Source organism: Miscanthus floridulus, chromosome 1 (assembly GCF_019320115.1).
Source record: "Miscanthus floridulus cultivar M001 chromosome 1, ASM1932011v1, whole genome shotgun sequence".
Lineage (NCBI taxonomy): Eukaryota > Viridiplantae > Streptophyta > Magnoliopsida > Poales > Poaceae > Miscanthus > Miscanthus floridulus.
In genome coordinates this window covers 61,334,979-61,407,067 of record NC_089580.1, presented here as the reverse complement: position 1 = coordinate 61,407,067, position 72,089 = coordinate 61,334,979, and the positions used below count along the sequence as shown (strand labels likewise).

General features: G+C 43.5%; 2 protein-coding genes and 1 long non-coding RNA gene across 6 annotated transcripts; 1 reads left to right on the top strand and 2 right to left on the bottom strand.

The window, feature by feature from the left end:
• Nucleotides 1–17,858: 17,858 nt before the first annotated feature.
• On the bottom strand, nucleotides 17,859–29,867 carry LOC136530325 (vacuolar protein sorting-associated protein 52 A-like). 2 transcript variants are annotated; one of them, XM_066523109.1, is made up of 17 exons: nucleotides 28,599–29,867; nucleotides 27,906–28,007; nucleotides 27,121–27,204; nucleotides 26,828–26,908; nucleotides 26,513–26,656; nucleotides 26,274–26,365; nucleotides 25,555–25,636; nucleotides 24,425–24,607; nucleotides 23,824–23,939; nucleotides 23,685–23,743; nucleotides 20,834–20,934; nucleotides 20,586–20,636; nucleotides 20,292–20,471; nucleotides 19,568–19,702; nucleotides 19,407–19,481; nucleotides 18,559–18,616; nucleotides 17,859–18,469 (listed from the first exon to the last, which is right to left on the bottom strand). In XM_066523109.1, the coding sequence occupies exons 1-17, from the start codon at nucleotides 29,757–29,759 to the stop codon at nucleotides 18,168–18,170; spliced, it is 3,006 nt and encodes a 1,001-aa protein (XP_066379206.1). In that variant the 5' UTR covers nucleotides 29,760–29,867; the 3' UTR covers nucleotides 17,859–18,167. The 2 variants fall into 2 exon arrangements, with proteins under 2 accessions (XP_066379206.1, XP_066379261.1); XM_066523164.1 differs by lacking the exon at nucleotides 20,586–20,636.
• An 8,085-nt stretch (nucleotides 29,868–37,952) lies between these two features.
• LOC136530189 (uncharacterized) lies at nucleotides 37,953–39,115 on the top strand. 2 transcript variants are annotated; one of them, XR_010777742.1, is made up of 2 exons: nucleotides 37,953–38,740; nucleotides 38,846–39,115. It is a non-coding gene; the product is annotated as an uncharacterized lncRNA (long non-coding RNA). The 2 variants fall into 2 exon arrangements; XR_010777725.1 differs by having other exon boundaries at nucleotides 38,807–39,115.
• Nucleotides 39,116–39,706: 591 nt separating this feature from the next.
• LOC136529961 (E3 ubiquitin-protein ligase RING1-like) lies at nucleotides 39,707–43,818 on the bottom strand. Of its 2 annotated transcripts, none has more exons than XM_066523034.1 (2): nucleotides 42,488–43,817; nucleotides 39,707–39,955 (listed from the first exon to the last, which is right to left on the bottom strand). In XM_066523034.1, exon 1 carries the CDS (start codon nucleotides 43,690–43,692, stop codon nucleotides 42,505–42,507), a length of 1,188 nt encoding a protein of 395 aa, XP_066379131.1. In that variant the 5' UTR covers nucleotides 43,693–43,817; the 3' UTR covers nucleotides 39,707–39,955; nucleotides 42,488–42,504. The 2 variants fall into 2 exon arrangements, with proteins under 2 accessions (XP_066379131.1, XP_066379142.1); XM_066523045.1 differs by lacking the exon at nucleotides 39,707–39,955 and adding an exon at nucleotides 41,732–42,048 and having other exon boundaries at nucleotides 42,488–43,818.
• Nucleotides 43,819–72,089: the final 28,271 nt, after the last annotated feature.

The following is a 72,089-nucleotide window of genomic DNA, read 5'->3' as shown; positions in this document are numbered from 1 at the left end:
AAGATCAGGCAACAGTCGTCGTTACTCGGAGGACATGAACATGACACGTACTAGTGGAAAGAGATAGGTAGCCACGAAGGATTTTAGTGGCACACCCATACACACACCACTCGCACACTCAACACGAGCACGCAAGCAACTTGGAGAAATTCATAAATATGAAATGGTAATTCAATTTCAACCGGCCGGGTTTCCGCTGATGAAATTGTGAAAGGCCTCTCTGGTGAGGGTCGAGGTAATGCGAGAAGCGCTAGCCACTAGCCAGTAGCCACAGCCCAATGCAAGTCCGCGGTCGTCTCGCGAGGGTCACTAGTCAAACACCAACCCCATCCATTCCGACAGCTAGCTAAGCCAGCATCATCAAGCCATAATTAATATGCTAGCGTGATGCTGTTGCCCGGCCCGTGAAATTTCTCAGGGGACACCACCATCTGCAAGTGATAGCTACACGTACGCGCACCTAGCTACACTACACTGTGCATTCTGCTGAGAAAAATTCAATGATAGCTACATAGAGCGTTAGCTCGAGTGGTTCCGTCCCATCGTGGGAAGGCTTCGGTTGGGAGTTCGGTTCCCGGCTGCCGCGGACACAGCTGTAATAATGCGTAGTTTGTGTAGGAAAAAAACCTCCTCGTCTGTCCTGCGTCCCAAAACACAAGTAAGGTGGTTTCGGTCCACTCATAGGGTTACGGGCCCCTGTGTGAGGGTGAAAAATCAGGTTCGGGGTTTTTTTCGGCCTACATGGGGCCTATTCGTTTGAACTTATTAGCCCTTATCAGATAGAATCTACAGTATTTTTCTCTCACAATAAAACAGCTTCAGCCGACTTTAATACCAGACGAACGTGCCTTTGTAGAAAAAAAAAACTGTCTGCCCAACCGCAGGCGAAGGTTTTTTTACGTACTAGGTCGTCGTCGTCGCTCGCTGCATTTATTTATAAGTACTGTAATTTCTAAGCAGCGAGCTAGGTGGCGTACGTTAATTATAGGAGGGAAGAAACAGTCCAAACTTATCTCGTCGACGGAAAAGTATAGTAGAAAAAGCACACAGATCACATATATAATGTAATTAGCGGTGACCAAGTGTCCACGCACATTGTCTTTGAAAAAAAAATGTGCACGCTACTAACACCGCTAGAAACACAACATTTGCCACGTACGGACTCTATCATATAAGGAAAGGAGAATGAGTCATTCTAATCTTAGTTCGTTTATATATGGGTTTTTATCAAACTCTTAGGTCTTAGCAGGACTATATATATGTGGGAGCTCTATGTTGTAATTACAAATATTCAGAGGAACAAAGAATAATCTCCCTATTCTGTGTCTATTTGTTCTTCTACTTGATCATGAGAGATGGGGAGAAAAAAGTCATAACCGCTGACAACATGTTTTATAACATAGGCCCTGTTTAGATTCCAAAAAATTTCAATTAAGAAAGTGAGTGTCACATCGAATCTTGCGGCACATGCATAGAGTACTAAATGTAGACGAAAAAAAAACTAATTGCACAGTTGGGTGAGAAATCGCGAGACGAAACTTTCGAACCTAATTAGTCTATAATTAGACACTAATTATCAAATACAAACGAAAATGCTACAATAGCCAAACCCAAAAAAATTTGGGAACTAAACGTATAATGGCCAACGGGCACTCGGTGAGATTGTGAGTTCCAAGCTGCCCTGTCCATCTTTGTATCAATGGCCAACCGTGCAGAGTATTCCCGAATCCCGAGGGATAGAAAGCTAACCAGTCGGACACTAGACTAGATGGCCGACAGGGAAAACTAAATCCCGGCAGTCCTAGCGAGACACGTGGCAAATGGTTATAATAGCCAACAGTTATACGATTCTCAATCGTGGTACTAGGACACTCGGCTATTTCGGTGATGAGCCATTGCCAATTTTTGTTGGTTGATTATTGTTGGTCCTTGTATCAAATGCCCGATAGTGTAAGATAATGGCCGGCAGTATAAAAACCATTGGCTATTCTTACGATTCTAGTAGTAAGTCAAGAGTATATATATATATATGATCGCACTATGCAAAACCTACCGTGACTGCAAAACCATTGGCAACGCATGAATGGAGCCAAGAAGACCAGAAAAGTCGCCGTCTTGGCGCCTTCGGCCGTCCCGTGCATGCTCTCCGGCCGCCTTGCCTGCTTATCCAGATGATGCAGAGTTTGGGGACCTGAGACTGTCTCCAATGAGGAGCCGCAAACGCAAAATCGGCGTCGCACAGTACTTTTGCATATCAAAATCTTGAACACAAGACCCATTCAAGGAACCCATTTTGGGTCCGACGTCAGCAAGAACGCAAAAAAGCGTCGCCGAGGAGAGACGACGCAAAAATCTTGCGCCGTGGTGGTGGGTGCCGCCGCGCCAGGGGAGGGGGCGCTCGCCCAGGGCCGCCGCCAGGGGGCGCGCTCGCCCTAGCGCCGCCGGCCGAGGAAGGGGCTCCCGCGCCTGTGCCGGGGGGCGGGCACCGCGGACGCCCGGTCGCGGCTACGGACACCGCCGAGGCCTAGCCGCACCGGAGCGCCGGCGGGCGAGCACCGCGGGGGGCTAGTGGAGAGAGAGAGAGAGAGAGAGAGAGAGAGAGAGAGAGAGAGAGAGAGGCACGGCCGGAGGAGGAGAGGGGCGAGGAGGGGGCTAGCCGCTGCCGAGGCCTAGCCAGGAGCGCCGCGACGCTGGATGGGGACGCAGAGGCGGGAGGAGAGAGCGAGGCGCTGCATGCCATCGACCATGGCGGCCCAGTCGGCGGGGGAGGCTCGGTCGCGGGGCATGCTTCCCCCGGCGTTGAGGACGCTGCCGGCCCCGAGGTCCGTGAGGGCGCGCGGCGTCGCGACGGTGCGCTCGATCTGGGCCATCTACGCTGGTGGATGGGTGGGTGTGGATTTGGGTCTGTCCGTTGGAGAGGAGATATTTGGGTCCGTAGCTTTTTTTTACTGTAGACGACCTATAATACTGAATGAGTGCTGTATTTGGGTCTCTTTGTTGGAGTTAGTCTGACCTATACGAACGCACCCTGCCCCCTACCTGTCTATCTATCTAGTCTAGGATATAAAACGCACGCGCACCGTCGGCGTCTCGGCGAGAAAGCAAAGCGATCTAGCGAGGAAAAGCCCATGAATCGGCGGCAGAAATATTCCTGGGCGACGGGACGGGCCAACAGATCACGCACGGCGTCCACGCCGCCGAAGCCGATTGGTGGGGCGAGCTCCGCGGCACATGGGCTCGACCTGCCCCCGCCCCGCGTTCTGTAATCCACCCATGAAATCTTTCTAGTTTTCGCAGTGCGTCAACACTCAGCAGAGCAATACCCATCTGATTTTTTTTTTTTTACATTATACCCAACCGGTTGGTAGGGCATATGTCTGTTGCTGCGTTCATGCTAAACTATGCGTCTTTGGAGCTGTACCCCAAACACGACTGTTATGGCATCTGACATCTGTGTTTGGATTATTCGAGTTTGCTTACACAAGCGCATACATACAGAATGTGGCAAGGGAATCTTGACGACCTCAGATTGTTGCTTTGCTATATTGTGCATGTCCCAAAACAAAACCTATGTTATGGAACCATAGTTATGTGTACTTAGTGGGATGGGAGGCGGGACGTGTGTCTTCCAAACATTGGCACGTAGGCAAAAGGATAAGCAACAAAGCAGTTTGTTTATCTGCAGATGTTGGCATTCCAGCGAGAGCTCATGTAGCAGAGCAAGTCCCTAACAAATATGTTGTCGGAGACCAATACCAGGATACCTGAAGAGGAGGAGCTAATAACCATCAACATTGATTTATCCAAGTAGTCAATAGCACGACTACAGCTCCAGCCGACCCCTAGGTGCGCAAGCTCCGCCTCGTCCGGCCTCTGGGGGCGGGCTCCGCCTCGTCCGACACAGAGGCCGCGGGTTCTGCCTCGCCCGACCTCTGAGGGACGGCTCCGCCTCGCCTGACGTCTGGGGACGGGCTCCGCCTCGCCCGACACCGAGGCCACGGGCTCCGCCTCGCCCGACCTCTGAGGGCGGGCTACGCCTCGCTCGACACCGAGGCAGTGGGCTCCGCCTCGCCAGACACCGAGGTCGTGGGTTCTGCCTCACCCGACCTCCGAGGGCTGGTTCCGCCTCGCCCGGCCTCTAAGGGCGGGCTACGCCTCACCCGACCTCTGGGGACAGACTCCGCCTCACCCGACACCGAGGCCGTGGGCTCCGCCTTGCCCGACCTCTGGGGACGGGCTACGCCTCGCCCGACACCGAGGCCGTGGGCTCCGCCTCGCTTGACCTCTGAGGGTTGTCTCCGCCTCGCCCGACACCGAGGCCGCGGGCTCTGTCTCGCCCGACGGAGACCCATACCACCGCCAACCACTCCAGGTCCAAGCGAATGGGTCTGGGTCAAAGCTCTGACACTAGGGAGGTGACCGGGACGTCCCGATTGAAAGCTCTAGTTTGGTTTTGTCAATTGATGAAACCCTAAGTGCTAACCTAGTTTATCAAAGTGATTATGAGATATGTAGCACTATTCCAAGTGGTGAAGCAAATGAAGATCATGACATGATGATGGTGATTCCATGGTGATGATCAAGTGCTTGGACTTGAAAAGAAGAAAGAGAAAAACAAAAGGCTCAAGGCAAAGGTATAGATTGTAGGAGCCATTTTATTTCGGTGATCAAAACACTTAGCGAGTGTGATTATATTTAGGATCGATAGCCATACTATTAAGAGGAGTGAAACTCGTATCGAAATGCGGTTATCAAAAGTACCACTAGATGCTCTAACTCATTGCATATGCATTTAGGAATTAGGATCTAGTGGAGTGCTAACACCCTTGAAAACATTTGTGAAAATATGCTAACACATGTGCACAAGGTGATACACTTGGTGGTTGGCACATTTGAGCAAGGGTTAGAAACTTCACCGGCGGAGTATCTGCCCATAGAGTGCGGACAGTCCGACGGTGCCACCGACGCCCCATACAGAAAAGACAGGGGTTCACAGAGTGACCGGACGCTGGTGGCACAGGGACTGGATGCTGGGGTCCTGTGTCCGGTCAGTGGCGTAGTGAAGCCCGCCCTCGGTCTCTTGACCGGACGCTGGCGCAAGAATTGACCGGACACTCAAGGCCCGAGTCCGGTCAGTATGACATATGATGACATATGTGGCGCACAGGAGGGATGTTGAGTGACCGGACGATGGGTGGACGCTGGGTGAGTCCGGTCGAGCATGATCGGACATGTCCGGTCGTGATTTTTCGCTTCTGGATGCTTACAGGAAACGATCGGACGCTAAGGTCATGCGTCCGGTCACTTCGAAGCAGCGCGCCTGGTCATAACTTAAATGTAATGATGACCGTTGAGATCGGGTGATCAGCGTTTGAAGCAGGGGACACGTCACGTCTGGTCATCCTATTTTTTAGTGGACTGAGGAGCCAACGACTCTATTTCGTGGGGGCTTCTATTTAAGCCCCATGGCCGACTCAAGCTCACTCTCTTGGCCATTTGCATTGACATAGCAACCTTGTGAGCTTAGCCAAAGCCCTCCCACTCATCTACATCATTGATTCATCATCTTTGTGAGATTGAGAGATAATCCAAGTGCATTGCTTGAGTGATTATATCTAGAGGCACTTGGTATTCGTGTTTCGCTGCGGGATTCACTTGTTGCTCTTGGTGGTTGCCACCACCTAGACGGCTTGGTGCAGCGGTGGAGGATTGACATGAGTTGGTGATTGTTCGTGGCCATCTCCTGGTGATTGTGAGGGGTCTTGTGCCTTCCCCAGCGGAGCGCCGAAAGGTAAGTCTAGTGGATTGCTCGTGTCATTGAGTTACCTCATTTGTGGGTAGGTTCTTGCAGTGTCCAATTGTGTGGACGAGGTTTGTGCAACACCTCTTAGCCACCGAACCACCAAGTGTTGGTCAACATAACGGGGACGTAGCGTGTTGGCAAGCACGTGAACCTCGGGAGAAAATTGGTTGTCTCTTGCCCCTTGATATTCTCCCGGTGATTGATTTAGTATTCATCTTGTGATTGGTTCACTCCTCTACACGGTGGTATAATCACCCTACTCACTCATTTATATTCTTGCAAACTAGTTGTAGCAAGCTCTTTAGTGTAGCTAGAATTGAGAGCTTGCTTTGTAGTTTAAGTTCATCTAGTGGAGCTCTTTAGTGTAGCAAGTGTGAGAGCTCTTAGTGAGTAGTGACATAGAGTATTGTGTGATTAGTGATCATAGCAACTAAAATTATTGGATATGTGGCTTGCAACCCTTGTAGAGCTAGAGTAAGTTTGCATTTCGCTATTTGTTATACTAATCAAATTGCTCTAGTTGGTTTATAGATTTTAAATAGGCTATTCACCCCCCTCTAGCCATATTAGGACCTTTCAAGTGGTATTAGAGCTGTGGTCACCGTTTAATTGAAGGCTTAACAACCTTGATGTCAAATTATGGCTCAAGTTATGTTCAACCATGTGGGGGCAAACCACCATTCTTTGATGGCACATGATATGATTATTGGAAGAGAAAGATAAGGATGTATCTTGGTTCAATCAATGATCAAGTATGGGATATGACCAAAAATGACTATGCTATCATTGATCCCGACAATCTCACCAACCAAGACAAGACCAACAAGCAATGCAATACAATGGCTCTCAACACCATATACAATGCCATTGATTCCAAGGTGTTTAAGCAAATCAAGGATTATGAAAGAGCTAATGAGGTGTGGAGAAGATTGGAGAAAACATATGAGGGTACATCGACGATGAAGAGTGCCAAGTTGTACATCCTCAAGGATAAATTGACAAGCTTCAAGATGAAGGAAGATGAGAGCATTCCAGAAATATTTCATCTATTGCAAGTGATTGTCAATGATTTGAAGGCATTGGGAGAGAAGATCAAGGATGATGATGTCTCTCATCAGTTCTTGATGTGCCTACCTCCAAGATTTTGAGATATTGAGATTGCTTATCATAAGAGGAGGATTGAAGGAGATTACCCCTAACTAAGTACTAGGTGATGTTATGACACAAGAGACATACTGAGTGAAAAGGGAAGGGGTTGACAAGGATGCCAAAAAGGAAGAAGACAAGAAGAAGAAGAAGAGTGTAGCATTCAAGGCTAGCTCATTATCCAAGAACAAGATCAAGTCCAAGAAAGAATCAAGTGATGATGAGGATCTTAGTGACATTGATGATGAGACCATGGCTCTATTTGTGCGCAAGATGGGCAAATTCATGAAGAAGAATGGCTATGGTGTAAGAAAGAGAAGATATCACACTAAAAGCAAAGAATATGTGAGAAGATGCTACAATTGCAAGAGCCCTGATCACGTTGTAGCGGATTGTTCCTACAATAGTAATAATGATGAGGATGAAAAGAAGAAGTACAAGAAGGACAAGAAGAAAAAAGAAGGAGAAGAAGGAAGAGAAGAAGAAGAGGATGGTCTTCCAAAAGAAGAAGGGTGGAGGATATATGGTCACTTGAGATAGTGATGGCTCGTCGGATAGTGATGACTCTAGTGATAATGGTAAGAAATCTATCAAGAAAGCACTAGCAAGCATCACCATCAACAATAAGCCCTCCATCTTTGACACTCCATCGACATGCCTCATGGCAAAGCCTACCAAGGTAAAATATGATGTGAGTGATGATGATGAATGTGAAAGTGATGCTTGTAGGAGTGATGATGATGATGATGATGATGATGAGGAGGAGGAGGAGGACACCAAAGAGGAGCTCTTGGATATGTGTGAGCAAGTGCACACTTTCGTTGAGATGAAGAGAAAGAAGTGTAAAGAATTACGCAAGAAAGTGAAATTTCTTTAGCAATCCTTTGATGAGCTCAATGCCACTCATAAGAGGCTAATGGAAGCCCATGAAAAGCTTAGCAAAGCTCACTCTAAGGTTATAAAGGCTCACTCCTCTCTCATCAAGCAAGTCAAAATAGAGGAAGCCAAGAAGGAGCAAGTGATTATGTCTTGTGATGTGGGACTAACATATGATATTATTGATGAATCTTTTTATAAACCCATTGTAGTTGCTCCCACTAACACTTCTTGTAGTACTACTACTTCTACTTCACCTTTGAGTGATGGTCTCACTTGTGATGCCTCACTAATGGTGGAAAATGAGACCCTCAAGAAGGAGGTAAATGAGCTCACTCGTGTCTTAGGCAATGCCTATGGTGGAGATGCCCGCTTGCTAAAGTGCTTGGGTGGCTAAAGATTTTTCTCTCAACAAAGAGGGATTAGGCTATACACCCAAGAAAGGCAAGGCGGCCTTTGTCACTCCCAAAGTTAGCTTTGTGAAGGTCAATGGTCGGTTTTGCAATAGATGCAAACAAGTTGGGCATATAGAGCATTATTGCAAGACTAACAAGAACAAGCTACCTAATGTATCCTCAATTAAATTTGATTCTTGTTACATGCTTGTTAAGGGTGCCAATGGTGTGAAGGCTAAGTTCATTGATACACCAATTGTGGGCCCAAAGAAGAAGACCATTTGGATACCAAAGACCTTGGTAACTAACCTTCAAGGACCCAAGCAAGTTTGGGTACCTAAAAAGAATTGATCTTCTTTTGTAGGTCAATTATAAAGCCGAAGGAAGGCATTGGGTACTTGATAGTGGGTGCACACAATACATGACCGGTGATCCAAGAATGTTCAATTCAATCAATGAAAACAAGAGCAATAAAATTGATAGTATCACATTTGGTGACAATGGCAAAGGCAAGGTCAAAGGGCTTGGTAAGATTGCAATATCCAATAACTTGAGCATTTCTAATGTGCTACTAGTAGAGAGCTTGAACTTCAACCTATTGTTGGTAGCTCAATTGTGTGATCTTGGTTTCAGGTGCATATTTGGTGTGGATGATGTAGAGATCATAAGTGTAGATGGCTCTAACTTGATATTCAAAGAATTTAGATATGAGAATCTATACTTAGTTGATTTCAATGCTAGAGAATCTCAATTGACAACATGTTTGATCACTAAGTCTAGCATGGGTTGGTTATGGCATAGAAGGCTTAGTCATGTTGGAATGAAACAATTGAACAAGTTGATTAAGCATGACTTAGTTAGAGGCTTGAAATATGTCACATTTGAGAAGGATAAGCTATGTAGTGCATGTCAAGCCGGAAAGCAAGTTGGTAACACATATCCTAAGAAGAGCATGATGAGTACATCCAAGGCATTTGAGTTGATGCACATAGACTTGTTTGGACCAACTACATACACTAGCATTGGTAGAAACAAATATGGTTTTATGATTGTAAATGATTTCACTAGATACATAGGGTATTCTTTCTTGTTGACAAGAGTGATGTGTTTGCAACATTTAAATCATTTGTCAAGGGCATTCACAACGAGTTTGAAACAACCATCAAGAAAGTGAGAAGTGACAATGAAAGTGAGTTCAAGAATACAAGAATTGATGAGTTGTGTGATGAATTTAGAATTAGACATTAATTCTCGGCCAAGTACACTCCACAATCAAATGGTCTAGTTGAAAGAAAGAATATAACTTTGATTGATATGGCAAGATCAATGTTGAGTGAGTACAATGTGAGTCATTCATTTTGGGCTGAAGCAATCAACACGGCTTGCTATTACAGCACCGACTCTATTGTCACCCCATGATGGAAAAGACACCTTATGAGCTATTGAATGGAAGAAAGCCCAACATTGCATACTTTTAGGTTTTTGGTTGTAAATGCTACATATTAAAGAAATGCACTAGATTGAGCAAGTTTGAAAAGAAATGTGATGAAGGTTTCTTGCTTGGTTACTCCACTACTAGCAAGGCATATAGAGTTTGGAATTTGGCTAGTGGTACTCTTGAGGAGGTTCATGATGTGGAATTTAATGAAACAAATGATTCCCAAGAGGAAGATGAGAATCTAGATGTAAGAGGCACTCAATTGGTCAATACAATGAAGAACATGGACATTGATGATATAAGGCCTAGAGATGTGATTGATATTAAAGATGACAGTAATCAAGTGCTCTCTAACTCAAATGTGTAAGCTAGTGGTTCTCATGATCAAGTTCAAGCAAGAACTAGTGATGACAAAGTGCAAGATCAACAACAAGTGGCTAGTTCATCATCTCAACCAAGTGATCAATCAAATGCAAACAATCAAGTGCAAGTGCTTCAACCAACCAATATTGTAAGAGATCATCCATTGAACACTATCATTGGTAATATTTCAAGAGGTGTGCAAACTAGATCAAGATTGGCTTTATTTTATGAGCATTTCTCATTTGTGTCATCCATTGAATCTAAGAAGATAGATGAAGCTTTGAAGGATGTTGATGATATTATATTTGGGTCAACAAATCAAGATTTTTGTGAGGAGTTTGGTAAGATGATGGTAAGTGAGTTTGAGATGTCTATAATTAGAGAGCTTAGTTATTTCCTTGGTCTTCAAATCAAGCAAATGAAGAATGGCACATTTGTGAGTCAAGGCAAGTATATCAAGAACATGCTCAAGAAGTTTGGAATGGATGATGCTAAAGCTATTAGTACATCAATGGGGACAAGTGGAAGCTTGTATAGTGAGGCTAGTGGTAACATGGTGGATCAAAAGATGTATCGGTCTATGATTGGAAGCCTACTCTATGTGACCGCATTAAGGCCGGATGTGATGTTTAGTGTATGTATGTGTGCTAGATTTCAAGTCTCACCAAGAGAAAGTCATTTAAAGGCAATAAAGAGAATATTGAGGTACTTGAAGCATACACAAAATATTAGATTGTGGTATCCCAAAGGAGCAAGATTTGAGTTGATTGGATATTCGGACTCCGATTATACGGGATGCAAAGTTGAGAGAAAGAGCACATCGGGCACATGTCAACTATTGGGAAGATCACTTATGTCTTAGTCATCAAAGAAGCAAAATAGTATAGCACTTTCAACCGCCGAAGCGGAGTATATTCGGCCGGTAGTTGTTGTGCTCAATTACTTTGGATGAAGGCTACTTTGAATGACTTTGAAATCAAATTCAAGCAAGTGCCATTGCTATGTGACAATGAGAGTGCAATCAAATTAACCAACAATCCGGATCAACATGCAAGAACAAAGCACATAGATGTTCGTCATCATTTCATAAGAGATCACCAACAAAAAGGGGACATTTGCATTGAGAGTGTGGGCACCGAAGATCAACTTACCGATATCTTTACTAAGCCACTTGATAAGAAGAGGTTTTGCAAACTAAGGAATGAATTGAACATACTTGACTTCTCCAATATGTGTTGATGCACCCCCTTTATATGACATGCCTCTCCTTCAAGCAAAGCAAGGTAAAGTTGATTGATATGTCATCCATCCATTGCTAAGGACTTGTTTAGTGTATCTAGTCATTCTTATCATGTCCTAGACTCATTCATGAAAATCGAATGAATTTGATTCATGTATGGTACCACTATTGCTTGTATGTTTGAAATGATCTAGTGGTAGCATATGACATGTTTGTGGGCTTGTAAACCTAGTGTTTGATCTAGAAAATAAGCTCTAAGTGTTTAACTCAACATGGTACAAGATAACCCTTATATGGAGGTGTGAAGAAGCTAGTCCTTGGATCAAACCGAGTTAAATATCTTTTGCTAGTGATCTAGATTGAACAAAATTGGGAAAATGATCCTCACTTCACATGGTTTCACCCCAATCTATCTAAAATTTGAGCTCACCTCTTTGTGCTAATTGTTGACAAAGGGGGAGAGAAATTCACAAAGATAGTAAGATAGGGAGAGCAAACAAATAAAATGATATTGTAAGGGGATCAATCAAAAATTGCACACAAGTAGGGGGAGCAAGCTCATAAACTTGTATGTTGCATTTTGAATATGCATTTCATATATTTGCTTGCATGGCACAAGTTTTAAATTTCAATATCCATGCTTGTGTGGTGTATGCTAGTTATATGCTTGAATGGTGAAATGAAAAACTAGCATGCATAGGCTAAAGTAACTAGACTTATGTTCATCTTATGGAAACTAGACCCTTGCTTGTAATGTTGATCTCATGGGGTATTCTAGTTTTTGTGTATGTTTAGTTACTAATGGTGCTAAGGATAGTATATTGATGCACTCTAATTGGTATCACACTTCAAAGGTCCATCTCTTATACCTTAGCATCATTTGGTAGATATTGCCTCCAATATTTTCTATCTAAGCATATGTGCAAGCTACAATCCAAACTCTTAGCACATATGTAGGGGGAGCAATTGCTACCATTTGGGGTTCATGAAACTTGTCCATATCCTTTTACATATGGTAAATATGCTTGGGCAATCAATGTGGATTCAATTAAATCTTAACTCATATCTTTGTATAAGGGTTGTCATCAATTACCAAAAAGGGGGAGATTGAAAGCTCTAGTTTGGTTTTGTCAATTGATGAAACCCTAAGTGCTAACCTAGTTTATCAAAGTGATTATGAGATAGGTAGCACTATTTCAAGTGGTGAAGCAAATGAAGATCATGACATGATGATGGTGATTCCATGGTGATGATCAAGTGCTTGGACTTGAAAAGAAGAAAGAGAAAAACAAAAGGCTCAAGGCAAAGGTATAAATTATAGGAGCCATTTTGTTTCAGTGATCAAGACACTTAGCTAGTGTGATTACATTTAGGATCGATAGTCGTACTATTAAGAGGGGTAAAACTCGTATCGAAATGCGGTTATCAAAAGTGCCACTAGATGCTCTAACTCATTGCATATGCATTTAGGAATTAGGATCTAGTGGAGTGCTAACACCCTTGAAAACATTTGTGAAAATATGCTAACACATATGCACAAGGTGATACACTTGGTGGTTGGCACATTTGAGGAAGGGTTAGAAACTTCACTGGCAGAGTGTCCGCCCGCAGAGTGCGGACATTCCGACGGTGCCACCGACGTCCCATATAGAAAAGACAGGGGTTCACAGAGTGACTAGACGCTGGTGGCACAGGGACCGGACGCTAGGGTCCTGCGTTCGGTCAGTGGCGTAGTGAAGTCCGCCCTCGGTCTATTGACCGGACGCTGGCGCAAGAATTGACCGGACGCTCAGGGCCTAAGTCCGGTCAGTATGACATATGATGACATATGTGGTGCACAGGAGGGACGTTGAGTGACCGAACACTGGGTAAGTCCGGTCGAGCATGACCGGACGCGTCCGGTCGTGATTTTTCATTTCTGGTTGCTTATTGGAAACGACCGGACGCTGAGGTCCTACATCCGGTCACTTCAAAGCAGCACGTCCGGTCACAACTTAAATATACTGATGACTGTTGAGATCGGGCGATCAGCGTTTGAAGCAGGGGACATGTGGCCCACATCGCGCGACCGGACGCTGGGGTCCAGTCGATCTGACCTACGCATCCGATCGTCCCGTTTTTCAGTGGACCGAGGAGCCAACGGCTCTATTTCATGGGGGCTTCTATTTAAGCCCCATGGCTGGCTCAAGCTCACTCTCTTGGCCATTTACATTGACATAGCAACCTTATGAGCTTAACCAAAGCCCTCCCACTCATCTACATCATTGATTCATCATCTTTGTGAGATTGAGAGATAATCCAAGTGCATTGCTTGAGTGATTGCATCTAGAGGCACTTGGTATTCATATTTCACTGTGGGATTCACTTGTTGCTCTTGGTGGTTGCCACCACCTAGACGGCTTGGTGCAATGGTGGAGGATTGACACGAGTTGGTGATTGTTCATGGCCATCTCCTGGTGATTGTGATGGGTCTTGTGCCTTCCCCGGTAGAGCGCCAAAAGGTAACTCTAGTGGATTGCTCGTGTCATTGAGTTACCTCACTTGTGGGTAGGCTCTTGCGGTGTCTAATTGTGTGGACGAGGTTTGTGCAACACCTCTTAGCCGTCGAACCACTAAGTGTTGGTCGACACAACAGGGACGTAGCGTGTTGGCAAGCACGTGAACCTCAGGAGAAAATTGGTTGTCTCTTGCCCCTTGGTATTCTCCTAGTGATTGATTTAGTATTCATCTTATGATTGGTTCACTCCTCTACACGGCGGTATAATCACCCTACTCACTCATTTATATTCTTACAAACTAGTTGTAGTAAGCTCTTTAGTGTAGCTAGAATTGAGAGATTGCTTTATAGTTTAAGTTCATCTAGTGGAGCTCTTTAGTGTAGCAAGTGTGAGAGCTCTTAGTGAGTAGTGACATAGAGTATTGTGTGATTAGTGATCATAGCAACTAAAATTATTGGATAGGTGGCTTGCAACCCTTGTAGAGCTAGAGCAAGTTTACATTTCGCTATTTGTTATACTAATCAAATTGTTCTAGTTGGTTTGTAGATTTTTAAATAGGCTATTCACCCCCTCTCTAGCCATATTAGGACATTTCACCGATACAACCCGTGGCTGTGATGGGCCATACCTGGGGACTCACATCAGGAACAGCGTCGGGTGTTCCGGTGCTGTTCTGCTGAACCCTCGTACGAGCACTGACAGGCGCGTCAGTCCACCATGACGTCCGCCAGGACAGAGTGGAGCGCCATGACCAGAAGACGATGCATGCACATGTTGCCAGTGATGGACAGGGTTGCGACGTGGAGTTGTTCCTGTTGACGTCTATAGGGTCGGTGGGACCCGCGTGAAGGAAAAGACGGATCCAACGATCCTGGATGACTTCTTCTCCTTCTCATTCTCCTCTTTTTCCTCCACTGTTACCCATGCTTTCCCTTGGCCTATAAAAGGGAAAGCAGGGTGTCCCATAAGGGGCATCGCAACACATCGCATCAATTCGGACTAGAATCCATCGAACCCCGAACCGATTAGAGCACACAAGCACACATCCGGGAAGCGACCGAGCTCTCGGCACCCGTTCGCTCCTCTCACCAGGGACTTGGGACATGTCCCTCTCTCGACCGTTTGTAACCTCTACTACGAACTTTCAGTGCTAGTAACCCGAGCAGCAGCAACGAACTGGACGTAGGGACATTCTGCCAAACCAGTATAAACATCGTGTCCTCTTAGCACACCATTCAAATCAGACGCGTAATATTAGAAATCTATTAGTCGGTGGCAACTCGAAACACCGGCAGATGTGGTACAGGTGTAACTACTGACTTGTAGCGCTTGCGCTTCCTTAGTTGAGCTGCTGAGAGTAGGGAGTAGGGACTGGAATTATTGTCATTCTTCTATATGATTAAAATTCATGAAGGATCGTCCTTCAATTCGATAGAGGTATCGTTCGGGGTCTCTTCCATTGATTTTTTTTTAAAAATATTATTATTAGGCCACTAATAAATTTGATTTCAAGTGTTATCCAGGTCCCCAAAATTAAGAAATGTCATTTTTCATGTTTCTAAACTTGACTCCATGTCCAAAAGGACCCTGGCCTACTTCCTGCACTGACGTAACATTAGCTAAACGTGTGTTGACATAGACTGTCATGTAGTCCCATGTGTTAGAGCCACCTCTCTTCTTCCTTCCTCATGACTCCCCATGGCGTCGCCTGCCCCACTATGCTTGAGCTCCACCTTATGTTCATTGTTGTTGTGCTCCCCTTCCTCGCTACACCCCTGCTCTGCCCTGCAGTACCAACAATTCGAGATGACCCTCATGTGATAGATTAGTGGAAGGCATAGTTGGTGGGTGGCAGGGGCGGATGACGGGCGTGGCACGTCATCGATGGCTGCGGGCAATCGCCGTGTTCCCTTGTGCTGGTTTGACTTATAAGCCATGGTTGAAAGTGTTGTTGGCTGGTTTGGTACGAGAGAAAAATACTGTTCATTGACTGATAAACCATGGCTTATAAGCCAGATACGAGCAAGCGAACAGGCTGAATGTAGGTAAGATTGCAGGCTCTCGTTGTATCACGATGGGTCGCGTGTTAATAACATGGCCTATTCTGAAACGACCCCGACAAGGGTTTTAGCTGGTTCAGTTAATTGGTTGCTCGGGCATTTTCAAAGGAGCTCTAGCTAACCCTATCATATTTTACAAGATGTGCCAAATGAAGTAGATCTTTTATGCACCGCCAACCTAGCTACCAGAGCAAAAGACCTCTCCTCCTTGCTCTACAGATATACTTTTTCTGTCCTACAAAGCTAGACGCTATAGGATCCCTAGATGGGACTAGTGATGAAGCACAGTGCTTTCCTCTTGTGTACAGGCCAGTAAGCCGTGTGGTGTACTTGCTTTTTTTTTGGCTTTATTTATTTCACTACCAACCAATTCAAGAATAAGAGATGGTTCTTTATCCTACCAAAGTTCGCTTTCTCCGGTGTCCTGTAGTGTTGATGCACCGATTCAAGAACAAGAGATGGTTCACGGTTTGGAAAGGTGTGATCCACCTAAACGCTGTAATGGTTAGCTAAGCACCAAAAGCGGGCGACATGACACGCCCCCACGCCGGCACTGTGCTGTAGCGGTGTAGCCACAGGCCCACACCCCCTCCTAGTCCTCTCCCACAGAGCCGGTAGCCCGGTACGGTCGTGGTCACGGAGACCGATGGACGGCGGCGAGGGCGAGGGGATGCTCCGGCCGCCGCTTTTCGGCCCAGTGGATGGGTGCTGGGTGGTGGGGTCGCGCCGCGGTCTGCTGCCCCCTGGTTGCGGCCGGCCGGGGCGGGCTTTATTCCCGCAGACTCAGAGATGCACCGCACCAACGCGTCGCTTTCTGTGTTTTACAGGGACAGGGACGATCGCGTCGGCGAAAACAGCTCAGGATCCGTGGTGAGTTGCTCAGGACTGCACCGCACCTTGTGATTTGTACAGGTCCCGAATTACCTAGCCTTGATGCTACGTACGTGTGCGGTGAGCTCGAGAGTCAGGAGATCGATCACACACACACATTCGGCTCACATATTCGTTACCATCTTATTACCGTGATAATATTAGTATCTCATACGGTCATACCTTGGACGATATATGGCCATACATGTTCAGAACAATCCAGCCCGACTTTAGATCCAGAGGTATCTTGGAGGATCTGCAAAGGACAAACGGATAAGATTGATCAAAAGACGGGGACGTGATGGATGGGTTGGTTTCCATTACCGCTTGCACATGACGGTCGACGGATGTTTTTCCCCTGCAGAATGCAGATTGAAGAGGACAGCAGCGATCACTACTCAGAAGTGGCCGGTGGCTGCATGCAGTGTAGCAAGAAAAGGATTGCCATCTTTCTTAGGTACCTGAGCTACCTAATATAGTCTTTCTGACAGGACAATATGTAGCCATCTTGTACATTCCAGCATCAACGAAAAAAAAAGGAGTAGCATTATCCCTCTTTAGTGTGATCTTATTATGGCTTACTTAATCATCTCGGCAAGAGTAGATTCATCAGAACATCCGTAATTGTGAACTCAGCATTCAGGGAACAGAGAATTATGCAAATCTACAATAATTGACAAGTGAAATCTTCAAATTCTTGGTTGCATTACATTCAATTGGTAGCAAACGAATTTGGAATACTTTAGAAGACTTAGCAAATAGAGTTTTTTTCTTTCTTTCTTTCAACTGCACCAGTTTCAAGTACAGTAATTTCACGAAAACGCCTTTTCCTATTCAGAACTTCATCTCTATCCAGGATTAAAGAAAGGTGTTCATTTGTCAGAGGAATAAGGAGGAAAAGATATTTTAAAGCATACTTACCGTCAACAGTTGACAATGATATGCAAGCCGAAACCAATCAATCAAAATGTCAGGTCCAAGCTTGCTATAATATATATCCTGTCTCTAGGATAGCTATAGCTAGAAGACGAAGCTAACACAGAGAAGCACTGGTTGTTAAAAAAAAGCACTCTATGGGGACCATATTACGGCAGTTCACTCATACTACCCAGCTTCGGGTGATTCAATAAACTTTGGAAAATAATAGGTAACACATCAGGAAATCAGTAACTTTCTAGGATCAAACCATGAGTAGGTTACTGTTGTCGAGTATAGTCTGATTGACAAACACCAACAATAAAGCCTACTAGTCTCAAGCAAGTTGAGGTAGGCTATATAGAACATAAAAAAATATCAATAACAGTAAACAACATAAAGTAAAAGATGTTTTAACTGTCCCATTTACAGTATCTATACTTTTAAAATCAAACTAAAAATGTCAACTGGCACTTCTCTGGTTGGAAGGTTTAAAAAAGTCTCGATGGTGATATTTTGGTTTAGCTTTTTGTCCAGAACTTCTTGGACGCCATGATAAGCAACTAGAGTGTTCTTGAGTATTTCCTGATTTCATATGAAATAGAGGTGATGGAAACCATATGTCTGTTCAAAGTCAAACCCCCTGTGATTTTTTTCACACATTCTGAGAGCCTGTTATAGTCATTAAGCAACTGGGTCATTGCTGCTTTTAGAATTGCCATCCCAGAAAAAAGGTTACTACAAGAAGTTATGACTTCATTGTGCATGAGCTCTAGAGCAGTTCTCCACTTCATGGCAAAGTTCTTCACAACTGGCTCAACATCAGCAATATTGGTGTCCTCGGTGTAAGATACCAAGTCTTCCGCTAAAAAGAGGATAAGAATAATCATTTTTTGCATATTCCCATGGGTGATAGCATTCACATCAACTGGGATGAAGTTTTCTGCAACTTACAAACATGGCTCCTCACAAACCGAAGTAAGTCACTGAAATGTTCCATGAGCAAATCATCCTGTACTCCAACAAAGATGACATGAAAAACTTTGAAAAGATACAATAAAATCATTTCAGTTCATAAAAAGGAGCCTATAATATGTAAGATCTTGATAGTAAACTGGAAACAGGTCAGTGTTCTTGTGGTGGGGAGGCTATTTAACCTCCCTGACACCTGAGTTTGATTCCTGGGCATTTGGTTTGGTTAAAAGACTTTTTTCCTCGACATGCAGAAGGTTAAAAGGGGGGGGAAAAAGGAAAATGTAGAAAAGCTTGAAAGAAACTCACAACACTGGTAAATCCAAATAAATGGTTGTAAATATTATCTTGTAATCATATCTTAATGTTCTCATTTCCATTCGCCATATGGAATGTTATCCAAAAATTTTAGAATAATTAAGATTTAAGAAATTATATTTCAAAGTGTAATGTGCATATCTTTACTCATTCCCAAAGTTTAATAAATGGGCAGTGATCCGCCAGTTACCAACAATAAACAATGTGACTAAAGATACTTAGTTTTTTATACCAAATATTTTTACAGTTATCAATATATGTGTCAACCTATCAGAAATATTGTAAAGGGTCAAAATCACCCATTTGCGGTCTAAAACTTGCCATTAGTCCCCTATTGCAGCATGGTCGTAGTGGAGATCGGTTTCAACCTAGCATAAGTTCAATAAAAAATACTAGATCCCACCAGCAGCAATCCAAAACAGCACAACCAACAAGCTGCAACCAGCCTGTTAGTTTTCGTGGCTCAGTAATAGTACATAGCGGATACTGAAGACATGAGAGGATTGCTTTACCACAAAAACCATCATGTTAGTTTCTAACTTCTCTTCAAAATATCTTTGCAGTTTTTTGGCTTCATCACCAGCTTCCTGAGAAAAGAAAAGCTACAGTAAACTTTCAAAAGAATTGTAATGAGTATAAGATGAGAAATTATAAATTGAAGCAGGAAACAGACCTTGAGGACAGAGATGGCCATGTCATAATTATTCAAAAGAAAAAGGTGCTGCAGCTTGGTAGTTGTAAAAGTTTGGGCAAGCCTAATAAGTAGGAGATCAATAGCTGACTGCAAGCGTTCCAAGTTCATATCAAGCTGCATAAATCATGAATCATACTATCATATAAGCTGGCAACCTAATTACAGCATTCACAGAACCAAAAGCTGAACGGAACAATATCACGATTTGGAATGAATCTGGAACTGGAATTTCTGATCCCTGCCCCACATTTTTCTTGGGAAAGGTCAGAAACTCTATTTTGTATTTGAGTTTGGTACTAAAGAGAGGTATATTGAAGATCCATGCCCCACATTTGAATTTGGAATGAATCTGGAACTGGAATTTCTGATCCCTCCACCATACAAATCTGTTTATTGAGTAGTATAAGAGGTACTATAATTGCCTATTCTGAATAAAGATTTCCAGTTGTAGTCCACTTTTATGAATGTTTTTTACGAAACCTGTGTAGCAGTCCTATTAGAAATCCAACAAGAGCAGATAGACAATTTACTTGCATAACAATGACCAAGTGAACAACTTCAGAAGTGAGATATATGCAAGTAGGTCAGCAAGGTACTATTTAAGTGACCATATAAAAAATAATGTTTTTATCAATAGGATCTTAGTATATATATAGCTGCTTGCAATATTAAAAAGGCAGTGGCATTAGGTAATTAAACAAACCTGACCATCTCCGCATTCAGCATTAAGTTGAACAAGGGATGCTGTGAACTCCACGTAGCACCTTGCAATATGGTGTGGATGGGTACCATCTATCCATATTGTTTGCGCATCGCACTGATATAAGCTTTGAAGATACATGTCAAACACTACCTTGAAACGTGGCCAGAGATACATCAGAGCCTAAAGCAGATACAAGAGGGTCATGATCAAGATAAGAAACTAAAAAAAAAGAACAAATGGAAGTTGATAGCTGAGTGATTTATCACTCATACAAAATTGTGGCTCTTTACGAACCTTATCAAAATAGTTATCAAGACAAGGAAGCCGTCTGTCGCACATAACCAACTGAAACAAAAAAGGGACAATATGGTGAACTAACAAGCAAAATGTGCTATATTAGAAAGAAACATAGTTTAGCAAATGATCCATAATCTTATGGTTTAAGAAATTAACTTAGGTGCAATTACAGCATGTGTGATCAGCAATAACACATTTTCTTTTGTTGATTACACAATTAATACGTTGTGTTTATAACTTCCTACCTGGTGCTTCCTAGTTATGCAGATTATGAGCATGAGGCATACAGCATCATGACAATTTGGAAGAGTGATATCCAAATGTTGATCAATAACAGCAAAAGGTCCTGAAAGTAATGGTGAGAATATGAGATTTTGTCACAACATTTGAAGCTGATGCTGCATCATAGATGATACTTTAGGGACCATCATGATTTTTGCCATTGCGAGGATTCCCCTTTTACCTAGGTTCAAGTCCTCTCGAGGCGAATTTGGGTGCTTATTTTCTTCTTATAAAATTCCACCTATTTCCTCCTAGGGTTTTTTTTTTTTGCCTCTCATCTTAAGTACAGCTGTAGAATCTGTTCGGATACAGACACACACCACCACACACGCACACCTCACACACACACGGTATACGAACAAACCTACAACTATACCTAGACAACGAACGCAGCTGAGAGGTACTCGAAGATCATCAGACTCTGAGTGTGGCTGTTATGTGGCTGCTAGGATCGAGAGGAGAGAGCCGAGGGTCGCGACGGCGGCTGGCGCGCTACAGTACCCGCTGCTACTGTTCGCGTCGGCGGCAGCTAGGGCTGCAAGGGCACCGGGGGAGGCCGGCCGCGGGGCTTCGCCCACGGCCGGCAAGAGAGAAGGGATTTCCTTCTAATCTCTTGCTTATTCTAGATTGATACATCTCCTCCCATTATATAGAGAGGTCTGACTTGGCCCCTAAGCAAGCGACTAATTAACCCTAATGGGCTAAGGCCCAATAGGCCCTTGACTCCTCTAACACTACACCCCACCTGGACATGCAGCTCGTCCTCGAGCTGCGACCTAACAATGATGCTAACTATGGCTTCACTAGACACAAACTGAATACCTAAGAATACGCCTTTTACATCTCGGCTTATTTCAAATAAACTCGACTTTTTATTCTTGAATCCTGAAGATGCGGCGAACACCCTCCGCGTGCTGGACAGGCTCGTGTAGCCGCCTGGATCCCATGGAGACCATCGAAACGAGAGGGTTGCACGGGTACGGCTGTCTGGAATCAATCGCAACAGCGACCAGCGGAGACGACCTCGTGGCGGCTTACAGCGAAACGCGGCAGCGCTAGGCAGTGCGTCTCCGCCGGCGACAAAGAGGAGTGCGCTTCTTCTATCATCACTCCCATAGAACTGGAGTGCGCCGCCTGCGGGAACAGCACCATGCTCGCGCCTGGAGACAGCAACGGGTCAGCGCGGTTGTTGTTGGCCGTTCGACGGGGCGAGGTCGCGCCCCCCCCCCCCCCCCCCTTGTCGAGGTCGATCGCCGTCAAGGCCGCCTCATGCATCTGCCGGCGCATCTCCTGCAGTCGGCGCCGCGCTAGGAGGCCGCGTGCTGCAGCCTGTAATCGCATCGTCGCAGACTGACAATCACTCTTCTGCGCAAGCGCCACTTGCACGGTTGCTGCCGCAGTGGCGATCTGATCGCCCGGCTGTGCACCTGTGAATGGAGGCACCGGCACGCCGAGGACGAGGCCCGCCGACTGTGCGCCCGCAGATGAGGGCACCGACGCCGGCGGCGGGTCCTGTGCGGAGGCCGAGGGCGCCGCGCCCGTGCTGTCCAGCGAGGGCGGCGTGTAGATGGGTTTCGACAAACCGGCGATCCAAGCCGGAAGCGGTGGCAGCAGCTGCTGCTGGAACGTCGGCGGCGGGTTCGGCTGCGGCCCCAGCAGGAACCCATGAATCCCGGCCACCATCTTGCCGAGGTCAAGGACAGCCGCCGTCAACTGCTCGTTCGTCATGACGCCCACGGCGGAGGACGACAGGTGGACATGATCGAACCACATGATCGAACCAGAGATCTCTGATACCAGATGTTATGTGGCTGCTAGGATCGAGAGGAGAGAGCCGAGGGTCGCGACGGCGGCTGGCGCGCTACAGGACCCGCGGTGCTACAGTACCGCTGGTACTGTTCACATCGGCGGCGGCTAGGGCTGCAAGGGCACTGGGGGAGGCCGGCCGCGGGGCTTCACCCACGGCCGGCAAGAGAGAAGGGATTTTCTTCTAATCTCTTGCTTATTCTAGATTGATACATCTCCTCCCATTATATAGAGAGGTCTGACTTGGCCCCTAAGCAAGCGACTAATTAACCCTAATGGGCTAAGGCCCAATAGGCCCTTGACTCCTCTAACAGTGGCGGGCACGTCACTTGACCATTGTGGCACATCTGCGCGAGAGGCAACTGAAATTATTTAGGGAACTATTGTTCCCGGGTGAGACACCGGCGTCGAAGCCAGGCTTCGAACGCGGGCGGGCAGCGTACTCACCTGCACCGCTAGCCAACCGAGCCAGAGCTTGGTCTAGTTTTTTTGCGATTCTCCTTTCAGGATTTTCCGCCCATAGTAATGAAATACATGATTTGCCAATTTTTTATTTGTGCACTCAGGATTTCCCACTTTGGGTGTGTTGGAGTATAAGTGAATTGCCCACCTCTCCCCATCAGCTTAAGCTTGAACTGGTTGGTGTATGCAACTCAATAGGGTGTATTATCTCAGTTTTTTGGCCAAAAACACTGAGTGGAAATATGCTTATGACAAGGTCCCAACTAATCCTGCAACGCCCATGGTATAGCCAGACCCATAACAAATTTTATATCACATTTGCTTAATCCCAGTCAGATTCACTCCATTTGCTTGACCTGTTAATGTTTCACTCAATCTACAGCTGCGAGAATGGTTGTAGTTGTCCAGTCTATTCTTTTGAAAGGTAAATGAGGCATATTAGATGTTGGCAGAGTGACATCAAATCTTTTCCCTAACAAAATAAAGAGTGTCCCTGAAGACAGTGGAAAGAAGACAAACGAATCATAAAATAACAAAAGAACGTACCTTCGAAAACTTGATAAAACAGTGCCTCTTCTCCAAAGAATGATTCTATGAAAAGATACCTGAAAAGTAAAATAGAAACTATTGATAATGTTAGCATACACACTTATTATACTTAACTGTAGATCAAATTGATAGATACTCAGAGCTTGCAGTGTCCATCAGAAGCTTCTGAAGGCTCCTGAAAATAACTTCATATGGGTATTTACGAGAGTTGACTTGAGATATATGCGGAACCAAGCCAGGTTGATGAATCTCCTGAAAAGTAAGGTAAACGGGATTATTAAATAGAACAATACTTACTAAAGCAGCATTTGCTGAATGCTGCACCTTGGAGGACTAGGGTCCAAAAACAATGCAACATTGCTGAATCTCCAAACCTAGATAGAGCTCTGTTGGTCGCTAGTAGGAGCTTCTCTATTGGAGCTTGGCAGGGGCACAAGGTATCAATAACCTCCTTGCCCAGGGGCTGAATGAGAGTTAATTTTTGGGTCAAGGTCGCCTACTTTGTGTGTCAAGGGCTAGTCTGTTTAATTGGGACATAGTGGTGTGAGTGGGTGTGCCTTGTATGGGTTCTTATCCCTTTTTTTCTTCTTAATATAATGATGTGCAGCTCTCCTGCATGTTCGAGAAAAAAAAACATGCAACATTTTGCATTTGAAGTCAAGGTTTCCATGTTGCTCTGAACAGGAAAAGGATGTTCATAGAGTAAAGCACCTTCTTTGATGTGTTCAATCAAGTACCTTCAGAATATTTGCACGTTCACCTAATGAAAACATGAAACCATGATTTCTCAGATGCTCTCTTCCTCTTATTATAATATCAATGATACTGGTATCATGTCCACTAAAATCATTGAGTACACCAATATCTAGCTTCAACCTCTCCAATGCTTCTACATACACATGAAAGTATGTACTCAGCACCTGTTTGCAAAAGGGGAAGGTGAGAACAAACTAAATCAAGATCACAAGGAACATAACTATCCAGTACAATTACTATGTTCATAGTGGAAGGTCACTATGACACCATGACTATGGGCACCACAAAAGCAGATACATAGGCAATTTTTTCTTACTAAAAGAAGCAGTATTCTGTCATATTCTAAATTCATAAGCTTTCCTCATGAATAGAAAATTAATGGAGACCTACAATTTGAGAACCAAATCAATAATGGGTAGCATGTACTGTACACTACTGGCTGCACAACGACATATTAGTAGGTTGGATGACACCCAGTTCGGATGTTGGTAAAAACATTAGGTAACAATGTGCTTCTGTTATCCGGAAATGACAGCTCCAATGTTCCATCAATACCATAGGAGAAACAAAGGTGCAACAGCTGGGGGCCACTATGTGGAAGGATGGCTAGAGCTTGATGCCAGATAAAGGAATCATAATCATACTGCCTGAGTCTTAGAGACTAGTTCAATATTGTGAAAACAGACTAAATGCAGTTTTCATTATGCAAACCAATGCCCAAAGTAGGCATTTTTTGTATAGTCAACGGAATCACCAAAACTTAAAAGATGAGCATCAAAAGCAAAGTCTCATCCTTCCTCCATCTAGTTAAATCACTTTCAGACACTGAGGCTTATACCTCCACACACTCTTGGAAACCCTGTTCAGATACCAACAGTTCATACAGATTTAGTCATGGAGAAACTAACTAAAGGGCGTACCCAGTGCAGAGAGCTCCTGCTCTGTGCGGGGTCTGGGGAATGGTGTTAGTGGCAAGCCTTACCCTCGCCTGTACAATGCGAGGAGACCGCGACTCGAACCCGGGACCTTCCGGTCACAGGCGGTAAGACTCTACCGCTTGCACCAGGCCCGCCCTTCTGGAGAAACTAACTAGAACGTCAAAAAGACTTACCTTATTCATTGTATCAACATATGATGCACACAAATCACCATACGTCTCGGAACCATGCTCTTTAAGAAACAGAACGAGATACCTAAGAAACCATGTAAGCTACAATTATTTCATGCAGCAAATTAATGGAAAGTGGTCTGCATTTTATTGCATTTGCAACAGTGGAATGATCTCAACACAAATAAAGAAAGCAAGCGTGCTATTTTAATCTAATTATTTGTTAATGCAACATATGGTGATATGGCTAACAAATATAGTGTATGATGTGTACTAGATACAACCATAACAGAAACAACACTCTTTCACATCCTAAATTCGGAATTCACTAGTCAAATTGTTCTCCCAATCCCCCAAAATAACAGTAATAATATAATAAATTGAAATAGTTTCTGCACTACCCATATAGTTTAAATTTGAAGCATTACTGAGCATGAAACTAACTCCAACAAATGCACTAAAGGTTTGGTGCATGGCAGTATAATTTTTTTTTAGGTAAAATGGGGTAGGTGACATGAGCAAAATAAAAAGACGAAGAACGAAGAAGAGTTATGCATCAAACTATCATGTGCAGCAGACACGAGTAAATCAAAGGATGGGAAGAGTGTGAATAAGATTTTCCTCATGAACATGCACATTAGAAGTTAACACCTTAGAAGATAAGTGTTGTAAGGAGAGAAAAATTTACTTCATGCATGAAATTAGTTTTGCACGGCATATACCTATGCTTCTGAAGCAAATTTTGTTGCAATATCTGTATATTAGTCCCAGGTTTTCTCATAGCAAAGAAAATCTCCATAATATGTCTGGAAATCTGAAATGGTAAATGCAGCGAAAGATGGGCATGAAACATCACTCCAGATCACATATTAACTACTGAACTAACATAAGCAGAAATTACGAGGGAACAAACACATCATCCATCAGAACCAGAAACAGTGAATAACCAAGATGATGTAACCTTGGATAGTGCCTTTTGTCGAAGCCTTTCCAATTCTTGCTTAATATCATTCAGAGCTTGTGATGCATTAATCAATGGATCATCTTGAACAAATTTCAACTTTCTGCTAAGGATCTCCAGACTTCTGGCATAGCCATCATTTACCTAACAAAAGAAACTGGAATAGCAACTCATATGAACTATATGAAAAAAAAAGAATAGCAAGTCGTCGTTCCTGAAAACTGACAACTTGCAGTGCACAAGATAAAACAGGAAGTAAACAATCAAAATGCAAAACCATAGCATCAAATATCTGAGCTTTTTTAGGACAGTTACCTCTCCATTAATAAGAATATTTACCAAACCAGGAGGAGCAACTATCTCTTCAACAAACCCAGCAAGCTTTGTCTCAACCAACTGGGCATGTTTAAGATTTCATGTCAGCACATAATGATAATAAAGGCTAAAATGCATGAGTGTACCGTGCACTTATGTTACAATTGCAAGATATTAGTGGAAGGATCAATCAAATTGCTGTGAAAATTAATGTTACTTGTAAGCTAATTTGTGAAAATACAGGAAACCATTGATGTTAACATATGGTATTTGCTATGCAAGCTTGCCCTGACCTTGCGGTTCTTCAGTTTCAAGCTTATATCCCAGGATTTCTCCTGAAGGCTTCTAATTTCCGAGCTTATCAAACCTATATGGACCTGCCAAGTGAATCATTAAAATTAATTTTCAGTGATTTGATTATAATCAAAAGCTAATTTGAGCAAAAGCTGCTATAGAAGCGAATTTAGTAAAAAGTAAATAAACCATCGTGAACTTGAAGCAACACTACAATCGACAAAATCAATTAGTAATGGATTTCCTTTTAATAAAAAGGAACACAGGAGCATTTTCTCTCTTGGTAAAAAAAGTAGTGGTTTGATCTATAGAATGTAAAAAAATATATTTTAGTGACATCTGGGTTGGTGATTTGTTAAATTCTGGGACAAATTCCATGGAATCATAAGATTACAACAATGCTAAGAAGGAGATTATATATGAATATGTGCCTCCTGTAGTCCTGTATGACAATGTAAAGCAGCCAACCAATTTATCATGCCAAGAGAGACTGAAAGTCCAATTTAAGAGAACATAAAAGTAGCATCAAGTTTCATAGGTAAACACAACCCGGTATCCACATGATCTTTGAAGAAGATAAAAAAAACTATTGCGATCTACAAATACAAACACACCCATGTTTTGTATATCCACATTAACGAACTGCACCACCATTCCAGCAGTTGTTTTGCGTTTGTGCAGAACAACAGACCTACAATCTATTTAGCTATACCAATCGAAGGAATTTGACCTAAAACATGGAAATGCAAAAAAAAAAAAATGCATACACTGGTTGAGTATATACCTGGAATCCACTAAGAATTGATCCTATTTGTGACAAAATAATGTCACAGTCATGAATCTGATCATGCAACAGAACAAGGCTGTCATTATCTTCAATATAATCCTGAGGATATAAACAAACATTCTCTAAGACCCAGGTGTTTAGATGCAATATTTCCACATAAAATTTCAGAATGCATAGATAAAAAATATGCAGAATAGCAGAGCATGTTTATTTGGTTGATAAAATATAGGACACGACATTGCTGGCTACGAAAAATATACAGATCTGTTCCATCAGTCGTACAATGCAGCTATTGAAAAACTTACCTGTAAATAAGTTACAACACAAAGGTATAGATTATAAGGCACCAATATATTGTTTTTGACATAAAAAAATGGGTGTCAGAATATGCGACTTGAAGCACTAGAATTGGTTGTTGATTATGAATTTTGCCAAAATGTGAAGGTTTAGCTTGCACATCAGTTCTACTGCTTGCATTGCTACACACATTGCGGCAGAAACTGTACACGTGGTATAACACAAGCTGATTGCTGCAAGTTCTGAAACCATTGCAGATTGCACTGCATTGCTTCAGTCTTCAGCGAAGAAGAAACTCGGTTGATGGATGAATTCCCATGCCATGATTTCCCCCCAATACATGGTGTTCACTGCCTAACTGAAAGGCTTCTGCAGCAGCGCGGTGAGGTAGACCTCGTCCTTGCCGTTGTTGCTGCCTCCGGCGACGCTCTTGTCAGCGGCGACCCACTTGATGGTCTTGTAGCCGAGCCTCCGCAGCATGGCGGCATAGACGCCCTCCAGGTTGCTCCTCCGGCACCAGAAGTGGTCCACCCAGAGCAGCCCGCCGGGGCGCAGTACACGGTCGGCGTCGTACCACAGGAACTCCAGCGCCGCCTCTGGGATCCAACGGTTCACGGCGTGCCCCGCACGCACCACGTCCATGGTCCCGTCTCCCACCGGGAACCGCTGCTGCAGCGGCACGTGCAGCGGGACCACCCCACGCGCCGCGGTGGCTTCCGAGTAGGGCGCGCCCAGGTTCATTGTGGTCGTCAGCACCGTGGCGTTGGCGAGCTTCTTGAGCCGCGCCGCCAGCGTGCCCGTGCCGCCGCCGATGTCGAGCCCGAGCCGGATGGGCCCCGCCCGGCTCAGCGAGGCCAGCCGCAGCAGCTGCGGCGCCGTCAGGTCCAAGGGCCCCCACGAGCGGAGGAACCGTGCGGCCTCCGTGCGCGCCACGTCGAAGCCCAGCGACGGCGGCAGGCAGGAGAACGATTTGCACTTGCCCTCCTTGGGCCATCGGACGGCGGCGTCGGGAAGCGGGGCGAAGGGGTCGGTGGGGAGGAGTTTGGATGCTGATGCGGGTGCGGTGGGGGAGAAGCACCTGCGGCGCGGGAGCGGATGGCACCCGCGGAGGAGGAGGGGCTCGGCGAGGGAGAGGGCGTCGTCGGGGCAGGGCGCGAAGGGGGTGTAGGACATGTAGCGGTGGAGGAGGTCCGGGTGCGCGGAGCAGGCGGACGCGACGGGGGCGAGGCGGGAGTAGAGGACCAGCTCCGCCGGGGGAGGCGGCGGGGGAGGGGACGACGAGCGGAGGTGGTTCAGCTGCGACACGCCCGCGCGGATGGCGTCCAGCTGCCGGATGAGGACCAGGTCCTTGTCGCCGTCCCGTTGCTGCTGCTGGAGAAGGAGCGGCGGCACGGTAGCGGCGCGGAGGGAGAGGTGGTACAGCGACACCAGGTTGGTGGCCACCACCGACAGCAGCAGCAGCACGTTCAGCTTCACGCCGAGGTTGAGGCCACCACCGCACGGCCATCGTGCTCCTCCACCACTGGAGGCGGAGGCCACCCCCGTCCTCCCCATCGCTGGCACGACTGGCTTGGAGAATGTCGGCGGGATCTGGGGGCAAGACTGCTGCTGCAGTGAGCTCTGAGCTGAGACACTGGTGAGTGGTGACTGGGGTTGACCACTTAACCCCTGTCTGCTTAACACTACACGGTCCACTTGACCCCTGTCTGATTTTGATTTCCACAAGGTCCACGTATATTTGGTACAGAAGTTTCTTGTATTTAGCAGTTAAACAACATGGTACAGTGATCCATCAAAAAGCCGAGTGTCCAATAAAAGCATCCATGCTAACTAAGATTTCAGAAAACCTTGTTGAGCCAGATAAGACAGCATCACAATACTTTATCAATGAGGTTTGGCAACAGGGTCTATACTTATTATTGGGAACAAACAAATCATAATGATAGACACGAAACGAAAAATTTGTCATTTATTTGAAGTTTCCTGACATGACCACCATCTTTTCCTTGTAGGAAATATAGTTTCAGAGAGGAAATTATACATCCACCGTAGTGGATTATTCCATTAAAAAAATATGCTAGCCATCAGTTCTGGAAAAAAAAAACAAATATGCTGCAATGTATAAGTGGTTTTAGCAGTGGCACAGCTATAGGTTTCAGTGACTCATACTTGAATAAGAGCTTCTTCAATATGGCCTAGGTCGCCCTCAACCAATGTTGCCATGCCTCGCTATTTTTCACCATTGGTTAAAATACTTACTAGTACCTGGATACAACAGAGAGAAGCGTGTAAGGCCGTCCGCAGTGCGGTAGTAAAGCCAGAAAATATGTGGGATCAGATACAGCAAATAGAGCATCACTCAAGTTAAGCTACAGTGTGTAAAATAGATGGAACCGGTGCTACTTAGTACGTGGGGCCCACAACTCTAATAAAATATTCATTGTCTTTCCAACCATCCGTACTTACACGTCTCCCAAGCTCAACTGCCAACTATTGCTACAGTAGCTTTATAATTTTTTAAGAAGTTGGAACCGGAGCAAGAACGTTCACCGCTCCATCGTTTTCTGGAGTCGCTTAGAGTTGGAATTGCCCCCTCACAGTGGCAGGAGCGGTGCTCTACTTTTCTCTCTCCTTTTGAGGCAGCACTTAGGCGACACACTGCGGACGGCCTAAGCTTTTGGTATGACTGGTATACGACTTATGAGGAAAGATATAGATCAAGCTTCTAAGAACTTGAGTGAGGTATGTTGGGGCTGGAATGCTAAACATCATCTGGAAGGTGTGAATTTTGGCATTTGGTAGCCGAAAATGCATCCTCAATGTGTGAATGGTAAACTGAACAATACACACATGGTCCAGTATGTTAAAATGCTAACTATGCAGTCTAATTATCTGGCTCACATGGGAACAATATCAAACAACATGCAAATCAATAGTTCATCTAAAATGTAGAACGAGAAGTGTCAATGCCCTTGACTAACATCATAGTCCTTGTGCTCTTCAAGTTCCTCCTCCAACTCGTCCAGTGATATGTCCTCACTGTTAGAATAATAATACAGAATATAACATAAACATTGGTGATATATCGTTCAATGAAAAGCAGGTTATGGTGAAGCGGTGGCAAAATTAGAAATCATAGCACAGCTAGAATTCAAATTCTAATGCAACTGAGATTGATGCGGTACCTTTCAGATTCTTCATCAAAGGTGATATATCGTTCGATTCGCTTCTTATGGGCCCCAGCCATATGAATTGGCTGATATCGCTTCACGTGTAGTTCCTCTAGCAAACCGTTAGAAAAAGTTAAAATAGCAACAAGAAAAAAATGCATTTGTCGTTTTAAAAGTAGTTGAATAGATAGGGTGACCGTGCTGCGAAGCATGAATGGACGCGGCAGGGGAGGTAGGTACCTCGCCTCGACCTGGAACTGGGGCGCCGCCCGGCTGTCGGCGACGCGCCTCTCGATCTCGCTACCCTCGCCTCGCGATCGGGAGCGGCGGACGGGTTGGTGCCGACGTGCCGTCGTGGCCTGGTGGGATTTGGGAAGTGGGAGAGGCGGAAGCGAGGCTCGGGTTGCGCGGACGAGGCGAAGGAAATGGAGAGAGGTGGGCCGCGATCCGATTCGCGCGTTCGTGCCAGCGACGTCGGTTCTATTTTTGGGCTTGTGGGTGTTAAAGCGTGAATGTAAATGAACAAGATTTGGGAGAATTGTCTCTTTCATTGATCTCTGAAATATATTTATACAAGTGAGGGGGTGTCACAAAAGGGCACGACTGTTTCCAAAGGACATGCCCTTTGGAGTAAAACTAACTGTCTAATCCTATCCACTAATCTTGTAATTGATGGATGAGATCACTTCATGAACAGGTGTCTGTTGAGAGACACCGTTTCACAACACTCCCCCTTGATCGAATCTTCCTTGAGATCAATGCAGCTGTAAGCTGAAATTCCTCGAAAAACCCTATGGGAAAAATCTGAGGAATATATGATATGCCATAAAAACTCTATTAAACCTTATTGGAAAATAAGGAGAAAATAGCATATTTATTTGTGATTTAAGTAAACCACTATGTCATTGGTATCCCATTAAAAACCTCAGTGGGGAAAAATATTGGAGATACGACATAAAGATAACTCCTCCAAAAACCTTTTAAAGAAAAATATGAGGAGCAATATAAAGTGATATGCCGCTAAAACTCCTATAAAAACCCAGTGGAAAAATTAGGAGAAAATATAACGACATATTATTGGTATTGACTTTTGGATAACTCACATGAAAAACATTTTCAGGAAAAAACCATGGATGAGTTGTGAGGGCAATATGTGTCTTTGATATTTCCCACAAAAACCCCGGTGGGGAAAATAGGAAATATGACACATGCTTATGTTAATATTACCTCATTAAAAACTTTGACAAGAAACCTTGCAAGTAAAACTTGTGAAAGAAAAGAGTATAATATGATGCTGGTACAGGTCAACATTTAGTAGATGTCTCCCCCTGATTCTGGCAAATCTCGAAGTCGCCGCATACCAATTCTATGTACCAATTTTTGAAACACAGAAGTTGATAAGGACTTAGTAAATAGGTCAGCGAGATTATCACATGACTGGATTTGCAAGATGTTTATTTTTCCGCTTTATCATAACTTATGGGAAATAAAACAGCTTAGGGGCAATGTCCTCAGCGACATTACTCTTTATATAACATGTTTGCATCTATGTAACATAAACGAAATTATCTTTATAGATAATTGTAGGTGATTCAATTGAACCAATACCACATGCATGTTGTATGTGGTTAATCATTCTACGAAGTCATACACATTCATGTGATGCCTCATATAGAGTAATAATTTCAGAATGATTAGTAGAGGTCACCGTCAGAGTCTGTTTAGAAGACTTCATGAATAGTTATACCTCCATGTAAGAATACAAATCCAGTTTGGGATGGGGACCAGATAAGTAACCAGCATCCGTGTATCCAATCATATTAGGATCATAATTTCTCTTAAAGAATAAACCAAGATCCTTTGTGCCACAAAGATATATGAGGATATGCTTCGCTCCCGTCTAATGACGGTGAGTTGGATTGGCACTATGTTTAACTAGTATGTTTACTGCAAATACGATATCAGGCATAGTGCAATTTGCAAGATACATAAGTGCTCCAATGACACTAAGATATGGAACCTTGGTTCCAATATCTTTTCTCCAATATCCCATGGTCTAAATGGATCTTTCTCTATTTCTAAAGAACGAACAACCATTGAGGTATTGTTATGATATAATTTGTCCATATTGAATTTCTCTAATATTTTCTGGATATAGGCTGATTGATGCACTAAAATCTCTGAAGGACGGTGCTCAAGTTGTAAGCCTAACAACATTTGGTCTTACCCAAATCCTCCATCTCGAATCCACATGATGGAAATTGTATCTCAAATGATTACATAATTATTTCTATATCATGATGATATCAAAATAACCAATATACGCAATCATGCTTAATTATACACAATGTATGTTGCGATTTGTATTTGGATTTAGAATATGAAGTCCATTGGGACTTATACGTCCGAATCTATCAAATTCATTTGATCCGCCAATTATTGAATTTAGAAAAACTTTATTTTCACACATACCATGGGGTATGCTATGTTGGGTCTCTGCGTGAAACCATATGCTACAAGCTCTTATTGTTCACCACCTTGCTTCTGAAAAGAAACTCTGTGAGGGAAGATATTACTGTGGTAATGCTTCTCATCATTGAACAAGAGCAATCTCCTTAATTGCCACCTTTTAGTTTGACCAAATTTGAGTGTAAAGACACTCTGCCTAGGATTTTTGGTCTGGATCCAGTAAGGTAAAAAGGCAATCTTTGAGGAGTATATGCCGCGACAATTTGTAGTCTTTAAATGATTGATTCAGTTCTTGAAATCAATATAGCATGTGAAAATGTTAACCCTTTTGGACTCCGAGTCATTTCCCATATGGAGTCAGGGTGTTCCAATGTCCCAGGATCAGAGTTTGGGTGCACCGTTGATCCGGGTCGATTTTGATCTAGGTTTTGGATGCTCATCCATTTTGGGTGTCTACCAACTTGAGGTTGACTTGGATTTACTGATTTGGAGGATATGTCCTCGATGTCCTCGGATGCTTACTTGGAGCATTATTCTTAAGAGCAGCCGTACTTCTCCCCCTCTTCTTTGAAAGTGGGAGTTGAATGGTTTTAATTGGTACCTCCATTCTTTCAGGCGCATTATAAGTAGGATAAGAGGATTTTATGACACTCTTATTATCAGTAAATGTTTCTGGCAGATTCTTTGCAGTATGATGCAAATATAAGATATTCTAAATGATTAGGTTTAGAATTTTTGGTACATGAATGTGAGGATTGCTCTTTTGATTCCTGACATTCTTGATGTGGTATAAATCTCCCCCTAATGCCTAGAATTATCCTCAAATGTGATCAATATACGGACAATTTATAAATTCCTTGCAGAGTTATCTCTTAGGATCCCTAATGCACATTGGTATGTTGGGGTGGTGATATGGGTATGTGAAAACATACTCGATGCGCAGATGGGAAATGTTTGGCTGCGGCCAAAGTTTCACGTACATACTGCAACGGAGGGAGTTGTATAAATGCAGCTTGATGAATTTGAATTAACGATGCGGTGTGTAAGGCCGCATGAAAACAACTTAGTTCTGGTAAATTACAATTCTATTTTAATATGTCATGCAATTTAATTCTTAATAAGAGACTCAATAAAACCATTATTGGTATGGACATAAGGTACTTGATATATAGTGCCCAAAAACCAAACAGTTCCATATAAAATGGATTTGATCCCGCGTCTAGGATAATTTACTCTAAATTAAAGATTTTAAGCAATAAGTTTGGTATAGTGATGGTTCTCATGACTAAGAGACACACCTGGGACTATATTATGGATGCATAAATGTGCATTACATAGTATCTTTATGGTCCATAAAATGGTAAATAGAGTCACAAGTTTGTTCTTGAATTTCTTCAAGAAATATAGTGGCTCATATTGATGCTATGACCAATAAAATTGATAATAATTCTCAAGTTATCTCTATAGTTGAATAACTAAGACAAATGTGTCAAGTCTTATTGACATCAAGAGAGAGAATTATTTGTACGCAACATTGGATATATGTTATGTATGTGTAGTCAAATCCAACTGAGGATGTCTTGTTTAAGTATTACCATATCCGTTGTTAAGAGAAAAATACTCCTCTTAGTTGTCATCTTGGGGTTTCCATATGAAAACCACATTGACGGATATCTCTATAATTTTAATTAGGTACATTATGGAATCAGAATACAAGAATGGATTCATGATTATTATTTGAGTACCAATAGGGAGTATGATAGTAGCACGACCAAAGCCCACTATCATGACATCATGTCAAGCGATTAACAAAATATTTTCTTATCTCTATGTAAGAGTTTAGGAATATTTGGCTTCCCTATATATAGAGTTTGTGGTGCAACTATCCACTAGACAAAATTATTCTTTGCATTTGGATTGACTCCCGTATAAGTCTATATATAATATGAAGAATATAATGACATTCTTTGCAGGTATATAGATTACATACATGTTAATTAATGGAATATCAAATGTGATGGCACATTATTGTGATATTCAATTGAAATTGATGACAATATTTTATATTACAACACTAAAATAGGACGTAGAAACTAGGTATGTTTGTAAATGGGAGACAAATTTTGGTCCCCAAAATGGATCAAGCGAAGTAAATTCGATGATCGTGCTCTCCATGCTCATAAGACCCACTTATTAATTAAGTGTTTGGTTGCTACTTGGTTTTTTCATGAAACTTGTTATGAACAACTAGCCTTCCTGGTGGTGTTAGGTTGAAGATAGAAGCGTGCTTCATATCTTTATTGTTGAGCCGGATATTTATGTCCAATGGATTTGTAATACCGATCAATTAAATGTTTCAAGGCATAACATTTCCAAGTTGTGTGGCTGTAACATGCACAATTGGGACAGAATATGGTTCTGTCATATTTGGGAAGTGCCTTGACCCTAAGGAATGCACAGGGCTGCTACTTCTTTTTGCGTTAAATCTTACCATTAAAGTTTTTTGGATGGCATTATTACATGGCATCGAACTTGTATGATTCTGAAAATTCAATGTACTTTAGATGATAGAGCATCACTATAATGCTAATGATGATTCCTCGATAAGAGTTTATCATACATATAGACCTGAAGTAATGTAGGAATTAATCTAGAATACATTTGGTAAGTTATGTCCTTTCGCGAAAACACAATATTGGGGGATATTTTGGAACAACGTAATTATATTCTTAAGTGGACTTATGATCCTAGAGATAAAGTTGTGGCCAATCATAGTTGGCATTGGGCAGAATGACTGCCTTGTGTTGTTCGTATCACTCATTAAAAGCTAGCCATATAGTGCTTCGATTTGCACCCATTGAGATACACATACGTGTGACCTAGATGTATACGGTGCTTTATTTAAATAAAACTCCGTATTTAAATTGATCATAAGTGGTGATGCTCTCTTATGAGGAGCATCAAATATTGCCATGAATCCATAGAACATCAAGTTTAACATTACGTCCATTGACCATGTTAGATAATGGTGACCATCAAGAGCAAGAGATCAAACTCTTTGCTGGCTATTATTCTAACAAGATTTAAACCATAGATTTTCTGAATTTACGCAAAGGGTAAATTTAAATTGCTATGGTGATGCTATATTAATTAATGCAAAATAAATAGGAGACAAGATCTATCTCTCTAATAGTGTAAACCTCATTTATGCTAACACATTAGAGGTAGTCATCATAAAGATATAGACCTCTAATAATATAGACATAGTCTATTGAACAGTAGATGTCTAGTGGTGTATGCAATTTGTATAAACACATTTTAAGGTAATCATCAAAAGATTGATGTAGACCTTAGTTAATCCGCAAACGAATTGGGTACGCACGTTGAGGATAGTCACTAAGAATTTAGTGTAAATCCCGCAGTAGCAATTATGGTGCTACCTTGTGTATGGCCAATAGGAATGCTGATTAATGGTAGTCATCTTTGTGAAAAAATGTAGACCATATGTTCCAATTTGTGATGTTGGGTACGCACATTGAGGATAGTCACTAAGAATTTAATGTAGATCCCACAGTAGCAACTATGGCGCTACCTTGTGTATTGCCAATATACAATGTGGAACATTTGTGTTATACAAATAATGAGGTAATACACTTAATGGATTTTGCATTAAAAATGTAAGCGCTATAAGCTTTAAATAAAGCATAAATGGGCTTAACATAAAATGAAAATTGCAAATAACAAAGTAATTGCAATACAAAGGTCGTAATAATAATATTACATGTTTATTGGGTTTGCCAATTTGGACAAACATTTTGAACAATGTAATAATAACACATGTTTATTGAGTTTGTCAATTTGAACAAACATTTTGAACAATGTAATGCTAATAGTACATGTTTATTTGAAATGCCATAGGGCGAATTCTTTGAACAGTACCAAACAACAATTTTATTTGCTTGTAAATTTAAAAATTTACGTTGAACCTATGGCTCAGAAGCAAACAAAACTTATCACTTATGCAATTTTTTTGAAGATCTGTGGATCCAGAATATATATTTGCATACGGCAAATAAAGCTCAGTGGAATATACTGTAGCCAGAAGACTACATTGTAAAGTACAGATAATAAGATCTGCGATTAACGTTTTAACCTGTGGGCTAAAACATTAAAAAAAGGTATAGTACATAATTATCTAGAAGGATAATTATTTATTTTATAAAAAATGCAACGTCTTTTCCGTAAAAGTACAGAACCTTATCCACACACACGGACGGTTTCTCCTCGGGAGAAAACCGTCGCTCGGTCGTTGAGGTGGACGCCGTCGGCCCGCCGCTAGGCTGGCCTCCGGCCATCGGCGTGAGGCCGCAGCGAGGTGCAAGCCAAAGTCGATAGGAGCCTCCTGGTCGCTGGCGCGGGGGCCGCCTGCCACCGGCGCGAGGCCGCGGGCATGGGGGCCACTGGCGCGTGCCGCCTGGCCGCGTGGTCTTGAGAAGGCCGACCGCCGCCGCCGAGAAGCAGGGCGCCAGCCGCGGGAGCACCGGACGTTGGGGTGCTGTTGTGGGCTGGGGCCCGCCAGCTTGGGCTGGTCGGCCATGGGGGCTTTCGGCGCGAGGTCGCGGGGACCGCCGGCCACAGTGAAAGGCCCACAGGTACAGGGCCAAGCGGGCACAGCGTCGCGTGCGTGGATATCGCCGCCGCCTGCCGGGTCATCAGCGATAGCGATCTCCAGCGAAAACTTCGCTCGAGACGCAGCCAATTTGGCACAACTGCGATGTCAACGGCAAAGGTGCATACGCTACTGCTACCGCAAGCATGGCGTGCAGGCAGGGCACCAGTTGGTGGCAAGGGGACGGAGTGTGCCGAACAACAGATTGATTGCAACTTCCTATCGAGGTAAGAATATCATAAATTGATGAAAATTAAATTGCATCTTACAGTGCTTTGATGCAATCGGGACAGAAACCATCAATTTTCTTTTGGTTCTGTTGGTCGATGAAGCCACGGAAGAAGCAAATCAAGATAATCCGTGAGTGCTATTGTCAATGTCAAGCGTCTCATGGTCGAACTCTGCACTTCCATTCTCCAGTGAAGAACGCTTCTTGTTCTTGGCTAGAACTGCCTTCGCGTCTTCCCGCTGGTCGTACAGACCTCTGTTATTCTTTTTGTTCGTAGAGCAAAAGTGCCGATAACGTGTTAAAGCGTGAATGTAAATGAACAAGATTTGGGAGAACTATCTTTTTCATTGATCTCTGAAATATATTTATACAAGTGAGGGGGTGTCACGAAGGGGCACGACTGTTCCCAAAGGATTTTCATTGATCTCTGAAATATATTTATACAAGTGAGGGGGTGTCACGAAGGGGCACGACTGTTCCCAAAGGACATGCCCTTTGGAGTAAAACTAACTGTCTAATCCTATCCACTAATCTTGTAATTGATGGATGAGATCACTTCATGAACAGGTGCCTGTTGGGAGACACCGTTTCACAACAGTGGGAGCCGGTTGGTGCTTGGTGGCCACGAGTGTTCCTGCCTGCCCACCAGACCAGCTCAACGTTGATGTCTCCCAGTTTTCGTTGTAGTCACGTATCCTCAGGCTGAAGCGGGCAGCGAAGCGGTGTCTTCGTGAATGTCTGTAGGCGTATGTTATGAGTAGTATATGTTTCAGATGTAGCATGCACCCTAGTGGTGTGTTGCTAACGAAGAGAATGCAGAACGACACGTGCAGTGCAGTGCGCCCCCAGCCGCTTTGCAAGTTGCAACAGCAAGGACGCAAACACATTGCACATACAGAGTGCACGCTAGGCACAGGCGCACCAACTTGGCCCGCCAATGCACATTCGCCAGGCACCGACAACAAGTTACAAGATGGATTTGGGATTCACCATTTCACGGACCAAGATCAATCAATAAATCTACACAAAAGTCTCGACGCGCACATTCTGCTGCAGGGGGCAGTTTGTGCGCCTTGTCTGCATGACCTAACGAACAGCAAGAGAACTAAAACAAACGATTGTTCCTTAACAAACAGACTGTAAATTCCTGTAGGTATAGTCATGGTGACACATAAATACTGCAGACTTTTCAACAGATCGCCAAAAGGTGAACCTGCAACCAGATAAAACCTTTGTTAGTACTAGTTGGTCGAATCCACAAGACCAAAGAAGTAACACTTGTTGAGATGCAAATAAGGGCAGCATGAGCCATAGCGCAGACAGACAAAAGGTTCTGCCAACTATTTAAGGTAAAAACAAAGGTCAACAAATTGAAGCTAACATACGACTGCCTGGTATTTCTTTAGTATAATATCTTACACGCTGAATGATTTAGCATGCACCTGGAGCAGTTTACAAATGTCATCAGTGCAGGTGGTTCTTTAAACAATATATATATATATATTTAAGCTGAAGTGTCCCAGTTATTAACTTTCTCTATGTTCAAGTCATTGTCATCTAGAAAACATCAGATTCTCCACGCCTTTCTTATTTATAAAATATATAACACGTGCCCAAGAGAATTCTGGATTTCACTGTGAAAGCCTTGAGACATTATCGCTAGTGCTAAGGAAGATGTGCCTCATCCTCTGTTTTCGTTAACAATGAAAAAGGAAAAAAAATCCTAGGTCTTTTTTTTGTTGTCCTGCAAGGTGGTTAAGTGATTATAAAGCAGAAAGACGGAAACACTAAGCAAAGCTACTCCATGCTGGGTCAATGGTTCTGTAGATTGCCTTATTTCTGAATCAACCATTACGGAATAATAACAAACTAAAGCAAAAAAAAAAATTGAAACAAACTAAAAACCAATTGAAATAAACTAGAACCATCCTAGGATTCAACTAGAAGACCAGAAATGCAGTTCCAAGGGAGCAAATACAGTGATATGAATGTTTTGTTATGCTCATGCATCCAATCCAATGTTGATAAATTGACATTTGTTACCAGGATTAAGGAACGACACAAACAAAAGTATGGGCAGAATAATATACAATTCTGAGCACTTTAACAATCCAAGTCATAATTTACTTTCAATCAATCATTTTGTATTGGTTAACTATGCAATATAGAACCCATGGGAACCATGTAGGTAGCCAATTGCGAAGTGCTGTGCTGAGAAAGATGTCTGTATAAACCAAACACACTAACCTTACAAAAACTTTTCTGATTCTTCTGTTACCCATCCTGAGGATAGTCCTAGTCTAGAAATGATACTTGCATCTTAAAAACATTCCAGAAATCATAATAAGAGATAGACGAAGACGGAAAATGTTGAAAGTAGAATCTATCAAGTCCCACAGGATGGTTAATAACTAGGAAAAAGAAAAATCCACTATATAGACAGATGTTTACTATGACTAAAAGCATGCTACTAAAACAATGAAACAGCACATACTGTCATAGAGATATTTTTGATGCAGAAGCTATAGCCTTCTATGTAGGCAATTAATAAGAACATACAATCATGTTGATTGCAAGCTTCTCAGTTTGCAAATCCTATATTCTTAACAAGACAATTGATCCCTACAGTTATGCTAGATATAGGATTAGAAGTTATTGTGTATAACCAAAAAGGTTTCTTCTCCATAAGAAAATAGAGCCTTTCTGAAGAAAGATATTGTTCCTACAAATAGCTTTATATAGGGACATATCCATGTACTCCTGAAAGCAGGTGATTATCATAGTTGACATGAGAGGGTTGGAAGCAAAGAAGCATAGGTTTTGCATGAGATTCCTGAAGTTTCCTCTGCTTCAAATAAGGAATTGATCCCTAATCTTGTGATTTGCAAAGGAAGTGAACATTTAGCCAAAAATTAAGACAGTGTTCCATTTAACATGTACACTTGTAAGATCATAAACCCAAAAAAACTTGGCCAACAAATTTGGCATATAAGGCAATTGATCTGGTGCATTTAGGGTAACACAGACTACTACCATCCATTGTTCAAACACTACATTTACAACTGGATTCAGGGAATTGCTCATGACATGGTTTCAATTGAACCAATAATCTCTACAGGCAGTGGCAAAATTCCCAAAGGAGTTGAGAGGGGACCAATGAGAGTGCAGATTAGCATTGCATACAGCAATTAAATAGTGAAATTAGCTATTGCTTAAACAAGTTTAGGAGGTTAGTGGGGGCCATGGCCCTCCTTGGCCTTAAAGAAGCTCTGCCACTCTGTCTACAGGTAGAAACACGCCTTATCACTGCAAACACGATAGAAACATCAAGTTCATTTTGTTTTAAGATGATAGAAACTTGTTGTAACAGTGAACAGCATAGGCCACAGTTGCTGTATGAAATTTAAAGTCACAACATCAAGTATATTCAGAATGGAATAATTAACTAACTAATTGTACTACTTCTCCAACTTTTCCTGTTTTACCAAGGCTTATAAAGATTTCTCTATGTATGATATGATACCCATATAACAAACACAAATGACATTGCCTTTTATGACATTTTCACTATATTTGGGCGGTTCCTTCCCCATGGTTAAAAAGAAAACAGTTATTCCACAGTCAAAACACAGAACAAATAAATTGAGCTTTGATGAGAGAATAAATAGTTTCAAGCAGGTTACAATCCACTTAAAAAAAACTATATAGCTGGTAACGGTTGCAGAATTTTATTTTGCAAATATACCTCCAGCTGATTTGTGATCAATTCTTGCTGCTGGGTGGGTCACCATCTTGCGAGCCACTGCCTTGTGAGTTGCTACCGCTTCCTCCACTGTTCCCATCCTGCTGCGATGTCTGCCCTCCCAATCCGCTGAATGGCCATGGGAGCGACACATTGAACCTCCTCTCAACCACCCTTGGACTCTCCTGCCTCTCCTCCATTTGTCCATCAGCAGCAGTAGAGCTCCCAGATGCAGCTGCAGCAGCAGCAATACCAACAGCCGGCTGAGGATTAGAGACCTTCCGCCCCTCATAGTCAGGATCATCAGTGGGCAGCTCAAAGCGGCAGATGGGGCACGAGTTGTGAAGCTCAAGCCACGGCACGATGCAGTCGGTGTGGTAGATGTGCTTGCAGGGCATCTGCTTGGCCACCTCTCCAGGCGAGAAATCCTCCTTGCAGACGGCGCACTCAGCGCCCTCCGCGGCTGCAACCATGGTGTGAGTCACGACAACATCGGGGAGCGAGGAGAGGGCCGACTTGGCAGCCGGCGGCGTGCCATAGCGGTTGGGGTCGTTCTCGGCGAGCTGCTCGATGAGTTGTTCGAGGCCTGGGCCGACGAAGTAATCCCCGAAGCTTGCCCCGCCGATGCGGCCGAGGCCGGGTCCGGAGCCGAGGTTGACGCTGGGGTCGTCGAGGAGGACCTGGATGTTGGCGCCCCCCTCCATGAGGCTGTGGATGTAATTCTGGAAGAACATGACCGGGTCGAAGGGCTCCGGCTCGTTCTCAGGGGTGGCCGTGCCGGCGGCGGCGCGCGAGCCGGAGCCGCCGCCGGCCCTGATGGGGGGTTGTTCGCCCCCGAGTCCGAGGAAGATGTTGAGGATGGAGGAGAGGTCGTTGGGCTGGGACGGGGAGGTCGCGGCGGAGGAGGACGAGGACGAGAAGGGAGGGGACCCGCCAGAGCCGGCGGCTGCTGGAGCGGCGGCGGGGGCCGGGGCGGTGCCGCCGGCGGGGATCGTGGTGGAGGAGGCAAAGGGGAACGGGAAGGGGAGCGGGATGAAGGTGGGGGCAGGGACGGTGACCTCCTCGAGGAAGTCGCCGTGGCACTCGGGGCACGAGAGCTCACCGGCGGCGGCGGCGGAGGCCGCGATGAGGACGGTGCGGTTGCATTGGTAGCAGAAGTACTGCTTGCGCGCGGCGGCGGCATAGTAGGCGGCGGCTGGAGTCGACATGGCGGCGCCCGGCGATCTCGCGGCGGGGGTGGGTTGGGATTTTTTCCCCCTCTCGCTCTCTCTGACTCTCTCTATGGAATTTAGGTCATCGATTTTCTAGCGCTGTGTTTTGCGGCGAGCGAATAGAGATTTCCTCCGGATTTTATTTGTGTTTATTTATTTATTATACGAAGCGTGGGAGCACGGGATTAGAGAGGAGAGGACACCGTGCTAGGTGTTGGCCGGTTGCGTTGCGAGCTCTCGCGGTGGGCGTTTCGGTTCGAGGGTCAGTAACACGGCAGTAGTAGATCACAATTGATTTGGACGAACCCTCACGTTTCATTCATGCGTATAATCAGATCGTGTCAGGACTGTTTTTGTTTCGGTGCAAAGCGTAGTATACAACTGTTAATGAGTGTTTCTTTTGGACTCATCAACATAAATAATCGCACTTCACACCATATAATATATTCCCTTTTTTTTGTGAACAATTCCCTTTATTTTTTTTAAGAAAACAAAAAACAGTTTTTCGTTCTTGATAGCGTGAACAAACTATTTCTCCGAACCAATATTTTCTTAAGAATTAGATTTCTCCATTTTTTATTACCAGGAATAACATCTTAAGAATTAGATTTCTCCATTTCGTTATTTTCCAGTGGTAACCCACCCTCCGGTCGGGTTTAGATGGTTTTTTTTTCGGAGAATAGGGTTTAGATAGCTAGGATATGTTCATTTGTCCTTCCCAATCCAGTATCATTTCTCTTTTTCAATATCAAAATGGTATTAGACCTATCTTACATTCTATTTCCCTTTTTCATCTCTCATGTCCCAGAATCTAAACATCATCTTAAGGAGGGAGCACGGGTAGAGCACTAGAGTGGCCGTGCGGTGTTGGGGTGAAATAGACAACGACAAAAACAGATCTAATCTAACTTCAACTTGTCAACCCATATATATTTGATTATTATAAAGGTGAATATAAGTACGACCAAACAAATGTCTAGAAGGGTCTAAACCCACGTAAAGTATTCACGAATCCCACCGTTGCCCATCAACCAATATGACCATCCCAGCGAGGCAACGCCCGACGGGAGCCCAAAGAAGACCACGAAATGTCAATTCCATCAGTTGGGCGTTGCTTCGTTTCTGTTTGACTCCTTGCCTTCGCCCACTCGCCGATCGGCCAATGGATGTGACTCGTGAGCCTGTGCGCCGTGTGGTTGTGCCCAGTGACGCCACGCCATCTGCCCATCCCATCTAGCCGAATGCAGGGGTCAGGCCGTCAGGGGCCTGCGGCTTGCCGGTTGCTGTCTTGCCAGCGTGCAGGCTGCAAAGCCCAGGCTTGCCTCCAGCAGAAGTGCCGAAGCCAAACTGCCGATCGACGAGGAAGCTATCAATCCGATCTACTCGAGGTTTGCATTTTTTTTTCTTGTTCGATTTTACACAATTTAATCTTGATTACGGATGGTTGTAGATACATGTTGTTAACTCGTATGGTCATTTGTTTTCCTCCTAAGTTAGGTGTTGGGAATTTTACAATGTTACTTAAGAAATTTTTGTTTGATCCTAATATAAGAAAACGAAGGACACTAGAAGATATTTTATTCATAAAAATATCATCTTTAATGATTTTGTATCAAGAAATACCTAAAGCATCTTTTCATGAAGAAGCAATGGATATGATTGAATTTTATCCTTCATTTAAGATGATCATATTAGTTGTAGCTTATTTTTCTTTTAGTCCCAGCACAGGCACCGTCAAAAGTAACTCATCATCGGACGTTTCGACGTGTGTCAGGGGAAGTTCTGATGTAGCGTCCGCAAAGCTTGTCTAATAAGATGTTTGGCTGATGTTTTTGTGGCTGATAAGCCGGCTGATGTTGTTTTGTTGTGAGAGAAAAATATTATACTATGACTAATAAGCTGGGCTGATAAGTTCAAACGAACAGGGCATAAGCGTGTTCCGACACTCGGAAGTTCAGATTTTTGTTGGAAGTTTCGATATTGCTTGTGCACACAAGCCTGCCTAAGAAAATGTGTTGCTCACGTTGGAAGTTTCGATGATTCTCCTTCACGTCCTAGCGATCTTGTCCGTATTGTTCCCTGTATGAAATCCTAGTCGTCAGAAGTTCCGATGTCACTCAAAATAGCTAAAATATGCTACAGCTATAAATATCACTCTCATTTACTTCTGTTACATACACCATAACTCTAGCCCTCAGCCAAAACAACCTACAAGCATTCAAAGTTCTCTTTTCTTCTCCCTTTGATTTCCAAAGCTAAATCTTACAAGAGATTGAGTTGAGAGATGGGTTTTGGGTGAGAGAAATTAAGATTCAATGCTTGAGCACTTGAATTTTTTGCCAAGCCGGTTGGATTTGCGTTCATTATTCTTGGGGCTTATGGAAAAGATACGATTTTTCTAAGGTGGAGCCTTGCCGCTGATATGTGCGTCCTATATGTCAGATCCATGCCACGTAGGGTAGCAGGACGGGTAAACGCTTGTTTTGGCTGAGATGAGACCCGTTATAATTTTAGGAAGCCAAAGACGCATTTTGGGACTTTAGAGACCTAGATAACATCTCCAGACAATTTTAAAGACCACCAGTGAATTTTACTCTTACGAATAAATAAATAAATGAATAGATACTGATATGGATGCTTCTTTTAAATAAGGTCAAGGTCATGGATTTATATATTATTAATCAATATGCAGTTTTCTGGATGTCTTTTATTCAGTATGCAAATTTATGGATGCCTGTTATTCAATATGCAATTTCCTGAGTGCTTATGCTTAAAGTAGCATCCATATCTTTCCATTCATTCATTTTAAATTTTCTCCATATGCAGATTTATTTAGTTAGTTATAGGGTAGCGCCTTCATTTATAATACTGAACGAGATATAAAGGGTGGATGGCGTGCCTTGCAAGAGCACAAGGGATAAAAGACAAAGCTATATATGTCAAAAAAAATAAATAAAGCATGTTAAAATAGAGGTGGAGTGCTATTTCATGAATGCATTTAATCTCTCAGGTGCTATTCTGTAAAATTCAGTAATTACCGGTGCTGTTTCTAGAACACCAGTCCAAATTAGTGCTGTTTTGAAAATTTTCCCCTTTCTCTTCGCAATACAAGTAGGGGCACCACGAAGAGAGGTTGGTTATTACGCTAAAAAAATGATCAATAAGATTGTCTTTTGATTTTAAAATATATTGCCATCGTAAGGCAAAAGAATGATAGGAAATATAGTGCTAGTTGGTGTGAGTGTGCTTGACAAAGCGTCTTAGTTGTATCATTCTCGTTTCCACATTCTTGGATCTCTCGCGTAAACGTAACACTAATGCTAGGAAGCGGACGTCCGTGTAGCTGAACGTTCACGCGATGCCAGCCCAAGACTCTCCGCTCCTCAGTTTCTAAATACAAAAAAATCAACTCGTCCACGTACTCATTTCTATCTGCTCACTTGCTCCTATCCGCTCGCCTGCCGCCTCCAGCGCTTGCTGCTGGCCTAGCCAGGCGCGCGCGTGCGACTGCCTCCGAGGTGCAACGCTCGGGCGCCGACCCTGCCAGGCCACTCCGACGCACCGCTGCCGCCATACCCCGCGGCGCCTCCGTCCCACGCCACGCCTAGGGTGCGCTGGCCCAGGCGGCGGAACATGTGCTTGTCCAGGGGTGCTCGCGCGCCTCGCACATGTGCTTGCCTAGGCCGCCGAGCAGGTCCTCGCCTAGAGGCGCACTGGCGAGCTCCATGCGCCACGGCGGCGTCGAGCTCCGTTGTTCGTCCAAGCAGTGAGGTGACATTGCGTGCCGGAAACACATGTTGCAAAAGTATGCTTCAAGTGTTTCAGATGTTTCATCTGGATATTGCAAGTGTTCATATGGATGTTGCAAAAGTGGAGTGAGATGTTGCATATGTTGCAATGGTTGTACACGTATGTTGCAAGCTTTTGTTCCCAATGTTTCAGTTATTTTTCCAGATGCATGTTGTAAGTGTGTTTATCTGTTGCACGTGTTTCACAAATATGTTGCATGTGTATTAATCTGGATGTTGCATATATTTTGCAATGACGTTTTCAGGTGTTTTCACAAGTGTTTCACACGTATATTGCAAGTGTTTCAACTATTTTCGAACGTATGTTGTAAATATTTCATAATGATGTTTCAAAAGTAGATTGGGTGTTCCATCTCCCTCCTTGCCTTATGCTTCCTTGCCTCGGTGTCTTCTTCTCTTCTCGATGCTGGTGATGTTCGGACGATGTGGGCCCACGTGGGATGGGTGGTGTGGGTGGGGCGAGTCGTTCGAGCAGCGTAGAATCCGAGCGGGTGGAGCGTGTAACAGAACCGTCCAATTTATAAGAGCATAAGTACAATAGTAACCACCGAGACAGTCAAACCATCATAATTGAGCCCATATAAATCCAATAGTTCGTCGAGTATCACGAAGGATCTCAAATCAACCAACATACAAGCCAAGATCGTACATGATTCAACATACAAGCCACATGTTACAACAAGTTCACAAATAGTTTGTCATACATCGGAGTTCCAACATAGTTATTACAACATCAGTTTAACAGTAGCGGAAGCAACATAGTTCTGAATGACATCAATAGTAGTTTAGATACATAGCCAGTTTTCACACTCATCTCCAACAAAAGCACAAGGGTGAGATGATATATAGAATGACCATGTCCATGGTCCTATTCCTCATCCACTACAGGAGCAAAGTAGTGCTTACAGTAGCCGTGGTACATCACGTTATCTGTAATAATAGGAAAATAAACCCTGAATACGAGAAGGTACTCAGCTAGACTTACCCGTCATAAACCAAAAATAAGAGACACCAAGGATCATGTAAGGCTTATAAGTAGAGCTGGTTGACATCATTTGCCTACAAGCCAATATTTATCTAGTATCTTTTAACTTTGGAATAACAAGTTTATTATTCCTGTTCCATTCTGGATTAGCATCTATCCTATGCCAAACATGTTGTATACCATTAAATCATCACGATAGTAACCATATCCAGTTGAGCATTTTCATAATCCACATAACCAACACTTTCATCAATTACTACGATGAAGGAGCTTATGCCAGGTTCTCACTATCCGGGAGAGATGACGATTCAAATCGATTCCTACCCAGCTAGGGAATTATTTCTAACATACACCCATACTTCCTCCGTTAGGGTCGCATCGGGTCACCTTTGGTACAACTCAAGTCTAAATCATGGGTAAGACTAGCGCCGCACCCTCAAAGATACTACCAATCTGCTAGGAGGCTCAGGACTCAAACCCACCCTTGGACTCACGCCATTGGCTCTCCGCACATCCTTACTACCTCTAGGGTACGCACTTTAATTGCTCATGTCCCTGGCCTGAGTTGAGCTACTCGGCTTCGTGGTCAGAATGACTTATCCAGCCAACTATGTGAGAGGCATGCGTTCAACATGACAAGAGGGCCTGCAACGGATGGTCCTTAAATGACATAGACAGAATCACTATAAGTCACCACACCTAACATATAAGATTCCATCCGGTCTCCAATTGTTCAACATCACTAGGTTATGTCCCACGATAGCACAATATAGCCAACCGTGATCAAGTCACCACCTATAACTTGCAGGTGACAGGAAATCACCCGACTTCTACCGATCTAAGCATGGCTAAGCATAAGGTCGATCCTGGACCTACATAGGATTCAAGATAGATATTTCTAAACGTGGAAAGTATATGCAACAAGTGGTTCCAATCAACTCTTATAACCTAATGCCTCAAATATAAAGGACTCAAGTAATATCTTGTAAAACATGGAAGACTTAGAATACTCCGAGGCTTGCCTTTCACAAATGTGGTCGGCTGGTAGTCAGGGCACTCTAGGTGATGTGACGATGAGCTTGGTCCACGTGTGTGGTCGCGTGACGGTGCACGGTGCACGGCGGTGCTCTCACCGTCCCAATGAGATGGCGGTGGGAGAGAGGTCTCCATCATGATGTTAACTAGACCAAGGGTTACCCTACCGAAGACGCAAGAGGATGGAGGGATACGGTCGAGTAGCTCAACGACGATGAGCTCTAGTGCCACGACGTTAATGGCAGCCACGCATAGAGCGACGACCTGTTTTGGCACCGACACGCCATGGCATCATCCCTAGATTTGGCCTAAGCTACAAGACTCTAACGGGGTGCTAGACCAAAGGAGATGGAGGCATGCAGGGCAATGGAATGTCTGGGCCATGGTGAGCCATGAGCGTAGCGGTGCTCCGGTGATGGTGTGGTGGTGGCAAAGCGAAATGCGCCCTTACCCTAGCTCGGCAAGTGGGGCAAGCGGGTCAGGGTGGAAGAGGTGATGATGGTGGAGCTGCTAGCGAGCTAGATTGGATGATGGTGCAGCAATGGCGGTGAGAGGGCATGGCAGAGCAACGGTGATGGCACGACGGCGTGTTGCTTCACTTTGCTTAGGCATGGGCGAGAGAAGAGCACAGTGCGAGAGTGAAATGGATTGAGCAGCAGAGGCGCGCGACTTAACCCTCCGTGCTAGCCTGACCAGCCGGGCTAGTGTCAGCATACAGCCGCCACATGGCACGCCTGGCCTACCCTCGGTTGGCCACTGACGACGACGTTGAAACGACATCAGGTCCGGATGAACGTGACTGACAAAGCTACTTCACACGATCGTGACCCCTAAACCGTTCGTCCTTTGCAAAAACTTCTTTAACAAGAATAGTAGAGCTACACGAGGATCTATAACTTTGATTAAATGAGTTTAGTCTAAATCGGTCTAGTTTATAAACTACAATGCATCAAACACAGGTTCATTAAAACGGTAAACCACCTCAAGACTTAGAAAAATTTCCAAGTCGAAAACAGTAATTCTATTGCTACTTGTGGACTATTTTTGAGCATGCTATGCACCGAATTAGGTCTTGACCCAATATAAAAGTTGTTACTCTAGTCAAGTACTACAACTTTGCTTAAGGGTGCACTACCATGCAAAGTCTCAAGAGTATAGTTCAACTTAGGTCAAATATACAACTTGAAAATGATAACTTACACTATAACCATGATTTAGAGGCCAAATTGGTCCAAGTCATGAATACCAAAGTTGTTCCATGTGACATTATAAACATGTTTAAGGTACTCCTAAGGTTCCACACACATTTTTTACATTGGTTACATGTAAACCCTAGCATATGTAAGGCATTTAGTGACAAACACATGTGATATAAGCAATCATAGAGATAATATTTGAGATGCTCATGCTCATGAATGATCAATGATGCTTGTGCTCATGCAATGTCAATGCCAAATGCATACTTAACACCTAGGGTGTTATAGCCCTCCCCCCTTAAAGAAATCTCATCCCGAGATTTGCACGACTAACCATCTCTTGTAGAAAACCGGATAGACATATAATCCTCTCGCTCCCACGTAGCATCTTGCTCACTATGGTTATTCCATACCACCTTATAGAATTTAATGACTTTGCTATGGGTCACTCTTTCTATTGTCTCAAGCACTCAAATAGGTCTTTCTTCATAGGTCAAATCCGACTGGATCTTGACACTAGCGGCTTCAATAGCTTCTTCGGGCACACGAAGACATTTCTTGAGTTGGGAGACATGGAAAACATTGAATATAGCTCTCATTTTCGGAGGTAACTGGAGTTTGTAGGCTACTGGTCCCCTTCATCTAACGATCTTGTATGGGCCTACATATCTAGGTGCAAGCTTTTGCTTCACACCAAACCTTTGCACTCTCTTCATGGGAGACACGTTCAGATATACAAAATCCCTAACTTCAAATGCAATGGGACTTCTCATTTTATCTGCATAACTCTTCTGTCTCGATTGAGCAGCTTTGATATGTTGTTGAATGATTTGAACTTGTTCTTCAGCTTCTTTGACAAAGTCAATCAAATAATACCTTCTTTCACCAGGCTCAATCTAATTCAGAGGAGTCCTACATTTTTTACCATACAAAACTTCAAAAGGAGCCATCTTAATGCTTTCTTGATAGCTATTGTCGTAGGAGAATTCGGCCAAAGGTAGCCATTTCTCCCATGAACCCTTAGAAGAAATCACACAAGCTCTCAACATATCCTCTAGAATCCAATTCACACGCTCAGTCTGACTAGCTGTCTGAGGGTGATAAGTAGAGCTATGGATCAATTGGGTACCTAGCTGCTTATGTAGATGTTCCAAAAAATGATTAACAAACTGTGGTCCTTGATCCAACACAATGCTTTTAGACACACCATACAATTGTACAATTTGGGCATGTACAACTCTACGTACTGATGGGGTCGATACTTTTCCTTAATAGGGATGAAATGTGCAGATTTAGTCAAGCGATCAACAATTACCCAAATGGAATCATGACCCTTTTTAGTGGTTGGAAGCCCAACTATAAAATCCATACTGATGTCATCCCACTTTCAACTTGGGATAGATAGTGGCTGAAGTAGTCCAGCCGACTTCAAATGGATGGCCTTGACCCGACAACAATTATCGCATCTAGCAACAAATGCTGCAATTTCTTTCTTTATTTTTGTCCACCAGAAGCGTGTTTTTAGGTCTTGGTATATTTTACTGCTACCTGGGTGAATGGATAAATTGGAAGAGTGAGCTTCCTCTAGAATTTGGTTTCTCAATTCTCTATCTTTCAGCACTACAAGTGGATCCTTAAACCACAGCACACCCTTCTCATCTCGCTAAAAATGCTTGGTTTCTTCCTCTTTCATCTTTCTTTTGATATGGAATATGCCCTCATCGGTCTTTTGGAGCTCAATGATTTTAGACTCAAGAGAGCAACTAACAGTGATATGGTGTAAGACTGTCGGATGCAATAAGTTGAAACCATCTTCCAACAAAGGATTACACCGATACTTCTAGCTTAAGACGTCTGCAACCACATTGGCTTTTCTCGGATGATAATGTACTTCTAGGTTGTCATCCTTGATCAATTTCAACCATCTTCTCTGCCTCATGTTCAATTTAGGTTGGGTGAAAATGTACTTGAGGCTCTTGTGATCGGTGTAAACATGGCAAACATTACCAAGCAGGTAATGTCTCCAAATTTTTAGAGCATGGACAACTATTGCTAATTCTAAATCATGGGTTGGATAATTGACTTCATGCTTTCTCAGTTGCCGCGAGGCATAAGCAATGACTCGGCCTTCCTGCCCGATGCGTCGCAAAACACATCAAAAGGTTTCTCAATGTCAGGCTGTGCTAAAATAGGAGCAATAGTTAGCAATGTTCATAAAGTGTGAAAAGCTGCCTCACACTCCGGTGTCCATACAAATTTCTCATCCTTTTGAAGCAACCTAGTCATGGGCTTGGAAATTTTGGAGAAATCTGAAATAAACTGACGGTAATATCCTGCTAAGCCAAGAAAACTCCGAACCTCATGAACGGAGGTTGGGGCTTTCCAATCAAGAACCTCCTGCACCTTGGATGGGTCTACCAAGATTCCATCTTTAGATAAAACATGGCCTAGGAAAGGTACTTTCCTCAACTAGAATTCGCATTTACTAAATTTAGCATATAACTTATGCTCTCTCAGCTTAGACAACACCACTCTCAAGTGCTCTATGTGATCTTTTGCATTCTCAGAATAGATCAAGATATCATCGATAAACACAACCACAAACTTATCAAGCTCGGGCATGAATAATGAGTTCATTAAATACATGAAATTGGCAGGAGCATTGGTCAACCCAAAGGACATGACTAAATACTCATAAAGGCCATACCTAGTGGAAAAAGGCATTTTAGGCATGTCCTTAGGCCTGATCTTGATTTGGTGATAACCTGACCTCAAATCAATCTTAGAGAACACTTTTGTTTTTGCCAATTGATCAAATAATATATCAATGCGAGGCAAAAGATATTTGTTCTTGATAATAACAACATTGAGTCGTCGATAGTCCACATATATCCGCAAAGACTTGTCATTCTTTTTCACAAATATGGCTGGACAACCCCATGGTGACGAACTAGGGCGAATGAGACCCTTTTCTAAGAGCTCTTGCAATTGGATCTTCAATTCTACTAACTCATTTGACGACATTCTATAAGGCCTTTGGGAGATGAGTGTTGTACCTGGTATTAACTCAATCTTGAACTCTATATCTCTGTTGGGTGGTAACCCAGGCAATTCATCTGGAAAGTGTTCACACCAAAATTTGGGAGAAGAACGTGGGAATTCGAAGGCTTCCAAGATTGTGCCAATCAAGGAATCGATTGCATAAGGATCGATATCAGCTGATTCAGATACGACTCTAGAATCGGATCTCTTTAGATGACGTCAGCAGATAGCGATGACGAGCTATGGTTGGCGCAGGAAACTACATATTAGACTCTACAAAAAGGGTAAGATTAGGGTCCAAGTTATCTTAAATTAGAAATATTTTCTTCTATGCCGAAGTGTAACACCCTAAAAATTACATTATTTTAAAATTAGTAAATATGATTTATTTATGCAAATATGTGTGCATTAAAATATAGGAAAATAATAAATTTTGTGGAATTAAAATTAAAAATAAGGTTAGAAACTTTTTGATGCATACATGCTGCTGCATATCTAATTTTGTGATGATTGATCTTGATTTAAAGTTCAAATGAATTCAAATCCTATTTGAAAATGTTTTTGGGAATCTATTTGGAAAAAAAATCCTTCTCACTCTCTCCTCTCTCTCATTTCGGTCGTTGGCCTAGCTCCCTCCCACGGCCCAGCTCGCGCGTTACGCCCTGCCAGCCCAGCTCGCCTCCCCCTTACGTGCTGTGTGGCCCAGCACAGCTGCCAGCCCAGCCGCGTGCCTCGCTCGGCCCAGCAAGCCGCGCCAGCCCAGCATAACGCGCGCAACCACCGTGCCTTCCTCGCGTCTGTAGCCGCTGACCACCCAGCCTGCCTGTCGGCGCCGTCCCCTTCCTCCCGCGTGGCTCGGAACTGCTCGCCCACGCCTGACGCAGCTGCAACCACCGCCACGACGTGCGTCGTGGGAGCATCCCTCGCTCCCCGGCCTCGATAAAAAGGAGCTGAGCCCCCCACCCCCCCGTGCGCCCCCTGCTGTTCCCCGCTCTGTTTTCGCTCGCTCTCGCCTCAGAAGCCCCAGCAACCATCGCACGGAGGGGCACCGCCGACTGAAGATCGCCATCCGCGTTGCCGTCTTCCCCGAGCTGTCTCTATCATCGTTTTTCCCCGCTGTGAGCCTAAGGACTTATCTATCGGCAAAAGCTGGGACTGACAGTGCAACCGGGAGAGTCATATGGCTCTAACTTTAGCTCAGTAATAGGACCTTTTTCTAGCTAGTTAGAGGTTACCTTTTTGGCGCAAATGGGGCTTGCCACGTTGGGTATAGGACTGTCTCTGTTCCTATGAGTATAGCCGCGATGGATATGTGCCATAGGAAAGGGGGGTTCCTACATCTGTCTGCTAAGGAAACCTAGCGGCCCTAACTTGTTAGAGAACCCTATGAAATGGCTTCATAGTGTACCCTGCCCGCTCACCTTGGTAGTGACATGGGAGTAATTAACCCGGGCATATGGGAATCATGACTCGCTGTGAATGTGCACCACCTCTGCAGAGGGTAACAAACTGTTATAACAGCCGTGCTCACGGTCACGAGTGGCCCGGAAAACTCATAGAATATCTGGATACTTGTTGTTGATCATTTAAGTTGTTCTATGATGATATATGATACACTTGACCCTGATATATGTTCTTATAGGATTAAATGGGAGCTTAAGCATAATTTGATAATATCTGTTAATAAAAGCTTGTCGTACTAAAAATGCTAACTGCAGTAAACCAGTGTCAACCTTTTGAGCTTCATAACCCCATGTTAACTTGTTAAGTACGGGATGTACTTACGCTTGTTTATTCTCTTTATTTGGACAAAAATCCCGGATGGGTAACAGATGACAACGGGTATGAGGAATTCCCGGAGGATTTTTAGGCTTGTGATCAACTAGTTGACCTTCCCTGTGATGAAGCCCCACGAGAGAGTTACCTTTTAATTTCCGCTGTGATGTATAAGACTAAGTTATATTATAACTCTAATGTATGAGACACCATGATGATACTTTATGTAATTTGTTAGCTTGTGTGTGTGATGGATCCCTAGGCACACACGAGTTTTGTGCATTCAATTTTATCCTTAAAATTGGGTGTGACAAATTGGTATCAGAGCCGTGTTGACTGTAGGACGCAAGCCTAGTTAGAAAATGGTTGTTTTAGCATCTTTGCTCCTTTGGTTTCTTGCTTACTGTCTTATTCTTGTTATTTTATTAAAACATTTATGCTTTTCATACCTTAATCTATTATTTAAAATTGTTGATTCTAATTCTATCTCACTTTAAATCTATAGATGTCTCATAACCCGAAGACTGCTCGCCTCAGCACTGCTGGCTATCGTGCCCTATTCACCCTGCGTGCCCCACAGGCGGAGAAGGAGATTGTGATCATCTCCGACGACGAGGAGATGGCTACCCCGACGCCTGCACCTGCTCCTACTCTAGTTGTCGTGCCGGTCTATCCTGTTGTAGCTACACCTGAGGAGTCGACGGCTACTTCCCCTACACCTGCACCATCCCCAGCTATTCCCATGGTGGATGAGGAGATTGGTTGGAAGTGCAAGTACTACTTCAAGCCAGCCCCAGAGATAGCCTACTACCACACCCTCCTCACTCATGTGCTGGATGACTACTACCCCGACTTGCACACCTCCATCAGCTACCACTGTGCCGAGTACTAGCATCCATTGGAGGCTACCTTCTGGAAGGTAGAGCTGGTGGTCACCGCTTGGAACAACATCAAGAATGGACATGAGGTGGAGACTATCCACTGTGCCCCTGCCAGGAGAGCCCATGCCTTGGATGGTATGGAGGATGCAGCATAGAATGCCTACATCCACTACCATGGTCGTCGCTTTGAGGCCATGAGGGAGGATTGCTTTAGGTTCCTTCCTCGAAATGATCATGAGGGTGTTTGATAGGTTTTGGCTCCACCAGAGAGTGACCCAACTCTGGAAGCAACGGTGCAGCATGTCCACGCTATGCAGGGAGTGGATGAGGAAGTTAAAGGAGAACTGCGTGCATCCCAGAGGGCTTAGAGACTCCTTTAGAAGCAAGTGGATGAACTTCGAGCACAACTTGGGCAGCCTTCCATCTACAAGAAGAAGCGCCGGTCCTTCACTATGATTGACACCGCTCCATAGGTGTTAGGTACCTTGATCTAGATTACCACGTCGTTAGTTCGTGTTTCATATTTAGTTTTGTTTGGTCTTGTGAACTTGGATGATTAGATGTTTAATTTGTGAACTTGGTTGATTTGGTATTTGTTTGATTGCTGGAAGTTTGTGGGCATGTCCACAACTTCCTTAGATTGGAACTTTAAGTTTAGAATCAAATATTAATGCAGATGCCTCGCTTTATCTTATCTCTGCTGTGCTGATTTCTGGAGCAGTCTGTGTTCTTTATCTGGTATCTCGAAATCTGGGCTGTTAAAAATTCTGAAAATTTTGTGGAGATAACTAGACTTCTGTATCTTTCAAATGTCTCTAGAATCATGTCAATAGCTATTCAGATTTGTGAGATCTAGCTGACACAAGTTGATGTTCCTGCGCTGTCTGAAACCCAGAACAGTTTCGGTTTAGCGCTGTTTTTGACCATGTGTATGTCATAATCTGTAAAAGTGATCTAAATAAAAGTTGTAGCTGATCTCCTAATCTTTCTAACAAATCTTAGTGCACCTCTGTTGGATCTCTAAAACTCGAGTTATAACAGTTTTGCTGAACTGCTGAATTTGAATCTTGTCCAGAAAATTCTCAGCATTGTTTCTTATCTTTTGTAAGCTCTCTATAATTGGAAAATCTCTAAATTTTGCACATTTGTTGGAAAACAGATGGCCGCAAGAGGAGGAAGAGGCAGAGGCCATGGTCGTGGGCATGATGCTCTCATAAATCCACCACCGCTGCCACCTGTGACCATGGAACAAATATTGGGAATGCAAGCGCAGCTGATGCAAGCTATGATGCAGCGCTTGGACAATGAACTTGCAAGAGGACCACCGCCTGTTCAGGTCAGAGATAAATGTGGAGAGTTTATGAAAGGTCGACCACCGGTGTTCACCCATGCCTCAGACCCTATGGAGGCAGATGATTGGTTGCATGCTGTGGAGAAACAACTGAACATAGCATAATGCAACGACCTTGAGAAGGTGTTGTATGCTTCTGGGCAACTCCAAGGAGCTGCTCAGGATTGGTGGGAATCATTCCAGTTTGGACATCCCAACAATGCTCCTGCTATCACCTGGCAGGAATTCAAGGACAATTTCCGGTCATACCATATTCCCGATGGACTAGTGGAACTGAAGCAAGAAGAATTCAGGTCTCTCAAGCAAGGATCCATGACTGTGGCGGAGTATCGGGACAAGTTTGCACAACTATCACGCTATGCTCCAAATGATGTAGTGGATGACAAGGATAAGCAACACCGTTTCCTCAAGGGACTCTATGATGGACTGTAGCTCTAGCTGATGTCTAATACTTACCCTAACTTCCAGTCTTTGGTGAATCGCGCTATCGTGATTGATGATAAACGCAAGAAGATGGAAGCTAAGAAGAGAAGACTCTAAGGGCAAGCTTCTAGAAGCAACACTCGCCCACGTGCTTATCCCCAGTAAGGTTTCCAGCAGAGGAATTAAGGACCAACTCACCAGGGAAACCGTGGTCAGTATCCTCAGCAGAACCAGTTCCAGCAACGCCCTCAGTACCAGCAATAGTTTGGGAATCAGCGTCTCCCGCAACAGACCAGCAATCCTGCAATATGCCAGGGAGTGCCCAATAATGCTCCTATGAAGAGTGGTGCACCCAACAATCCCAACGCCTGCTATCGCTGTGGAGAAGTAGGTCACTATGCTCATCAGTGTCCTAAGAAGCAGAACCAACAAGCACCTTAGAACCAGACCAGTAATCAGAAGTTCAACGCCCGACCACCTCACACTGCGAAGGTGAACTATGTGTCATCTAATGCAGCTCAGGAGACGCCTGAGGTCATGTTGGGTACATTTAGCGTCAACTCTATCTCTGCTACTGTACTTTTTGATTCTGGTGCTTCGCATTCTTTTATCTCCCAAGCTTTTGTTAGAATGCATAGCATACCTTTGTGTGCCATAAAAAACCCCATACTAGTAAATTCCCCAGGAGGTAGTATGCCCGCTTCTTATTGGAGCCCCTCAACTAGCATTTCCTTAAGGGGGTAGACTTCAAAGTGAAGCCTATTATGTTGAGAACAGCGGGAATTGATCTTATTCTAGGAATGGATTGGATGAAACAACACCGGGTAGTGATTCAGTGTCAGGAGAAATCTGTGGTTGTGACATCACTCAATGGAGATAGAATCTATGTAGAAGTGGTAGTGCAAGCTCAGCCTATAGCCAGAGTGAACCAGCTAGATGGTGAAGTCAATGAACAAGATCGTGTCATGGAGGAGTTTCTGGATGTCTTCCCCGAAGACTTGCCAGGTATGCCACCTGACCGAGACATTGAATTCATTATTGAATTATTACCTAGAACTATACCAATAGCTAAACGTCCATATAGAATGGGAGTTAATGAATTAGAAGAGTTTAAGAAATAACTAAAAGAGTTTCAAGAAAAAGGTTTCATATGCCCCAGTTCTTCCCCATGGGGGGCACCTGTGATCTTTGTGGATAAGAAGGATGGTAGTCAATGGATGTGTGTGGATTATCGCTAACTTAATGAGGTTACAATCAAGAATAAATACCCGTTGCCTAGGATTGATGATTTGTTTGATCAGTTGAGAGGAGCCCATGTGTTCTCCAAGATTGATCTCCGCTCAGGGTATCATCAACTTAAGATTCGAAACTCGGACATACCCAAGACAACATTCACTACACGGTATGGATTATATGAGTACACCGTTATGTCTTTTGGATTGACTAATGCACCTGCATACTTCATGTATCTAATGAATAAGGTGTTCATAGACTTTCTAGATAAATTTGTGGTGGTATTCATAGATGACATACTAATATTCTCCAAGACTGAAGAAGAACATGCTGAACATATAAGGTTAGTCTTGCAAAAGCTTAGAAAACATGAGTTGTACGCTAAGTGGAGCAAGTGTGAGTTTTGGTTGAAGGAAGTCTCTTTTCTGGGTCATGTTGTCTCCAATGGTGGAATAGCAGTGGATCTAGGCAAAGTGCAAGATGTACTGAATTGGAAACCACCAACAACTATAAGTGAGATTCAAAGCTTTTTGGGATTGGCTGGATACTACAGAAGGTTCATTGAAGGTTTTTTCAAGCTAGCCAAGCCTATGACAGCTCTGTTGGAAAAGAATGCTAAGTATGTATGGTCAGATAAATGCCAGACAAACTTTGAAGAGCTAAAGAAGAGATTGACTACAGCTCCAGTATTAATCTTGCCCGATTTAAGCAAGAACTTCTCTATATATTGTGATGCATCCCATTTGGGCCTTGGATGTGTGCTTATGCAAGAAGGAAGAGTGGTGGCATATGCATCTAGACAACTAAGGAAGCATGAGTTGAATTATCCTACTCATGACTTGGAATTGGCAGCTGTGGTTCATGCTTTGAAGATTTGGAGACATTATATAATTGGACATAAGAGTGATATCTATACTGATCATAAGAGTTTGAAGTATATCTTTACCCAATCAGATCTAAATCTGAGACAACGTCATTGGTTGGAGTTGATCAAAGACTATGATTTGGAAGTGCATTATCACCCAGGAAAGGCAAACGTCGTAGCAGATGCACTTAGCAGAAAGAGCTATGACAATGGACTTCAGATGACATCTATGTCAGTAGAGTTGTGTGCTGAAATGGAGTATCTCAACTTGAGCCTTATCACTAATGCAATGGAATTGGTGATAGAGCCTACCTTGGAGCAAGAGATACATAAAGGTCAATTGGAGGATGAAAAACTTAAGGAGATAGCAGAGAATGTAGTGCTTGGAAAGGCACCAGGATTTAGAATGGATGAGAATGGCACTCTTTGGTTTGGAAAAAGGATATGTGTACCTGAAGTGAAGGCTATCCATGATGCAATTCTGCAAGAGGCCCATGTGTCTGCTTATTCTATACATCCTGGAAGTACCAAGATGTACTTGGATCTCAAGGAGAAGTATTGGTGGTATGGTTTGAAGAGAGATGTGGCAGAATATGTGGCTTTGTGTGACACTTGTCAAAGAGTGAAAGTTGAGCATCAAAGACCTACAGGGTTACTACAACCAATGAAGATTCCTGAATGGAAATAGGAAGAAGTTGGTATGGATTTTATCGTAGGATTGCCCCGCACCCAAAGAGGCTTTGATTCAATATGGGTAATAATGGATCGACTCACCAAGGTTGCCCACTTTTTACCAGTCAAGACTACCTATACGGGTGCAAGACTAGCAGAGTTGTACATGGAAAGAATAGTGTGCTTACATGGTGTTCCCAAGAAAATTGTGTTGGATAGAGGCACTCAGTTTATATCGCAATTCTGGCATAAAGTACATAGATCTTTGGGGACAAAGTTGAATTTCAGTTCTGCTTACCACCCGTAAACTAATGGACAGACTGAAAGGATCAACCAGATTTTGGAAGATATGTTGAGAGCCTATGCATTATAGTATGGTGATAGTTGGGATAAGAGTCTGCCATACGCAGAGTTCTCGTACAACACCAGTTATCAGAAGAGTCTCAAGATGGCACCTTTTGAGACGTTGTATGGGCGTAAGTGTAGAACGCCTTTGTTCTGGAATCAGACTGGAGAAACTCAAGTGTTTGGACCCGATGTCCTTAGAGACATGGAAGAACAAGTGAGAATGATTAGAGACAATTTGAGAGTGGCTCAGTCCCAACAGAAGAGTTACGCTGATACCCGCAGAAGAGAGCTGACTTTCGAAATTGGTGATTATGTGTATTTGAAGGTGTCGCCAATGAGAAGTGTGAGAAGATTCAATATGAAAGGAAAGTTAGCACCAAGGTATATAGGACCTTTTAAGATCCTAGAGAGACATGGAGAAGTAGCTTATCAGTTGGAACTGCCTGAGAGTTTGTCAGGTGTGCACGGTGTGTTCCATGTTTCCCAATTGAAGAAGTGTTTGAGGGTACCAAAAGAGCAAATTCCTTTGGAAGAACTTGCTGTTAAGGAAGATCTTACTTATGAAGAGTATCCGATAAAGATCTTGGAAACTACCGAAAGAGTTACGAGAAGCCGAACTATAAAGATGTGCAAGGTGCAGTGGAATCGGTATGCAGAGGATGAGGCTACTTGGAAAAGAGAAGAGGATCTGAGAAAGACTTATCCCCAACTATTTGAGTAAGCAATCACCTGAATCTCGAGGATGAGAATCATCTTAAGGGGGTAGAATTGTAACACCCTAAAAATTACATTCTTTTAAAATTAGTAAATATGATTTATTTATGCAAATATATGTGCATTAAAATATAGGAAAATAATAAATTTTGTGGAATTAAAATTAAAAATAAGGTTAGAAACTTTTTGATGCATACATGCTGCTGCATATCTAATTTTGTGATGATTGATCTTGATTTAAAGTTCAAATGAATTCAAAACCTATTTGAAAATGTTTTTGGGAATCTATTTGGAAAAAAAATCCTTCTCACTCTCTCCTCTCTCTCATTTCGGCTGTTGGCCCAGCTCCCTCCCATGGCCTAGCTAAAAGGTCCTAATGGCTAGAGGGGGGGGGGGTGAATAGCCTAATAAAATTTCTACAACAACACTTAACAAAGTGGTTAGACAATTATGAGGCGAAGCGAGAGTTACGCTAGCCTACTTAAAATGCAAGCCACCTACCACAATTCTAGTTTAGATAGTGTCAATTCACACAATAGCAAAGACACTATTCTATGTTAGTGTGCTCTCAAAGACTAACTAAAGAGCCACACCAACCAAGCAAACAAGCTCTCACAACTAGTTACACTAAAGAGCTTGTCAACTAGTTTGCGATAAAGTAAAGAGAGTGATTAGGATAATTATACCGCCGTGTAGATGAAGTACCAATCAATCACAAAGATGAATAACAATGATGACCAATCACCTCGGAATCAATGATGAACACAATGATTTTTACCGAGGTTCACTTGCTTGCCGGCAAGCTAGTCCTCGTTGTGGCGATTCACTCACTTGGAGGTTCACGCGCTAATTGGCTTCACACACCAAACCCTCAATAGGGTGCCGCACAACCAACACAAGATGAGGATCACACAAGCCACGAGCAATCCACTAGAGTACCTTTTGGTGCTCCGCCGGGGAAAGGTCAAGAACCCCTCACAATCACCACGATCGGAGCCGGAGACAATCACCACCTCCGCTCGACGATCCTCGCTGCTCCAAGCTGTCTAGGTGGCGGCAACCACCAAGAGTAACAAGCGAAATCCACAGCGAAACATGATCACTAAGTGCCTCTAGATGCAATCACTCAAGCAATGCACTTGGATCACTTCCAATCTCACTATGATGATGAATCAATGATGTAGATGAGTGGGAGTCCTTTGGCTAGGCTCACAAGGTTGCTATATCAATGAAAATGGCCAAAGATATGAGCCATAGCTGGCCATGGGGCTATAAATAGAGCCCCAATCAAATAGAGCCGTTATACCCCTTCACTGGGCAAAACGCGCTCTGACCGGACGCTCCGGTCATACTGACCGGACGCTGGCCCTCAGCGTCCGGTCGTCCAATGGATGCCACGTGTCATCGCCTTCAAACGTTGTTCGTCAGATTCCAACGGCTACGAAGCTGACCGGACGCTTCGGTCAAAACTGACCGGACGCTGAAGCCCCAGCGTCCGGTCGTTTCTAGTAAGCTCCCCGAGGCATGTTTATTCGACCGGACGCGTCCGGTCCACCTTGACCGGACGCAACCAGCGTCCGGTGCTCAACCCTAGCCTACTGTGCCGTCTGACAGCTCAACCGGACGTAGCCTTTTAGTGTCCGGTCACTGAGTGACCCAGCGTCCGGTCAGTAGACCGACGCCAGCATCATTTCGACCAACTCCATTTCAACTCTAACTTCTTCACCCTTGCTCAAATGTGCCAACCACCAAGAATTTTGCATCCGGCGCAATACAAAATAGACATTTCATTTTTCTAAAAGCGCTGAACCCATTTCAACCCTGCAAACACCTTGTGCACATGTGTTAGCATATTTTCACAAATATTTTCAAGGGTGTTAGCACTCCACTAGATCCTAAATGCATATGCAATAAGTTAGAGCATCTAGTGGCACTTTGATAACCGCATTCCAATACGAGTTTTACCCCTCTTAATAGTATGGCTATCAAACCTAAATGTGATCACACTCTCTAAGTGTCTTGATCACCAAAACAAAATAGCTCCTACAAGTTATACCTTTGCCTTGAGATTTTTGTTTTTCTCTTTCTTCTCTTCAAGTTTAAGCCCTTGATCATCTCCATGCTATCACCATTGTCATGTTATGATCTTCATTTGCTTCTCTACTTGAAGTGTGCTACCTATCTCATGATCACTTGATGAACTAGGTTAGCACTTAGGGTTTCATCAATTCACCAAAACCAAACTAGAGCTTTCACCAGCTCACGCGTTATGCCCTGCCAGCCCAACTCGCCTCCCCCTTGCGCGCTACATGGCCCAGCACAGCCGCCAGCCCAGCTACGCGCCTCGCTCGGCCCAGCAAGCCACACTAGCCAAGCATAACGCGCGCAACCGCCATGCCTTCCTTACACCCGCAGCTGCTGACCGCCCGGCCCCACCTGTCGGCACCATCCCCTTCCTCCCGCGCGGCTCGGAACCGCCCGCCCATGCCTAACGCAGCTGCAACCGCCGCCATGACGTGCATCGTGGGAGCGTCCCCTGCTCCTCAACCTCGATAAAAAGGAGCCGAGCCCCCCCCCCCGCACGCCCCCTACTGTTCCCTGCTCCATTTTCGCTTGCTCTCGCCTCAGAAGCCCCAGCAACCATCGCATGGAGGAGCACCGCCGACCGAAGATCGCCATCCGCGTCACCATCTTCCCCGAGCTGTCTCTGTCAACGTTTTTCCCCGCTGTGAGCCTCCCCTCGCTCTCCTCTTTCTTCCCAACCATTTCCCTTGGCTTTTGGCGGCCTGTTTGGCCATTACTACATGCGCCCGTGAGCTTTGGCCGCCGGCCATGGCGGCCACCGCGCCACCCGCGTCCTCCGGCCGCCATATCGGCATGTCCGAGGTCCGCTTCACCCCCTCGCTCTCCCGGTGCCTTCGGTTCTTCGAACCGTGGCTCGTACGCCTCTATCCGTGCATGTCAGTAACCTCCACGCCACTGGCCATGGAGTTTGCCGCCGGCGTCACTATGCCGGCCGGGTCACCCCCTTCTCTTCTCTCCCCTAGATTTGATTCTAGCCGTCCGTTTTCCGATCTACGGTCGAGATTAGAAGATACCTCTTTGAAGGTCAAATAGCTTAAGAGCCCCTAGGTTTTCATCTATTTGAACCCGCAATCCATAGCGTAAATCCCTGAATATGCATTCTCGTTTTGAAAGCGTAAAGTTCACTATTTTAGTCTAAAATATGTTTTCAGTATTTACAGAAATGCCATTTGAACTGTTTTGCTTATAAAATTGTCGTTTTAGCTCCGAATTGATCCATTCAAATCGCGTTAGCTTCGTAATTTCATGATCTACATGTTAGAATCACTAATAGTCAAGTTTGGAACATTTTAATTTCATGGTTAGATTTAATTAAATATATTGCTATAGAAAATCCCGTTTAAATCATAACTTTCGCATTTTAGCTCTGTTTTTCGTGAACTTCACGTTGACGTGATCGTAGCGAGACGTAGATTATTTTTACAAACATTTTATCTTGTTTTCTATACTGTTGGTGTACTGTTCTAATGATAGGAATGTTTGCTTTGCATGAATGCTTTTGTAATGTTGTATGTTGCCGTGTTGGTCGCGTTCAGACGGTGAGGAGAACGTTGGAGACCAAGAATTCTTTGATGACCAGCAGGACCAGCAAGAGTTTGTGAACCAAGGCAAGTATAGCATGGGCCTACCTTGATGTCCTATTACACTTTAATCAATTACTCATGTGCATGTGTCTAATTTTGATAACCCTAAGGACATTCTAGACATTTGATGCCTTGTTCCCTTGACTCCTATGGGGTAATTGCATATGGGTAGATTGCTAGTGCTCTAACTGAATATGATCTATATGATGATGAATGATTCTATGGAACTAAAAGTATAACATGATTTATAATAACTGTTCCATAGGGCAAAGGTGCAAATGACTATTGATCATGTTGCTCCCGGCCCTCCATAAGAACTTATCTCTCGGCAAAAGCTGGGACTGACAGTGCAACCGGAAGAGTCATATGGCTCTGACTTTAGCTCAGTAATAGGACCTTTTCTAGCTAGTTAGAGGTTACCTTTTTTGCGCAAATGGGGCTTGCCACGTTGGGTATAGGGCTGCCTCTGTTCCTATGAGTATAGCCGCGATGGATATGTGCCATAGGAAAGGGGGGTTTCTACATCTGCCTGCCAAGGAAACCTAGCGGCCCTAACTTGTTAGAGAAACCTATGAAATGGCTTCATAGTGTACCCTGCCCGCTCATCTTGGCAGTGACATGAGAGTAATTAACCCGAGCATATGGGAATCATGACTCGCGATTAATGTGCACCACCTCTGCAGAGGGTAACAAACTGTTATAACAGCCATGCTCACGGTCACGAGCGGCCTAGAAAACGCACAGAATATCTGGATACTTATTGCTGATCATTTAAGTTGTTCTATGATGATATATGGTACACTTGACCCTGATATATGTTCTTATGGGATTAAATGGGAGCTTAAGCATAATTTGATAATATCTGTTAATAAAAGCTTATCGTACTAAAAAATGCTAACTACAGTAAACCAGTGTCAACCTTTTGTGCTTCATAACCCCATGTTAACTTGTTAAGTATGGCATGTACTTATGCTTGTTTATTCTCTTTATTTGGACAAAAATCCCGGATGGGTAACAGATGACAACGAGTATGAGGAATTCCTAGAGGATTTTTAGGCTTGTGGTCAACCAGTTGACCTTCCCTGTGATGAAGCCCCACGAGAGAGTTACCTTTTAATTTCCGCTGTGATGTATAAGACTAAGTTATATTATAACTCTGATGTATGAGACACCGTGATGATACTTTATGTAATTTGTCAGCTTGTGTGTGTGATGGATCCCTGGGCACACACGGGTTTTGTGCATTCAATTTTATCCTTAAAATTGGGTGTGACACGAAGATTGTAATGAGTCATGCTCGAGTAGGATTCATGTTTAGGCTTCGAGTATAAATATTGGACCTCGGCTATTGTAAGAGAACACACAATCAATCTAATATAAGTTACTTACTTTTTTGGCTTCGGCCACCCCTTAGGAGTAGGAGTAGAGTAGATCTCGGCGAGTTCTTCAGCGAGCAGGGCTGCATCGGTCTGGCTGATCTTTGGCTTGTCTGTAAGTATCGTCATGGCTTATACTTCTATTCGTACGGCTGCATCAATCCAGTAGACCTCCACTATGACTCTGGTATAAGCTAGTTATTGACTCATGTTTAGTTCAAGTATGGCTGCATCGATCCGGTCGATCTCCACTGCTCGAACTAGATTAAGGTCAAGTTAACGGCTCTATCTAGGGGTGGCGTCCTTCGAATAGATTCATTAAGTTACCAATATTGCTTATTGCTTTCATTATTTATTTAATTACAGCAATATCACTTTGCCCGATTGGGATTGATCTAGATCGGCCTTATATCCTATTTAACCCATCGTTTATTAATCTAAATTAATCTAATCTACACCTTAAATGATGAGTTATGTTTTATCAGCCGTTTTATGTCAATCTTGATCGTGCATAGCGTGCGGTTAAGGCATGTCTGGTCTTGAATAGATCTATTGGCTCACAAGAACTATTCCATGGCCTGTTATCATGGCCTGTGTGATTCTGCCTCACACCCCACTGTTAGCACCATGGAGTGGGGATCATTATTTGGTAGATCTGTTCCTAATAGGATATGATCTTAACTATGCGCTATGCCTAAATCGGTTGTTTTAGCCGATATCGAGTGTTTTCACATATGCAGTTCACGTCACGAGACCATTGAAGTAAAGATAGGTTGAACGATGTGTTAGCCCCATGATCTTATTATTGTATTACGGCCTGCATGATTCTACCTCATGCCTCACTGATATTAGTAATAAGTTAGGGTCATTGAATGTCACTATTTCTACGGCCTGCATGATTCTACCCCATGCGCCACTAGTCATAATGATAGATGAGATCTAATATGTTCATTAGATTTATCTCTATTAAATGGTTAAATGATGATGAGCTGCTTCTTTTATATAAAAAGGGATTTGATTACTTGTAGTCATTGACTTAGCATAAACTGATTATTGTTGATATCATATTGCCATTGACTAATATTTGTTTAAATAATGATATTCATCCTGAATGATAACTAGTTTTTCTTCCATAAGTCCATGAGCTTTAACTGATTTATTCTTATGAGTATACTGGAATCGGCTATTTAGTCGATCTCCTTCCACATCGGTTCTTAGAGCCACACATTCGGGACTGTCTAGCAAGACCGGCATGTTCCGCCTTAAATTACTGTTTAGATTTCTATCCTTGTCAATTGCAGGATCAAATTGATTGGCACATCTTGGGAGGAGTGCGCAGGATCGATAATCCCTATGTTGAAGCTAGGTGAATCTCTAGATCCATCGAGTAGACCCTTTCGGCTTGCTCGTGTGCCCCAGCACGGGACGAAATTTCATGTCGACACATGTTCTGGCACGCTCGGTGGGACACCACAATCATCATGGCGGTTTACAACAATAATGACATCCTTATGGTACATTACAAAGACCTACCTGATGGACATACAGATATCATCGACAAAGCTATAGAAGAATTTTAGAATAAGTGTTTATTGTCCTACACCAAAACACGTGACAATACAATTATTCAGAAATATCCACTACCCAGAATTTTGTTGCATGGGTAGATAGATGTAGATGAGACTGAAGACAAGTGTTTCTTGACGAAAGCTATAAACAAGTCTGTTCATGATGCCATATCAAACCATAATGAAATTTTCTTAAACACATTCCATAACACCATGAAAGAGGTGTTTCATGGGTTTCTAGTTGATCAGGTTGGACTAGCTTATTACAATATTCCACATCTGTTGACTCAAGGGACTAATCAAACTGGTACCTGCCATCAAGAAGCAACACCAGCTAGTAATGATAATGTCTAGGTAGTTTAGAGTTCATTAGAACAAGCTCAGGGTGTTACTACAAATCAAATACAATATAATCCTAGATCATCAGTGCAGCAGCCGATGGGGCAAGGTTAGAACCAGGTGATTAATTTTGGCACATCAGGCCACATACTGTCGTTGGCTCAAAAAATAGTACCATCAATTCAAAGGATCCATAAAGATATAGATCCTATTATCTATAACCAGAGACTTCAAACAACAAACCAGTAAAGGACTTAGTAGATAGAGATTCCATAGGGGTATCATTATGGCACATATTATAACACCCTTCACATGATTCTGAATCTAGGGTATCAGGGCACACGGGATTTCAATCCACAGATGGGTCAGCAAGTGCAAAGAAATCCAAATTCACATGCTGACGAGTTGTTGCTAAAGGTGATCGAGATGATGAAGAATTAGTTCGGTTTGAAGCCAAAATGGATGACCTTCTCATACAAATGCCCATATCCAGAATGGTATGATTTGGTCGCTCTTCCTACAAATTACAAGCTCTCATAGTTTGCTAAGTTCACTGGCCAAGACAGCACAAGCACAATAGAGCATGTCAGTCGATATCTTACAAAGTTTTGCGAAGCATCCGTTGAAGAGGCCCATCGAGTTCGTTTCTTCTCCTTATCCCTGTCAGGGCTAGCCTTCACTTAGTTTTCATCACTACCAGTGAACTCCATTACTAATTGGGCTGACCTAGAAAAGAAATTTCATACATATTTTTATACTGGGACTGGAGAAAAGAAAATTACCAATTTGACAGCCATAAGGCAGAAAACTAATGAATCAGGCACTAAGTTTCTTCAAAGGTTCAGAGAGACTAGGAACTTGTGCTTCTCATTAAATTTGGCTGATGATCAGTTAGCCGCTTTGAAGGGATGCTGCCAATATGGAAAGAAAAACTGTTGGGACAAAAATTTGACAACTTGGATCAATTGGCTCAATGAGTGGCGGCGCTCAATAGCCAATTCCAGAGTATGCACAGAGATACCCAATTCTAGAAGAGTACCACAGTGGCCGAAGCTTATAATCCATATTCGGTCGATGACGGCTATGAAGATGAGGAAGAAGAGGTTGCCGTGGCTGAATGGAATTGGTGCAAAAAGATAATAATGGTGCCAAATCCTTAGGGAAGAGGAGTCAAGGAGAGCTATGACTTTCACGTCACAAAATCAGACAAGCTCTTCGATTTCTTGCTTGAGAAGGGACAGATCAAGTTGCCCGATAATCATGTTATGTTGCCCCCTAATCAGTTGAAGAATAAGAAGTTCTGTAAGTTCCATAATGCTACTTCTCATTCCACTAATGAATGCAGAATTTTCAAGCAGCATATACAGAGGGCTATTCAGCAAGGAAGGCTCAAATTTGATATGCCTTGGAAAATGAAAGTTGATGATAATCCTTTCCTAGGAGATCAAAACATGGTCGATGCTAGGCTGCTCAAAGGAAAGACTAAGGTCTTGACATTAACCAAATCAAGAGAAGCTAGAACAGTCGATCTCGAGATGCAAATATCGACTGATGAGTACAGAGAAGTTAGAAGACGTCGCAACAAGCAAAAGAGCCGATATGAGCAGGGAGAAACATCAAAAGGTGGGGCGACAAAGCCACGGATTACATCTTGAATTCTATTGAATAAATGGCAGTGGCAGAAGGAAAAGGATTATCAGCATTAGTTAGAAGAGCAAGAATACCAGCGCCAATAGGAAAAAGAGATGTATGAAAGAAAGCAAGTTGAATCACATTGGAATTGTCCTTTCTTCAGACATTGCTAGAACGAAGGTTTGAAGTTGCCTACCAAGAATAACTGTCTAGAGTGCAACGATCAATATTGGAAGTTTAGGCAATCTCAAGCCAACCGCCGGTCTATCCATGCTCAAGATGCATATCATCATAATAACATGGATCGGCGCTTAAAAATAGAAGTGTTCGTAATCGGCTTAGAAAAAGAGTTGTTGATCAAAATTGGGCGGATTATAAAGAAGGATGTAATGAAGAAAAATATGCTTGGTAGGAAGGCCAATGGTGTCCAGGAGGTTTAAGAAGAAGCCAAAAAAGAAGGGTGCAACGCCTAAGGAATAGAGAGTTGGAACAGGCTCAAGCATCTGTTAAACCTCAAGTATGGCGTGCTAAGCCAAAAGCCGATAGAAGGCAACCATCGGCTAATATTCAAATGGCTTTTCTATCACCATCAGAATTCAGAGCTCCAGCAAATTAGGAAGTTTACTCAGATATTGATGAATCAGAGTATGAGGAGATAGTTGCCAAGTTGATAGTTATACATCAAGCTATATTTGATAAACCAGTCAAACATTGACACTTAAAGGCTTTATATATGAAAGGTTTTGTTGATGGGAAGCCGATGAACAAGATATTGGTGGACGGAGGTGCTTTTGTCAATCTTATGCCTTACACCACTTTTTGTAAGCTTGGCAAGGGACCAAGAGATCTGATTGAGACTTACATGATGCTTAAGGACTTTGGGGGTAATGCGTCTAAGACCCGGGGGGCAATGAACGTCGAACTAACAATTGAGAGTAAGGCTCTGCTCACCACATTCTTCGTCATCAATGGAAAAGGGTCATATAGTTTGCTCCTTGGTTGGTATTGGATTCATGCAAACTATTGTGTACCATCGACCATGCATCAGTGTTGGATTCAATGGCATGGAGATGATGTCGAACTATTTTGCGTTGACAAGTCTATAAGTATCGCAACAGTCGATCCAGTCTTTTGGGAGCTTGTAGACTTTGAATGTTTTTCTAGCAAGTTATGGGAAGGAGGCTTCATTAAAATCAGCAATGAAAGCCAACAGCCAATTCAAGCAATCGACTCTGAGAGTTTGTTTTTAGTAAATAGTCACGGCTTCACGTCGGCCATTGGATTAAGGAAGAATAAGCATTGGTCTTGGAGATAGGCTTAGGCTGACGTATGTGAACGCTAAGTCAAATCATAAGTGCAATTCAGAGTTGATGGATCTATTAAAGGAAGTTTTATTTCGATTAATGAGATGCTTGGCCTAGATTGATCGATCGTTTAACCTTTGTTCCAAAAAGTTCTAGTGCAACCTATCAATAGCGATC

Bases quoted from the DNA above. Each gene is read 5' to 3' on its own strand.
- LOC136530325 (XM_066523109.1), bottom strand. From the start codon at position 29,759: ATGGGGAGGACGGGGGTGGCCTCCGCCTCCAGTGGTGGAGGAGCACGA. The intron at 26,909-27,120 runs GTCAGGGCAAGC...AAACATGCCCAG, and splicing joins TGAAACTGAAGAACCGCAAG to TTGGTTGAGACAAAGCTTGC. The intron at 26,657-26,827 runs GTAACTGTCCTA...TTCTTTTGTTAG, and splicing joins ATATTCTTATTAATGGAGAG to GTAAATGATGGCTATGCCAG.
- LOC136529961 (XM_066523045.1), bottom strand. From the start codon at position 43,692: ATGTCGACTCCAGCCGCCGCCTACTATGCCGCCGCCGCGCGCAAGCAG.